Consider the following 72,089-nt stretch of genomic DNA (forward strand, 5'->3'; position numbering starts at 1 on the left):
TATCATCATGGACATAACATTCATATTCAATGCACCGAACTTACATGGAACACCAACTTCATATCATTAAGCACTTTACACACCACAAACAAATTTGGAACTATTTCCACAATTCAAGGTGCACACCTACTTCATCATTTTCATTTCATTAATTGAGGAACTACCTTCTCCAACATTAGACATGCTCATCACATTATTATAAATCTGAACATGTAATATCTCTCAATCAAACATTGGCACATAATCATTAAAATCTTTGAAGAAATTTAGTAAATATCATTATATGCACATTGACATTAGAGATATTGATTAACTATCAATCTTCCCATATAATTATGATTTCATCAAGAGCATGTGAAACATCATATTATAAATGAAGCTCATAATATGAGGAGACATGCAACTGATAATCATATGCAAGACTCCAAAACATAACCAAACTACTAAGATTTTGGTCTCAAGCTTGAGTGAGAATAGAAGGAAAAGATAAGGATAGCAATCACGCTACTACTCAACTCATTCTCCCCCACATAGGATAAACCCATCTAGAAACAAACAAAACAACCATAAGGAACTATGACTTACCGGGGCCTTCACTCCGGATTACCTTCTTTGTCAGCTAGAAGTGCACTGAAATGATTCTTCTTGGAGCATTAGGATATGGGCCGTCATGGTGAGCTTGGTTGGTCTCCCTCCCTTTTGCCTTGAGAACCGGCCAATTCTTCATCTTATGACCCCTATTACCACATCCAAAACATCCATTTGTACCGGCAAGACACTTACCCAAATTTTGCATCCCACAAGTAGTACATCTAGGCCTCTCAAAAGTACAGCACCTCTTTGAGAATTTTTGTTGGAGACCTTATTCTTGTTCCCCATGGAAGCATCTTGATAATAGAACCTTTTCTTAGACTTAGATTGACTTGGTTTATTCGACCTAGCCTTTTCCCATCTCTATTCATCTTTCTAAGCTTGGACTCCTCAATTTTTTGAGCATACGCCATGAGTCTAAAGATATTCATTCTAGCCCTAGTGTTGGCTACCAAGTTGGGGCATACTTAGAGAGTTTGAGTGAACTTGAGAGAATACACCTTCAAACTAATTCCCCCTTGACGAAATTTCATGAATTCTACTAACTTTTTCTCCCTCATATATATGGGGGGAACCTATAAATAAAAGTTCTGTTAAACGCTTACCAATCTACCAGGCCTTCCGTTCAAGGTCTCTCATCTCTCCATTTCTCAAAACACACTTGAGACATATATTTTAGTTGGTAAGCAGCTAGTTTCTCTATCTCTCGAGAAGTCACACCCATAGAATCACCACCTTGAACAGCTCATCTATGAATCCTTTGGATCCTCATCCACATTTGGGCCATGGAAAGTAGAAGGATTAATCCTCATTAAATACTTGATTCTAGAAGTGGGAGTACTTGCATTGGGTTGAGGTCCAACTCCTAGGTTAGCTTGGGCAAACAGATGATTAGTGAAGACTTGAGCTTGAGTCATCATGAGTTGAGTCATAGCTCAAAGATCAGCCCTTATATCCACATTAGATATACCCCCTTCAACATTGGGAGATTGAGGACCTTGGGGAACTTGAGGGGGACCTTCTCATTCACATTATCTTGGTTATCTATAGGGACTTGTTCACCCCGCGAAAGAACTCCCTCATTAACTACTCTTTCCTCTCCTCTTCTTGCGGGTGCCCTTCTTGTATTCATATATTATAAACACAAAGAGAAGAGATTAGGAAAGACACTTATAGAACTCTATGGCAAGATACAAGAGTAACGAAGAAGGTGAAACATCTATCTTCCTATAGCTTCTCGCTCATAGATGTGTCGTGACTCACACCGATTAACAAGACTCTACTAGACGTGGCTTGTGAGTCTTTGGACCCTAAACTATTTGCGTAAACCTTTGCTCTGATACCAAGTTTGTAACTACCTGAGAGTACACCTTAGAAGTTAGAGCACTCTTAAGTCTCCACACGGCGTACTCTACCTCTCGGAGGTCTTGTACAAGTCTCTTAGCCTTCATTCATTGCATAGGTATGAAAAGTAGTGAGGAATTAAAACTTTTCACAGCATAACTAATAAGAAACCCTTTTATAAAAAGATAAGGAATAAGTATCATCATTACAAGACAACTTAGACACGTCTTAAAATCATAATGTCATGGCCCTTTACATTGAAACAGACATACTAAGTCTTATACAAAGTCTTAAAATAAGAAACTGAAAGAAACATAGCCTATGTCCTCGAACATATAAAGACATGCTAATCTTGAGAGAATCTCTCAAGCTTTTCTTTATAAGAATATTCACTTGCCTTCCACCTATACTTTTAAAAATATAGAAGAGTATATGGTTAGTATAGATATTGTACTAAGTATGGCATTATGCAAAAACATGCTAAAGAGGACATTTTAGTTAAAATAAACCTTTCATGCTATTTTAGTAAAACATTCATGAATCAAGTGAACAAAACATCTTATAGTCATCATTTATCATTCAAGTTATATTACCATGAACTTTAACATTTCGTCATACTCTCAAGTAATCCATTTATCATTTAGACCTTCCTATCTAAATTTATCCTAAGACTCACGAATGTGAGACATGAAGAGACCGCTCATGCAACATCTTCAATACACACATAAGAGATCCTTAAGACTACTAGAGATAAGCATGTTTTATTTCAATTCGACAAGTCAACATCAATTACTAAAGGTACTAGAGGAAACATACATACATTTAAGATATTAACATAAAGAATATCCTTCAAGACAAACCCCCAAGTTACACTTTGTGCAGTATGAAAGTAGCATCTCATACTACTACTTCCACTTAGTGCTCCTTAGGAATCACCCTAGACTAGGCACATCACATTCAACATTTTTACATATTTTTCATCATATTTAGACATAATATCAACATGTTTCATTAAAAGTCACATAAATTCAGCCTACTTAATTAACATCACATAGTAACCCATTCATACATTTTCATATAAGGATACACAAAGATTCCCCCCAAATGTGTAACACCTCTAAAATGAACTAGGTGAACATAGATCCTAACATGTGTTTCATGAGGTTTTGAAGTCCTAAAATTGTTTATAATAGAATTTTGAGTCAATATATAAATTTTTGTGATGTTTTGAAGTCAAACATCCAAGAACATCCATGACGTTTGAAAGATTTGCCTTGAGATGTGCTTGTATGTTTATGTGTGCCTTTGCATGTTTTACGTGTTCATTTTTGTTGAAATTGATGTGAGAGGTTTCTAACATGTATACGATTGTATTTGGGTTATAAAAGTCCAGGAAAAACTCCCAAGGACCAACCAAAGGGTCCTTGAGGAGGACCCAACTTGTGAGCAAAATTGTCAAAAAACAATCCCAACAAACGAGGGACAATCAATGGACCGTAGGTGCATCAATGCCCCAGCAGTTGTGGCGTAGGCTAACACTTACTCTGGGGAGCTTAAGATCCCATTTGACCAGACTCTGATTCAAACCACGGACCAGAAGGACGGTTCTTTGGTGGATCTACGAGGCGTCGACTGATCTGTCGATGGTGACCTGCAGAATTTTCTGCAGGGTCTTGGCCAAAGGGTGGGTATTTTAGGCATTACACCTAGCTTCCTAAAATTTGTTTGGGTAGTTACTTAAGGGATTTTGGGGTATTTTAAGTATTTTATATGTCTGGAACCCCAAGTCAATTCATTATTCAAAAAGCAAACCCCAAACCCATAAAAGAACTCTCTAGAACTCCATTGAAGCTTTAAGGGATATTGGATCTTGGAGCTTGATTTCTACATCAATTCTCTCTCAATTTCGTGGATAATATTCATAAAGGTATGGTTTTCATACTTGAATCTTCTTTCTTCAAGGAGACAATCTTCGAAGTAATTTTCAAGACATCTCAAAAGATAAATTGTCCTATTTTGATAATCTAGCCATGGGTTCTAACATAAGACGTTTCTAAATCAATGATTTGTGATTGAATTAAGGTTAATTGAATGAATTTAGATCAAAATTCATATGGACCCATGCGAATCATAAAATCCTTATTTTGACTATTTTATGGGTGCTTTGATCATGTCTATATTGTGTGAATTCTTGTGTAGTGTACTTTGGGTTGTTGAATTATGTAAGAATCATGTTAGAATTGTATGTAGGTTGTCCTAAATTGGTGAATTTCATACTTTATTATCTTGGATCATTGTATATCGTGATTATTGGATTGAATTGGTGATTATGGATATTGGTAAGAGCCTGTATGGATTGGAGATGTTGATAAGCAAGTGGTGGTATGTTGACCTAACCCTCTATATATTGTGTAGTGTAGGTGTTTCAATTGTGATATTTGGTATGGTCCACTTATGGTGGTGGTGCTTATGTGCTATACTTGTAAAGAATAAGGTTGTGTCGGCATTACTTTCATGAATTATGATATTATAATATTATAACTTGTATATGTGGTTAATGTGAGGTCTATATGACTTATGTGTATATTTGAAGTCAAGTCATGTGTTCTTGTAAGTTGATGGTAGGGTCTATAGTAGGCTATAGTGATGTTTTAATATGTATATACTTTATATTGAAGTATGATGCTTCTTAGTCGAATATATGAGTCTTGTGATGGATTATGTGATGATTCTATAGGAGTGAATAGGGTGACTTATAGTTGACTTGGTTGACTTTATGTGCTTCTTAAATGTTATGATATATGTGATAATGTGAAGTATGTGTGTCTTGTTGTGGTAGACGTATGTCCCTCTACTTGACGCATGAAGAATATGGATATGACTCTTGACTTAGTAGGCTAAAGCACCTTTGTCATGTATGTATATGTATGATATAAATATAACCTTGCACATAGTTAAGAGGGTTATTTATGTGGAACATTCAACCTAGATAGAAGGTCATGATATCATTGAAGTTGAAAGTAGTAGTGGTATCCTTCTTGTGTGAATGATGGACTTAGGGGTTGGTTGGCTGACATCATTCTTAGGAAAGTCATTGAGTTATCTTAGTAACCATTGTGTGGCAGACCTAGTGGACCCTCTTTGGTAAGGTGTATTATGATTTCGTTATGACTTCAATATTATACCTCTTCTTATGCTCCTTGATTGAATCACTCTATGAGAACACACGCTAGCACCGAGTGAGTATGCTTGAGGAGTGACTCTTTTTTAGATGAGACTAGAGTACAAAGAAACCCTTGATATTCCTTAACCATGTGCCTACATGGGATATGTCCTAATTCTACCATTGGCAAGTGGAACATCCTCCATCGCAGTATGGTTTGACTCGGGATTCCATGCCTAGCTAGTGTGGTATATGTCGGCATTTTATATTCTCATTATATGGGATACATTCTAGTGTTTTATAGGTTCTACAAAGTTTATCTAGTGGAATAGGATGTTATCTAGACATTGCACGAGTAGGCTTTTGAAGATGTTATTGTGTAGGTTCCCTAGGTCATCTCCAAGACAATTATGTGGATGTCCTTAAGTGTTGAATGTCTCTTCAATGGTCTAATTAACATAGTGACTAAGTTAAATTCATGTAAATAGGAAAGTACTAATCTAGAGTAGCTTTAAGAATTGCTTAGGTAATCTTAGAGAGGTTATATGGGCGATCTCATCATGTTTTACTTAGGTGAGTCTTAGAGTAACTTTAGGTAGGGGCTTCAATTGAACATAGTGAATAATCTTACCTTAGGAATCCTTGAGGATCTCTTAGGTGTGTGTGAAGGGTTTGTATGGGCGGATGCTTCATGTCTCACTCAAGTGAGCCTTGGGAGGACCTTTGGTAGGAGAGTCTTATGCTTGTATGGTTTGAAGTAATGATATGCTATGTTATTTAATGTGACTATATGTGCTTATGTTGACTTGTGAGTGACTCTTATACTTATATTATGAGGTTTTCTCAGAAAGAGCATGTTTTATACAAATTTCTTTTTAATATGATTTTAATTGTATGTCACCATACTTAGTGCATTCTAATGTACTAATTCCATATATTTTGTCTATTTATAAAGGTGTAGGTGGCATTTGAGAGGAGTCCTATGAAGTGAAGCTTGGAAATTAGTATCCATTCAACCAAAGTTGGGGTATGTCCTCACTAAATCTGAGGACATTACTATGTTTAGTTTTCTTTGTTAAAAGAATTGTAATAGACCTAGATATTTCTATATTTTGATGTATGGGCCGTGTCCGAAGATATTCATGTGTTAAGATGGTGACTTTGAGACTTAGCCTCATTCCTTATGTTTTGTTTTCTATGATAGATATTTTGAAGCTTTATTCAATTATGTGAAAATTTTCTTTTGATACATGTATAAAATGAACGATGTCAAAGGGATTGTACAAGCACTCCAAGAGATCGAGTACTCCATGCCACGATTCAAGAAATACCACTTCTTCTAGGGTGTACTCTCAGGTCGTGAAAAAATGTCTACTCGTGCAATGTATAGATGAAGTCCCAAACCACCACCAACCCCAAGTAGTACACACTTAAGAAGACTTAGTTCATTACGTTCATTTGTGGGGGATATCTTTAACCGACATAGACCATGAGAGCTAGACATGGAATCCCTGTATTAACCCCTACTGTATGAGGGATCCCCATTTGCCTAAGGTAGGGTCATTCTCTTAGCCTTTACATAGATCTCCAATAGCTAAACCTATGCGGGCTAATAGTTAAAGAATAAGGAGATTTCTTCTAAGTAACTCACCTCAACTCACGAAGAGTAATCATCTCAAGAGGTACATTGGATACAACATCTCTACTCACGAAGAGTATCCACCCCTTCTTCAAATCCTCTTGGTTCTAGCATAAGTCCCACGGAGTTCTAGGCATTCATTACACTCATTACATTTATTAGCTATAGGTTAATAGATTCTACCATGTACTACATCTCAACTAACGAAGAGTACTAATCTCTAGAGGTTACTTTGGAATAGTACATCTCAACTCATGAAGAGTATCCAACCTCCAACCTTTCTTTGGAAAGCTCTTGGGAATAGTGAGGTTGCTACTAAACACTTCATCTCAACTCACGAAGAGTGTCCACCCCAAAATCCCACTTTTTAATTCACTAGAGTTATTAGGAATAGTCGGGTTGGTATTAGGCACTTCATCTCTACTCATGAATAGTGTCTACCCTAGAATCCCCCATTTTCATTCACTAGAATTCATAGGAATAGTAGGGTTGGTATTAGATACTTATCTCTACTCACGAAGAGTGTCTACACTAGAATCCCCCATTTTCATTCATTAACTTCATTCATTCATTCAAAGTGTGTGTGCGAGAGTACATGTGAGAACACTCTTCACATAACCACCAAATTCATAAAATTGACTTCTAAACGTGATCATACTACATTATTCATATTTCACACACTATCGTTCTTCACATTTACATTATACCTCATTTAGACATAGCATCTTCAAGATACACATTTTCAACTTCCTAAGACATATCATGCATATAAGTTATAACATCTCTTTACTAAATATTCAATGCCTTCAAGTCCATACTCATAATACGCATATATATTCATATACTTCAACTAAACACGCCACTAAAGGTGGACCATACTACTAAAGATCAATTCAATAAGAACTAAAGAATATAAACCAACTTGACTTTTATCCAAGCCTTCGCTACCTTTTCTCAATATTTCTAATAAATCACCATAAAGAATAAATTGCAGTAAATATTCACAATAAAACATAAAGAAACAGAACTCTAACATTATCTAATCGTATACGATAAAACCACTTCATAAGTCAAAAGTTGAGAATTTTCATGAGCATGGGTTCATCGAGTTTTTGACATTAAAATCATCAATTAACATTGAAAATATCATATTTCATTTATTAAAGCATTTTTATGCCAAGACCCGTGCTTAGAATTAAAAGGAGAAGAATTTAGAAATTTGAAACCCTTTTTGAAAAGTCTTTAGATTGGCTTCTTGAATGAGAGAAGAATCAAGGATGAAATACCATACGTTAATAGGAATACGAGCCGTCATTTGATCGATTGTCCATTGTTTGGTTCATCGTTTGACACTGCCAAATGTTGCCTAGCAGCTTCTAGGCTAGGAGATGGGGTTCCCCTCTAGGGCCCCTCGTGGGTCTTAGGTGGAGTCGTACCCAAACATTAAACCCCTAAAATGGTTATCTATGTCTTAGGGTCCTTTCCTATCAATTTGAACCCCCAAAAGAAACATTCAATGGCACACTTGAACACACACAAGCACATAGGTGTCTAGTCATCGAACGTCTTGGTCATCCCTTGACATTTGACTTCCTAACTCTTCAAACTGACCTGTAATGCTAATATTCAAAATTTTAACAACTTATTAACTCATGAAACACATCTGAATCTCTATTTAAACCTAGTTCATTCAGAGGGTCGCTACAGAAGAAAAGAAAGAGTTTGCCAAAGATGTACACCGACTTCCTTGCTTAAGAGTTTGCCTTACATACACATCAGATTGTGGTGCGATAGTTCAAACTGAATGATAATCTTTATTGGTAGTGGAGGTTAAGTAAAAATTTGAAATTTATCCTATATTACTTTAGTTGAAATGTGCAATTCATCAGTACAAAGTTGAGGTTTGCTCCCAAAAAGGAGATGGTGTGCTTCATTACCAAGATCGCTTGTGTTTTCCTGATGTGTGTAGATTGAGGCAGCAAATCCTTAATGAAGCTTATAACTCCAGTTATTCCATTCATTCAGGTTCCATTAATATGCATAGTGATCTACGAAAAGTCTTTTGGTGGAATGGAATGATAAGGGACATGGCAGCCTTTGTGGCTAAGTGTCCTAACTATCAATAGGTTAAGAAAGAACATCAAAAACAAGGAGGTATGACTCAAGATATTAGCATTCCTATTTGTAAGTGGGAAGTGATAAACATGGAATTCATTACAGGTTTATCTTGTACTCACAGACAACATGACTCTATTTGGGTGATAGTGGACAAAGACACGAAGTTCGCTCACTTCTTGGTTATCACGACTACAAATTCAGCGAAAGACTACTTCAAACTCTACATCAATGATATAGTTAGGTTGCAGGGGTTCCCTTTTATATCATCTCACATAGAGATCCTCAAGTTACCTCTGTTCTCTAGAAATCATTTCAGAAAGGTCTTGATACTCAAGTAAATCTCAGTACAGCATTTCACCACGGACAGATGGTCAGGCAGAGAGTACCATTCAGACCTTAGAGGACATGTTTAGAGCTTGCGTAATTGATTTCAAGAGTGATTGGAATTATAACCTACCTCTCTAGAGTTTGCCTATAAGAAAATATTTCATTCCAATATTTAGATAAATTCGTATGATGCACTATATAAGCATAGATGTAGATCCCCCATTGGTTGGTTTGAATTAGGTGAAGCAGTCTTGATTGGGATAGATCCGTTCATGAGGTTATGGAGAAATTCATCTCATCATAGATAGATTATAGACAGCTCAAAGTCGTCAAAAGACCTATGCATAGGTGAAAAGGAGGGACTCAGAGTTCGAAGTTGATGATTTGGTTTTCTTGAAGGTATCACCTATGAAGGGGGTAATGATGTTTGGTAATAAAGTTAAGATGAGTAATAGATATGTAGGTCCTTACAGAATCCTAACAAGGGTTGGTGATATGGCCTATGAGTTAGAGTTGCTAGCAGAACTAGTAGTGGTTCATCTAGTCTTTCACATTTCCTTGTTGAAGAAGTGTGTGGGTGATCTGGCATCGATAGTACCATTAGAAAGTGTGGTTATGAAGGATAGTCTCAACTTAAGAAGAGGCTCTAGTTGGAATTTTTGACCGTCATATTCGTAGGTTGAGACATAAGGAAGTCGCTTTAGTAAAGGTTTTATAAAGGAGGGAGTATGTAGAAGGATCTACTTGGGAAACATAAGCACCCATGATGACCAAGTATACTCGGATGAATGTTTCCAAGGGGCGATATTATAACACCTAATATTCAAGAAGGTAGGAAAAAATGAACCTTTCCAGCATTTGGCGCTAGAACCTACGAAAGCCACCAACGGTCCGTGCTCTGACACATTATATGTAGGTGGGCCCGTTGTTGGCCAACCCTAGTCCTCCAAAATGTCATGTCCAGTACTTTTATACATTTCACTAGGAAGATTATTAATTTAATGCATGAGTCGTAGGTAGGTTTCATAGGTGAGTCCCAGACTTAGAGGAATTTTAGATCAAAAGATGAGACCAATGGTCATGGTCGACATTCTATTAATGGACCCACGAAACATAGTTGGGGTCCCATCATTGGGTTCTAGACTTAGGGGTCTCTGATCCACCCAATGAATGACTAGTATAGTTGATGAGTCGGGTATTTTGACTCATTTAGGGTTGAATATCTAGAGTTGTAATGTCCTCAATGTCTATTTTATGTTGATGTTAGTTTGGAACAATGAAGCCATAAGAGAAAGTCAAGGACATTAACGAGCAAAAAGGAGAGAAAAGCTGAAGAAAAGAAAGACTGATGATCGCCAAAGCCACTCGGTGACTCGTTAAATTGCTCTTCAACACGTCAGAAGTTCCAGTAGACCAGCCCTTGGATAAAGACAACTCGCTGATTAAAATGGTGAATCAGCAAAGTACGTTCTAATCGCCTAAATTTACAGCAAAGAGAGGGTAAAAAGTTAGGCCAAGAAAGTGATGGAAGGAACATTCGGCGCATCACCGATCTGGTCGGCAACACTCGACTTATTTTTCCAATTGGTCCTGAAATTGAAAATATGTGTGAGTATAAAAAGGTATTTTAAAAAGACAGTTTCGTAAAGTCTAAGTTTTGGGGCGATAGTCTTGAGTTTTTGAGAGTTATTACATTGGGATTTTTATCCCAAACATTGTTCTTTATGCTTTTAAGTAGATTTTTAGGGATTTATTGTTTTGGAAGATAAGTGAAGCACTTGGAAGACTTGTAGATTGTTACCCAAGCTAATGGAAAACATAGTTGGTAACTATTTCTTTCTTTTTGCTATGTGTAGCTAAATCTTGGGGGTGATTATGTGGTTGAATGTTTCAATTAGGTTATGGGTGTTAGTATTTACTGATTTCATTTTTCATTTGAAGTGTGTTTAATTAGTTGTTGAGTTTTAATTGATGAATTTTAGTTGTAAATGCAATTCTAGCATAGTATTCTAAGCTTGCTTGAAAAAGAAACTTAGAGTTAAAACTATTAATTGATGATTGTAGTGATTGGGTTGTTGTGTACTTATCTTGAGAAAGTGGGTCTAAATCACTCCTACCAATCTAGCTTGAAAGAGTACATTGATTGAGGTATTGGGTTGTTTATCTTGGTTATGCTTATCTAGGTTTGATATAATTCGCTTGATTTGTGATAGTTGATTGAGAGATGGTTATTACACCTAAATCCTAGCCTACTAACTAAGATTGAATGACTTTTAGTAAACATTAATCATCCATACAGAGAAATTAGTGTTCAATTGATCACATCCCCAAGGATCCCTCTCTCTTTGATTAACTTCATGTGTCAGTACTTGTTAATTGATCACTCTAATCCCTATTCCCAATCGAAATTAATTGTCAAGACCCTTCTATTTACTTTAATTATTTCAAAACTGTCTACTTCTACAATCTATTAGGACACTCCTTTCACTTTGTAATTGAATTCTTTATTGTATGTGGGATCGACCACAACTCTTTATTGGGTTTATACTTGATTTCGACCTTCTACACTTAGAATCAGATTAAGTGAAGTTGATCATTATCAAAAATGGTGTTGCTGCTCGGGAATGATGTTTACAATTCTTTTAGTAAAATTTAGTTGTGAACTGATCATTTTGTAGTGGAATCCACTCATTTTTGTGTTTTATTGGCTGCTCTTGAACAGGTTAAGAGATGAGTGTTAACGAGAGAAATGCTAGTCGACCTTGTCATAATGATGACACGGTAACTTGCAAGATGTCATAAAGATCGATTTAGATGTGCAGGTGTTATTTGATTGCCTTCGGTTATGAGCAATGCGGTGTTTCATGTGGCTAGTACTATATTGCAGCTGTTGCAAATGAAGGGTCTATTTGAGGTTTAGCTATAGAGTATTCTCATGACCACATTCGAAACTTTGTGGATGAGTGTCGTTCATTTTCCTTCAAGACATTACTAAAACTAGTCCGCCTTCGCTTGTTTCCCTTTTCCCTAATGCGTGAGGCAAGGAAGTGGTTGGCTGAGTGACCAAGGAATTCAATCACTTCTAGTTAATAGCTCATGAATGCATTTTATGTAAGGTTTTTCCCCCCCTCGAAGATGATGACGTAGAGAGATTATGGTTGGACCTAAACCTTAGGTCTGGCATATGTGAGGTCAGTATCTTTTTAGAGAAAAATAACTTTTAAATCAACCTCAAACAGTCATATATTTTAGCACAAAATGAATTAGGTGGCCCATGACCTATCAAATTAAAAATAATTGAGCCCTCTTTCTAACACCACAGAGTTTGCTAAAATTCAGGCTCATAGTAAAATGTTATGCTTGTTTTAGTAAATCCCTATCTGGCAAACCTTGAACAATGGCACAGTTCAAACGACGACCCGTCAGTCCCCTTGTCAATGTCACTTCATCAGCTTTAAGTCGGGGTCATTATTGTCGTTTCCCCTATGCTTTGGTAACTTAAACTATGTAGTTTGATGTTTAAACTATGACAAACCCAAAACCCTCATTCTCCAAAAATCATTAAAGTTAGAATTGAAAAGAAGAGAAAGAGGCAACAGTTTCTTTTAACAATAAGAAGCATTGTTCTTCAAAGTTCAGCCTCGAAAATCCAAAGAATTTCTCCATACATTTTGTCACTAGGTACTTCAGATTTCACTAGTGGGTTATTTTCATCCACTAGGTCCCTAGAATTCAATCAGTTCCTTGGTTCCACATAACTTTTTTAGACCTAGGTTTGTAAAATCTTGGGAATTGTGGTGATTTCAGCTTCTAAAGTATCCATAGTATATATTACATATTTTCTCGGAAACGTTGTTAAAGTCCCTTTATAAAACTCAGAACCCTAGTTGTGTGAATTCTCTTAGTTAATGAATTATACTTGCTAGGTCAGTTAAACAAAAAGTCGTGCTCTAGATTTCTAATGTCATATTCTCAGTATATAAATGTTGCATTCTCAGTTAGCATGTAAATATTTTGAGCTAGTCAGTGTTTAGTACATTTTATCTTCATATGTATTCAGTTGGGAGTAGACTTAGCAGCGAGTTGGACTAGGAATCAGTGAACCCTCATAATCCTAGAACTACGTGCTTGCATAGGATTAGAAGTCCCCTGTATTAGGCATCAGTAGTAGTGATCATGTCACATTCATGCCTTTATACCCTGGTTAGGTATATTGGGTCCCGTTGATAGGGCATATACTTTGGACTCTATGTTTATCTCACGTTATTTATGTCGGTTAATAGTATCTTCCACAATCAGACTCATAGTAGCTTCCATAGTTGAACTCTTAGTGTATTGACTAGGTTTTAGCACTTACTTATTATACAGTTTAGTACGTTATCAGCATGATTAGTACTTGGTCATTGCATTTAGTTTATCTTTCAGTTATACTTCAGTACATATCTATATCATTGTTCATATTATATGATTGCTCAATTATGCATTGTTCAGCTTATATACTTTATTCAGCGTAACATATTTGTATCCTACATACTCAGTACATTCCAAGTATTGACACGCACTTTTCTCTGCATAATTTAATGATGTAGGTTTAGGCACTCAGCATCCAGATCATGCTTAGATCGATTCTCAATTCGAATTCAGCAGCTTTAGTAGTGAGTCCTTAGACTTCGAGGACAATAGACATGTTTTCTATATAAGTCTTTACTTTCAATTTTTAGTTTTGTTAGAGCTATAGCTTGGGGCATGTCCCAACAACTCAATTCAGTAGAAACTTTCAGACATAGTAGTAGATTCATCTTGAGTTGTTACATGTTGGGCCAGTCAATATTAAACTCTTAGTTTATTTTACTTATATTCAAACTATTTGGGTTTTTTTACCCATCTTCATATATCCTCTATTTTAGATTTCGCATAGTATATGTTTTACTCAGTAACTTTTAGCATGCTTGATATATGGAAGACGCAGGGTTAAGTTGGGGTCACGTGTGATCCTAGGTCCTATATTACGTCTAGGGGGGTATCCTCAGGCTTGACATAGTTTGAGATTTTTATTTTCTAAATTTTTGAAATGTATGAAAAGGTGAATATGGATTTGTTCACCCTCCATGTGAAGCATATATTGTTATATGATTTTAATATATGCATCTATATTATGGTCACATGTACTTTCGTATAAACTTGCAATTTGATTTTCTCAAGGGTGTTTGCTTTAATTTTTAAATCAACAGCACACGAAAAATTATAAACTTATAATAATGATGTTGATTTATATACAAGTTGTTTAAGCAGAAATTATAGGACTCCAACTATAGTAACCCATTGGTTATGAGTACAAGAATCTCCTAAAAATTTGTAAGTCGTGTGTTTTTAAAAATGTAGCAACACTTGTACATATCAATCCAACAAGATTCTCCTATCAAAATAGGTTCAGAGTCAGGAACTGAATTATTCTCATCTAGAAATTTAACTTTGTGATATATTATTCAATTGAACCATCACTACGCAATGCACAAATATGAGTCCCAAAATAAGGATGGATGAATGTTAGATTCTCTAACATTTGGGGGAGAAATGATTAGATCCTGAAAAATATGTTATACATAATGGATTATAATTAGTAGGATTCTCTATGAAATAATTTAAGTCAATTATCAGACACATTTGTTAACCCTATGTTAAAATTCTGATGTGGTGCTTCAACGAAAATTCCTTGAAGGAAATATTTTATGACATGCCTGAAGCATGATAGATAAAACAAATCAAAAGATAAAACTTATTGAGGAAGAAGAGGAAAAAATGATCAAGATGATCATAATAATGAGGCAAGTGCATTAGAAGGAGTACCATGACATAATAGTTTATAAAACCTTAGAAAAGGTTTAGGTACTTGAAAATGATGAAAAATAAAGAGAGTTTGACAAGTTATGTCATATTAGAATCAGTATTAGATAAACATCAATGATATCTTTGATAAAATATAGCGCTCAAAATTATAAATGGTGACGAGGATCGTGAATTCAACTTTGTCAAATAGTATCGATAGATAAATGATTTCCAAAGAAACTACACAATTTAAGTATATTTTATTTCACTTGAAAATGTAATATTTTGAATATAATGTCAGTGGCGTCAAATAGATTATTCTGCAACAAGTTATAAAGTATGGCTTGTGTCATAGGGGTATAGAGATTTTTCTCAAAAGTCATGACATTATTATATGGAGATGTCTTTTCTTTTGGTAGATCCAATGAGATTTCTCCAATCTGGCAATATACGAAAAACTCGAATACACATGATAAATGATTTTCATGTCTAGCTAGACAAGTAAATCTTATATGAAAATCCTTGAAGGTTAAATATTTCAAAATGATTCTATTGAGTACCCCAATAATTGTGAGATCTCTTAGCATAAAGATTCATATCAATCTCCTTAAAATGATTAGAAAGTATTTTGTCTGAGTGTAATTGGTGCATTTATGTATCATGAGATTACTAGCCATGGTATAGTAATTTTTTAATGTGAATGAAAAATATAACATTATTCATATCAATAGAGATATCAAAGTGAATCAAATATTTATTTATAAACGTGTTAATTCTGACCAATCTTGTCAAGGTTTAATGGTTATGAAACTATAGGGAATCATTTGATTTATAGGAAGTTTGATTTCAAGAAATATATATGTTTTCATGCGGAAATACTTTCATATCATATTATTCAATAAGACAATTAGTTTTATTACATAAAAAGGATTTGTCACTTGACTATTGCTATAAAAATCAAATGAGTAATTTGTCTACACCGACGAGGTCACAACTAAGTGATTGTCAATGATGCATTTGTCTAAACTCAACATATCTAAGAGACAAGAAAATGATATATCTGAAAATACTCAAAGATGCAACATCTTCATGAATGTGCTTTGGTACAAAGACACAATCGATATCAATATTTGAAAAGCTAATATAAGATTGAGAGGTGTCCTTTACAAGAGTTAAGTAATATTTTAATCGGAGGGGGGGGGTGTAAAATATGTGTTAATGTCCTTTACAAGATTTAAGTAATATTTTGATCGGGGGGTAAAATATGTGTTATTCTTTTTTTCTTAAGTGGGGGTTTTGTCCCACTAAATTTTAGTGACAAGGGTTTTATTGAGGTATCTTTCAATGTGTATTACTAGATAGGTATAATACATAAACATGACCCTTAACTTCGCTTCAACGGATAACTATACCCTCCAACTTGGAGTGTACACAAGTTGAGACTTAAACTTACATAAAATTGAATAAGTAGACACATTTATTCTACATGACATAATACACATAGGACGCCATGTAGGATACAAAATTTCCATGTAAGGTGTCATGTAAGATGAATGCGTCTATTTTTTCAATTTATACAAATTTAAGTGTCTGCTTGTGCACACTCCAAGTTAATGGCCATAGTTTCCAATTGAAGCCAAGATAAGGGTCATATGTTAATATATTATGCCTACTAGATATGTACTCTTTTTCCTTCAATAGGACTTTTTTCCAAGAATTTTTCCTAGTACGATTTTAACGAGTCACATTATCTATGGATTAACTCCAGTGAGTAGTAAATACACCATATTGTGGTTGTTCATTACACAATTTTCTAAACAAGTTCCAAATAGCTCAAATAAGTAGTTTGCTGAAAATCCTTGTAGTAGCTTCCTCAGACTTGCAACCACGAATGATTATATTGATATACAAAAAAATCTATTAAAGTTATAGTATCACAAATTAATTCATCAAATTCATATCAACTTTGACAAAATACAAGCAAGATTGGCATACGAAGAATAAAGAACTGAATTGTGGTCTTTGTCAAGGGAGTAGAACACACTACTCTCAACCAAGATTTGTATCACTAGATAAGATAACATATAATATGTACGACAAATAGTACATTTTCTTAGAAAAAATTGTACATAGACATTTTAAAGGAAAGTCTTGTAAATAATATATTTATAGATGTCATGTGATGGGCCCTACTTTTGCTACCGTAAAAGTATAACATCTCAAAGTCATATTACACCTATATAGAAGGCATTCCCACACCAATATAACACTCAAAAAAGGGGATTATTATCCATATTATTAGTTTATGTATTCCTCTTTCTTTCTCTTTCCATTTGATTTCAATTTTATATTTATTTTATTACAAAATTGAGATTTGCAGCATTTTCTTTAGATGTCCTTTTTGCCACTTGTAACAATATTATGGCTTCCTTGATAAATTCGCATCTCTAACCTAACTTTCTATTTTACTTTACAAATATAGATTTTTCTATATGTTTAGATAATCAACTCTAATCCAATTCCCTATTCAACAAAGGGTCAAATACACCCTAGTACTATTGAAAATAGTTTAAGTATATCCCCTCGTTATATTTTAAAGCTAAATACATCACTTTTATATACTTTCAAGTTTCAAGTCATATACCCTTATAATCAACAAAGGACACAGGACAGATGAGACTAAAGAATTATTAAATTTAAAATAAATTCAATTAAGATATAACCCGATCTAATGTATAATGTTGACCCACCCAATTCATCTGAAACATTAAAAAAAGCCCTAAAACGCATCTTCTTTTGTGTCTAGCAAAGGAAAGGAGCATTGTAAACTAGAACCTTTGCTTCAAAAGAAACTTTTGTTTGATGAAGTTGAGTCATCCGGTGTGTGCTCACTAAACACCTTGTTACCATGTACAATAATTCCTAGTAAAAATTATTTCTGAAGTTAACCATTTTCGAAAAAGGAACATTTGTATGTGTGATGTTGTTCTTTCTTAAATGATTTTTGACTTTTGACAGAGGTGGCTATTGAAAGACATTTAAAGTTCAACCTTCAATTTGGAAAAACTACAAGTTTCCATTTTTTAATGACTCAACATTCTCATTTCTTATTGTTGAATTGTAAATTAACATCAAAATTTAAGTTTATCATCATTAGTCTTGCCACTGCATATGCTCGTGAGTTGTCTCAATTTGGCATTGAAGTTGGACTGACAAGTGATTCTGCTGCATATCTCTTTGACTGCATGCCTCTTTGGTTGTTGGAGAGACTTAATCATGCATTAGGTTGCTTTGTTTGAAAGATAAATTGGGTTGATCAATGTTATAGATTAGGTCGGGTATATTATTGGGGCAGGGCGAGTTATATCTAAATTGAATTTATTTTAAATTGAATAGTTTTTTAATCCTAGTCCACATGTTCTTTGTTAGTTAAGGATATATTTAGTTCGAGGATATATTTAGTTCAAAAGTATAATGCGGGGGGGGGGGGGGGGTGGGGGGGGTTATCTTTAGCTCGAAAGTATAACAAGGGATATATTTAAACTATTTCGAATAGTACAGTGGTATATTTGGCCCTTAGCCGATCTCTATTTTCACCTCTAAAATTTTTTTTATTCTTTTTCCTTAACATTATATTATTATTTCTATTTCATTTTATTTTCTAATTTCACACCTAAATCATTTCCTTATTTTTTTGTTTTCAAATAATCACTCTATATAATTTTTCATGTAATATAAATTTTTTATTTTTCAAATTCCTTTCCTATTATAAAATTATATTTTATTCTAAATTTCTAAAGACAAATTACAAGCAAATTTAATATATACATACATATAAATGGACAATTCAAATAAAAATGAAATTATTAATGAAATACGATTACATTATCATCACACAAATATTCAACTTTCAAGATTATTACGTTGCTCTCAGAAATGCTCTATTAACGTGTTATAAAGTTCAAAATGAGCATTTTTATGCATTCTTTTATTTAGATTATTATGTTATGCATTGTATGTTAAAATTAAAAATTTCATCTTACCATTTAAATTTTGTGCATTCTTAATAGTGAATAAATAATAATAATTTTAAACTATACCACTTGAAGTTTTTTTAAAAAAAAATGAAATATTATTAAATTCAAAATAGAAGTAGAATAGATTAAATAATATATTTTTAAATTTTAATAAATAATGAATATGAAAAGTTTAATTAATGGTCTTGTATGATTTATAATATATCAATTGTAAATATTATATAATACAAATAATAACAAAATAACCAAAAATTTGGAGAACTACTATTCAACTCTCCATAAATAGAGAATAAAGAGTGAAATGGAAGGTGGTTGAATAGCTCATTCTCTATTTTAATCTCCAAATGCAGAGAATTGAGAGTAAACTAGAAGTGAGTTGAGGTGAGTTGGAGATGGTAGAAAGACTGAAGCAAATGTGTCTAAAGTTTTTCCAACAAAAATTAGAAAAAATTGATAAGATAAACAAACAAGGTCCATAAACAACTATCCATACGTAGAAGTATCTGTAATATTTGGCAGTAGGGCATGGATAAGTGTACCAATAAATCAGGAGAATTAAGGTGCATCCAAGAGAATGGGGTCAGCTATAACTTTGAACCTAAAGTGTATCAGGAAAATAAAACAGAGTATTCTGTCTTATCGAAACAAACACTTTGCTTTAACACTTGAAAAAACCAAAAATGTTGTCCCAGAATAAACATACTAGTCAATTTTGCCCTAAAATAAAAAAGATAAATAGAGGACACTTGACTCGAACGGGCTTTCCAAATTTTGCTGCATGATAGCTTTGAGGATATACCTCAAGTCTTGCAATCTCCCAAGTAGAAAGCTAAAAGGCTTTACCATAGATATCGAACGTCTTCTTTTCTTCCTTTTTTTTTGTGTGAAGGGCTTGACTTTTGCCATTTCATGACATCAAAAACAATTGCACCATTAACGAGTTTTATCAAACTGCGCCTCTTCAAAGAGCAACTTACCTACAACAGTTGCCAATTAATAGTCCATATTGTCTGAACTTCATTTCAGCAATAATCTCATCATGTTACACCACCATATAACAGAATTTAACAGCATTAAATGAAGATGTGATTTGCATTAACAGTATAGTTGAAAACAATTCAAAAAGAAAAATTTAAAACTTGTACTCATAAGATAAGGTTGCTAGTCTACCAAATTTTGTGCCACTGAATAAAAGTTCGCCACCGCCAACACAAGTAAAAAAAACAGGGAAATTTCTAGAACAAGTTTGAGGATAGTAAACATTTTCTATAGGACCAAATACTCATTGATGAGAAAACTGGAGTTTCCTCGCTCGTTTGTGGACGGAGAGTCAGAGGAGGCACAAAAAATTCAAAACATAAATAAAGACATAATATATCCAAACCTACGGAGAGGGAAAATATGTCTCTAAGCTTCACCTTTATAATAAGCACGGTATGACAATTTTCTACCTCACAATAAAACAAGGAAAATCCGGACGAACATAATAATAGATGCAACCGTTCCACCAAATAGGAAATACTGTAGAATGGTTCTCCTCCTCCTGGGACTTAGGATCCTGAAGTAGTGTGAAACCACCTCTGAGATAGCCTCACCATCGAGAAAATAAACCTGGAGAAGAAATAGAGGTAATCATAAAAACATGAATGGCATAAAATTTGCAGCAACTATTGTCCATTATTTTAGGATTGAATACATGTTATGACACAATAATCACAAATAAGAAGCATACAAAAGAGAATGGTCATCTGCAATAGATTGGTTAATGTGGTAAAATGGATCAACAACCTGACTTTACAACGGCGTGTATCCAAGTATCATCCAATGGTTAAGATGGAACTACAAAATCACCTTTCGGACAGCAATAACAGATTCTAGAAGTACTAATAAGAACTCATTAATTGCTCTGAAGGGGGCAAGAGACAAGACGGCTGAGCGTGAAGTAACAACTGTAAATAGCCAAGGAAAGCCCTAGAATGAGGTTTCTTTCTTCAGAAAAGTCCTAGAACAAAGCTCACTAGGGTCTCAATATAATGAAAGAGGCACATCGATGTTTCCAAATTGTCCTACACATTCTTTCATCATCTATTTTCTTGTGTAGGAAGATGCCCATAGAATAATTTAATTAAGTGTCTCAAATTTATTACCACGTCTAGATCACATTTTAAGTTCAATCAGGTTCTTCGGCTGGCTTCAAGATTTGTATGGACACATTTACTTTTGGTGCAGTTTCCTTGTGATCTCTCTAAACCATTTACATGGACTTGGGACTGGACATATGTCATACTGGAAATGCATACCCTAAAAGTTTCTAGCAAGTCATTTATATATGCATTTAGGTACCTAATCCATGTCTACGGACCGACAAATAAGTGTCTGACCAACAGAGAATCTAATCAGTTGTTTCAAGCAGGAATGGCCCACTTTAACAAAAAGCATTTACCTCAACCTAGTACAGTTTTGCAGATGTGATGTCATCTAATTTGCCACCCCCAATAGACATTACATTAATGAGCACAGAAAGCAGGTCTAGGAAATGCATGGGGAAATCATTGCCGTTTTACTTATTTCACAACTCTGTTAAAGCACAAATATGCCTATTCTTTTCCCCAAATGAGCAGTTGAGTTTTCCAGCAGCGAGCTCTTTCAATGAAACAAGTCAGAAAATTTATTGAAGCACATCTATAAATTTATGCTAATGTTGCATATCTCTCTAGGCGATTTGAGTAGATAGTGGGTGTTTTTTGGTTTTTTTTTGAGAGAAAAAAAGGGAAAAAGAACAGATAGCGGGTGTTTTGTTTTTTTGGGCTTCTAATGTTTACAAGTCTTAATAATGCCATGATGAGGTTCAAGCTAAGTTGCTCGGACTCTTCACTTTTGGTGCCGCACCTGTGTCGACACGACATGGGTGTGGAATCCATGTCCAATTTGGTCAACCAATTTTGGGTACTTTGACCAAAAACAAGAATGATTTCTATAAACAATACAAAAGTCAGGTGAAATTGAAGGAATGGAATACCTTTTATTTAGAAATTTCTACGTCACTCTTTTCTTTTAATCTCTGTCCAAATATCTCATAATTTAGGTTTTGTAACTCTATTTTTTAGATACTTTAATTATATTTAAAAAGATCCCCACACCCGTATCCATACATGGATCCATTTCCCCGAATCTTAAAAATTAGATAATGAAGTATCCGACCTCTAGATCCACACTGGTACCGGACACCTGCACCCGAGTCCGAGCAATCCAAATGAAGCGATATTATAAATCAAAAAGAAGACAAAGACTTGAACAGTAAAATTGGAGTTCAATCCAAGTACTCGGATAGTTAACATTTTTCTCTCTGTTCCAACTTTTACAGGTAAGATGAAAGAACACAACCATTTTATGCAAGGATCACGTTTCACCTGGCTGCATGAAAAGCATGTTTATTTGTGTCACAACTTAAGCCATCTAAAGTATAAAATGACAAGTTTCTTAGCATTGCTCAATTGCTTCCTCCTTAATACTGATAAAATATTATGTGATTATAGGGCTTCTAGTCCAATGGATGCTTCATAATTTGTTGTTCGCAAGCTATAATTACTATAGAGCAATATTTTCTAAAAAACATTCAGCTTGTGAAGTCTATATAAGGTTAGAAGAAGTATGTCAGAATAGAACAGGAAAAAGATAGTATATACTATTTTACTTAGAATGGGAATAGGAATAGTATATAGAATCCTATTTGGAAAAGGAATCTAATGTAGTGTCGATATATAGGGTCTCAATGTAACAGTATGGATACACCGTTCAATAATATTCTTCACAAATATTTCTAATATGGTGTCAAAGCCTCTACAGTCTTGGTAGAGAATCAAATAGCTTCCGCTGTCGGTGGGCGACTATTACCCATATAATGTCGCCCGTCTGGCCAATGATAATGTTAGCAAAAATTGGGTCATCGTATTTTTCTAGTGAACATTTTCTCATATCTAATTTGTGTAGTACCTTGTCATTTTTCGCAACTACTTTCTCATATTCGATTTGCATAGCACAGTACTATCATTTCGGTGACTACCTTTTCATATTTGATTTCTATAGTACCGTGCATTTTTCCAGTGACTACTTTTTCATATCTAATTTGCGTCAGTGACTACTTTCTCATATTTGATTTTGTGTAGTACCATGCATCTCTTCGGACTACTCATATTTAATTTCCGTCGTACCATGGATTTTTTCTAACTACTTTCTAATATATCTGAGTTGCATGAGACCGTGTGTTTTTTTCAGTGACTCCTCAGACTTGTTATGCATAGTTTCATGCATCTTTACGATGACTCCTCAAATTTAATTTGTGACAGGCAAGGTTATTAATGGCACGCTTAAGCCCTAAAGCAAGGGTCAAAAAGCGCTGGGCGTTTCACCTCACTTAATGTGCATTTCAGTATTGTCATCAAGGCCCGAAAGCATACTTTTCCTTCTTGATATTTCACTTTATCATAAAAAAACAATCAATTTTTTGTCCACATATTTGTTATTCATGCCTATAATTATTAGTCTTGAACTAAACATGAATATATTTGTATGTTCCCTCAATTTGTGCCTTTTCTCAACAAAGCCCATCGTTTTATTTGCTCTTGAAGCCCCAACGAACCTTAGAGATTTTTGCGCTTCACGCTTTTGATCACATTGGTGTCGGATCATGCTATCATTCCTATCCTACCTATATACTTTCTTCTACTCAGTAGGGTCGTGCCGCCAATCCGACCCTACCCATATTATTCTCTTTCTCAATAGGGTGTTCTCATCATTCTGACCCTACTCGTATAATTTTGTTTCTCAGATTGTGACCATTTTCAGCCATCAAGTCTAATAATCCAGCGCATGAGCACGTTCCAGACAGTTTTAGGATAACTTTCTTGTTTAAGATATACTCATGTCTTGATTTCGAGACAATGAGTACTATGTATTATGGAAATTCTGCATCAAATTCAATATTTCATGAGAAGACACATTGAGATTGATTGTCAATTTTGTGAAGTCGAGTGATCAACTTATAGATATCTTCATCAAGCTCATCATTGGTCCATTATATTAATTACATTTATAACAACCTAGGTACATATGACTTGTATGCACTAGCTTGAGGGAGAGTGTTAGACTAGAATAGGAACAAGAATAATAGTATATAGAATCCTACTTGAAAAGGATTATATTGTAGTGTCCTAGTTAGAAAAGGAGTCTAATATATTGTCTATAAATAGGATCTCAATTTTATAATATAGATGAACAATTCAACAATATTCTTCTCAAATATTTCTCATGAAGTAGTTAAGATGAGTTATAACATTTTTTCCCATATGGTTTAGTGAATCCTTTTTGGAGTACGATTAGGACACAAGCTATTCCTAGTATGTAATACTTTCAATTCAATAATTTAACCATGTTAGATAGAAGTGATGGAAAATTTCCTCACTCATTGTTGATATAATCCTAAGCTTGTGTATACTAAATTCAGTGCTTTTTTCCTTCTCATTTTTCCATAAAATGGGCACGGTTTCTCCAGCCTTAGAAAGGCCTTGATTTTCATGGTTCTCAAGTTGTTATCATGTTAAATCTTTTCTAAGAAGTTATACATCATAAGACCCATTTAATGCAATTACTTCCTATCATTCTGGGACCAAATAAGCACAATTCTGAAACCTTCAATCTGTTGCAAACTGCCTAACAGAACTGATACTTCCTAACAACAACACGTTTGAGATTCAATTGGATCTTCACATCAAAAGATGTGACAGATATGATCACATGCAGACTGATAAACATGGAAACAGAGAGTTATCTCTTAGATATGACTACATACCGGCAGGCTGTTTAGAAGTGCAAGTGTCATAGAGACGTGAAAGGTGAACATCAAAAGCCTTTCCAGTACATAAGCAAGATGTGCACCAAATTTAGCAGACCAACGAGGTTGATATGAAGTCAAGAGAACTGAATGCTTTATCGAAATTGCATCACCCACAAAAACAAAGGTCTTAACATACGGATTCTCCTTGGAAATGTTATCTTCGATTACACGTGTTCTTCGAAGATGCAAGCACTGTAGGGGAGAAGGGCTTGAACATGTGATCTCCACCCATGCTACACCAGTTGAGAAAAGTGGAAGAAAGCATGTTCCCTCCTACACCAAAACATCAATTATCTACATATTCAAATGCATTCTTTGTGTTGTTATGCTTAATCTAATCACATTTGTGTATGATAAACTACAGGAGCAATAATTTTTGGCAGTTCATGAGAAACATGAACTGTCAAACTGATACAACGTGTAGCTTCTGGTATCAATTGGAGAACACTGAACTGCGTACCTTGGAACAGAAGCAGCTGCTCCTATTGCTATGAAGTCTGCCCCAACCATCACCGCATTTCTCAAGCTTCAAGACATCCTTATCATAAAAGCAATGGAATACACCTCCATCCCTTTGATGGTTAACCTCAAGATTGTCATCATCAACCATGGCCTGGTCCGAGCATGGAATGGTTATAAATGCACTTAGTTCATCAGGACAAGTTCTGTTGCCTTCCAATGAAACACGTTTGCCTTCTTCAACCAAAGAATAGGGAATACAGTATCCTTTACCACTACTACTTTTCATAGAGTTCTCAAGAAGGCTGTGATTCTGGAAGGTTTGATAAGAGTGTTCAGTTAATACGTCAATAATTTGTGACCACTCCTGAGCATTATCGATGCGGAAATCATCCAATGATATAATGACATCACCAGGAGACAAATGGCCAGCCAACGGCGATGTTGGAGACACCTCCAGTACCTGCTCAAGATCATGTGATTGTAAGCCATTAGTCACATAATGCCTAATTAGGTCCCCCAAATTAGCACATTGCAGTACAAGAATTAATCCTCAATTACCATGGGGCCTTCATCATGAATGTAAAATGGATACAAGATAAAGGGTTGAAGGAACAATGCCCAGGCACAAACAGCACAAAGCTGAAAGATAATAAACCCATTAGTTCAAAAACTACAGAATATGATAAACACAAATGGAGATCGACTAGCATTTAATAACTAAGAGCTGCTATAAGCACCCACAACTGCATTATGCCAAATCCCAGCACAGTATATTTGAAGAGCAGAAACTTTGGACAATGCCTGCAATAACTCATGATTGAATGCCAGTAGAGCGCCTGGAAATAATACAGCCAAAAATACAGCGATGTACTCCATCTGTATGCCCTCACAGCTTTCCCAGAATGTAGTGCCTACCGAAGCAGTTGTGAGATTCATGTACCACCAGTCCACCACTACTATGTCTCAAAACATGTCAACTGATCAGGTTTGCACATACAATCAGCCAAATGTAGAATCAAAGTCCAAAGATCATAAAGAATACCCTGATATAACACAACCAGCTCTAACTAAATGCCTAATGTTCAAGTATGTGCTATAATCTGACCCAGTTGACTCTCCTAGAAGCATGTCTATTATTCGCAGTGCAGCAATGATGCTTATACACCAAGATTTTATAGAAGCTATTAATCATGACTTGCAAAAAGCACCTTAAAAAAAGAAGATATTTGAGAACGAATTGCTTGCTTATTCCCTACCTTTTCAAAAAGAAAAGCTTATTTCCTCGAGCATAATCGGGTTTAAATAGTGTTTACAAGTAATCCCAGAGACAAAAGGAAAGGATTCAAGTGATCCTACAAAGGAAAGGAAAGTATTTCCTTGATAATTTCTTATCCTATTTACACAATAATAGAGACTCTAAAGTCTAAACCTTTTTTATATATACTAAGTATTGAAGAGTCCTACATCGGTTGGTGCAGAGTTGGATGATTTGCAGATTGCAGATTCCTCATCATGCAGTAGTATATGGGGTTTGCTAGCAAAATACCAAGCAGTTGAGATAAAATTATCCATAATTATTACACACAGTATCTCCGATAACATAACCTATATGGTGACTTCCAGTACTCCTCTTGTTCCTTTAAATCATCCTTCTCAATATTCACATAGATTTTTCTCCCTTAGTACATGGAGGAACGAAGAAAGATATTTACCTTTCTGTTCAATTCGATTCTCCCTGGAATCAGACTTCTCCACTGGAGTTGACCAAGCAGAGGTGCCTGCCTCCGAGAACTGAAGTAGTAGAACCGTTGGCTGTGACCGAGAAGTAGGCTCACTCGGCTCGCTCAGGATTCTGTCTTTAGTCAGTTGGTAACTTTCTGAGCCTTAGTGCGCATGGCCTTGCTTCCTTTGCTCTCACCAATGAGCAGTGTAAGTCCCGGAACTTGTTAATTGACTGGCTGGCTTCCGAAAGGAACCGGAGCTCTTCTAGCCACTAACGGCTCATAGGCCTCCTCATCCCGAAAGGGAAAGGGAGGAGAGGGTAGGATATGATCACGCGAGGGACACGAAAAAGGCATTAAGAAAGCAATCGCCCCCCCCCCCCCTTTGATACTTAGGTTCGGCTGGCCTTTCAGGATCAGTTGTGCTTGAGGGTGATTACAGGAAATCAAATTTATCACAGCACGTTTTAAGATATAGATACTTCTGCGAATCTGAATAAGAATGGGGGTCTTTGTTCCCTTCCATAATCGATTGAAGTTGAGATGGAATGAAGCTACCAAAGGTGAGCGGTGTAGTTTACAGCTCAGCCCATCCTCTGGAGTGACCAATTACAGCATTGTTGTAGCTCCCTTCCAGGAATTTCGGATCAAAGTCACGGTGATTCCTCAGTCAGTGCACGTTACAAAATCCTAGCTAAAATGCGCGGAGAGAGAAACATATTCTAACCTGAATCCCCTCCATGTCCGAAAAAGAACTTCTAGAGTAGGGACTCAAACATTTTTGGCTCTAGTAAAAGAATTTTCAAATTCCTTTCATTACTCTAACAACTTCCTGAATAACAACCCGTAGGGGATCAAACCTTAGGATTTAATAGAATTAAGATCAAAGGATTTGGTGGGTAGCAAGTACATTGCTGGTCAGCGAAGAGAAAGTGCACCATAACAGCTTCTAGAGAGATGAACGATGTTTGAACAGGAAGATGAGCACCAATGTTGGACAGAGGAGTTTGTATAGCTTGGGAAGGAAGAAAAACAGAAGAAAATGTGGTCAGAAAGGCGACACACATTAGCTGGCCGTTTGAGTAGTTGTAGTATGCCTGCATATTATAAGAATCTGAAAGTCCAAGATGTTGTCTTCCCAAGCATTTTGTCAAGCAAGGGTGGCACTGAATGACCAAAAGCCTTTTGGTGCTTAAAGTCACTCCCCCTTAGGAATACCAATATAGCATAGTATCTGAGTTTGTATAGCTGGTTTACCCCTCCAAAGTAAATGGAACACTTGTGCAGCTTAGCATGAAGACCAGAAGCTTGGGAAAATTGTGAGAAACACTGGAATAAACATGGACAGATTGCGCATCACCCCTGCTATATGAAAACAGGTCATCAGCAAAGTTTAGTTGTATGATCCTCATCTTGGGTGAAAATGAATTTTTTTTATCAGTGTGAAGAGTCTTCAACAGTCTATTAAATTAGTCCATAAAAATAAAAAGTAGGAAAACGGAACGGGGTATCCTTGCCTCAAACCTCTCTTAATAGCGAAGGGAGGAGTTGGAAAACTATTGAGTGCAAAAGAGTAGGTCACAGTAGTGAGGCATGTCATGATCCATTCAACAATTAGATCTAGGAAATGAAGACTGGCCAGAGTTGCACCAGCCTCCAAATAAATTCTTACTACCGAGTCATAGGCCTTCTGGAAGTCTCTCTTCAGCATACACCTTGGAGAAATCCCCCTCATATTGTATCCCTTATCAAGTCCATGGCTAAGGACAATGTTATCAGATAGCAACCTTCATGGTACAAATGTTACATATGTTATCAACTTCTATCAGTAAGGTCTTCAATGATTTTACTCAGTCTCTTGGTAATGATTTTATGATTACACAAAACATTGCAACAAGAAGTTGGCAAAAGTCATTGATGGTGACGGGGTGTTTCACCTTGGGAACTACAGTGACTGAAGTGCACATTGATCCCTCATTTGCTCCTGGTCAATCACACATAAGAAACTATGTCTTAGTAAATCTCAACCCGAAATAGAGATCCATAGCCCTCGTTTCCCTCCAGCCCCAACATTTGTCCACAAAACTCTCTGCCACTCAGAAACACTTGTAAGGGCTCTAGAACTCAGGATTCTCAATAGAAAGACAAAGTCGGCTAAGCACCAAAAGTAAGTCGCGGGTGAACCAGGATCCGATTCTTGCCCTTTTAGTTTCCATTTTCCGGAATGGGCTTCGGATTTTCTAGCCCCAGAAGTTTCATTGATCAAAGCAGCATGGGAAATACATCTACATCAGCAGATGTTATTGTAACGTACTCTCTTGCTCAACTAACCCTAATTATGTCGCAGAATAACAGCTTAAAATTCCCAATCATCTCTAAGTAAGGCCTTCCAAGAAGCCTAGACTTTTGATGGCTTGCCAGTATTTAATTTTTTGTTAGATGAAATAATTTACTTGATGGAACCGCAGAAACTCATCCACTGAGAATTTTAATCATCACCCATCATATATGCATTGGCCACACAGGTAATAATTTCTCCCCTTAGTTCCAAAATCAGTAGAAATAATGTAAGAGAAAGGAACAGAATCGTTCAAGAAGATTTCCATGAATATATATAGCAAGTATAGTATAATCCACATTTTACATTTTTCTTAAAACAATTTCAAAAGAGCATTAGCCTTCACCTTGCAGCAGCCAGAACGTGCCCAAGTTCATGTACTGAAACCGATATGAAGGAAGACATGCATAGATATCCAATGTCAGCCACTGAAATGGTCAAGCCTGATATCTGCACGTCAAAACATATGAAGCAGTTACAAGTGTTTAGAAAACCATTGAATCTGAGTGCAACTAGCTGTTTCTAGCTCAGATCATGTATATGTAGGTCACATCATGCTCTACCCCTTTACCTTAAGCCATTAAGGTAGCATAAATGTAATCACTCCTTAGTCATCAAATAGTTACAGCAGTAGTTATTTCTTTTATAGTAGTAGTTATTTTCCTGTAATACTGCAGTTCTCCGTTCCAGTAATATTAGGAGGTCATGTCCTAGTTTCTAGGGGTAGTTAGTGTTGTATTTAACTACATGTTTGTATCAGGAAATATAAGCAGAAAAGTATTTTCACTTTTTGAGTACTTTAACTCAAGAGATTGCAGGTTCACTCTCAACGAACCATCACCACAGGTCACAGGAAGAAAACTTCAGTTTTATCTTGCAGCTTCCATAAGTAGATCCATAACAAGGACCATAACAATAAGTAAAGGCTATCTCACTTCAAGCCTTAAGAGAATTAGACAACCAATATGGTTCCATTTTGAGATCAACAGATGTGCCTTGAAATTGCACATCCGATGCCTTTTACTTGAGTTTTCAAAGTCCTTTTGCATGACTCTTTTTGTGTTTTTAGTGTTCGAATGTTGTTTTCTAGATGTTTGATGTCAAAATGGCCAAAACATGGAAAAGCTGAGAAAATGGCCAGAATGGCAATCCACAATCCATAGAATAAAGTACGGGCCTTAAATCCTGGCATGGTGCGGAAAAGATATGAGAGATGGCACCTGCTTGGTCTTCTGAAGTCGACCAATCCATGGTGGGAAGTACGAACCATATGTCACATTCACGATATGTACATCTGGAGAAGACTGCTGGAAGGTTTTACAAACAGTGGAATATTGTACAGTCAACGGATCAAACCATGGTCATAGTCCAGTACCTCTAGGCAGGAATTCACGAAAGACTTAAAAGCAATTCATGGACCGTGGATTAATGTATTGTCTGTGGATTGGATCAATGAATTTGACAGTTTTAGGATTCCAAGTTTGTGGGTCATAAATACATTTAATAGGGGTTCTCTAATAGGGAGTTACAATTTTTTATAGTTTTTGATTTCGGAACAATATTCTCTCTCTAGTTACGTAGTTTGGTGAAAAATGAAGACACCTAGTTATTTATTTTCATGTTGAATTCTAAGTAAGACTTATGACTTCATTTTATTCTTCTTACTTTTACTCTTGCATTAGGAGTAGTTAAATCCCCTACTAAGTTTACAAACCTAATGGGGCTATAACGTTCATACGGTTTTCGTGTGTTGCATATTTTCGGGTAATAACAATATCAAATAAGGCACTAACCCTTGTTTAATAAATTCTCTCAAGGATAAGTTGAATTTACTTGGCATAATTAATCACTCTTCTCTAAATAACTCCGATAGATTTGGAAAAATGATATTGAGAAAAATTGTTCAACTCTAGCGAAAGATTGAGCGGGAAAAGAGCGATTGGACTCGATAAGAATCCTGTGGAATTTTGGAAGAGCACAGGAAAGGCGGGTACGAAGTGGTTAATTGGTTTGTTTGATGCTATTTTTAAGACAGGCAAAAATGCTCGACAATGGAGGTAGAGTACAAAGGTACCATTGTACAATCACAGGGGTATTGAATAGCTAAGTCGCACTATGAAGGTTTCGGATATTATGGTGGAGATGAGGTTGAGGATTCATGCCGGGACGATCAACTACTGAAGCCATCCCTCTTGTGCGAAGACTGTTGGAGAAATACTGAAAAAGACAGAAGAATCTACATATGGTGATCATTGACTTTGAAAAGGCCTATGACAGTCTCGAGGCATGTCCTCTGGAGGTGTTTAGAGGCTAAATGTTTCTCGATGGTTTATATTAGAATGATAAAGGACATGTACAAATGAGCCAAGACTCGGGTTAGAACGGTGGGAGGAGATTCGGAGCACTTCCTGGTTGAGATAGGGCTGCATCAGGGATTTATTCTTAGCCCTTTCCTATTTGCCTTGGTGATTGATGAGTTAACACGCTCTATTCCAGATGAGGTTCTATGGTGTGTGTTATTTGCAGACAACATAGTATTGATAATGAGACACGAGATGGAGTTAATACTAGGTAGGAGGTTTAGAGATAAACTCTAGAGTCCAAAGGGTACAGGTTGAGCAGGACGAAGACGAAATATTTGGTATGTATTAGAAATATTGGAGAAGAATATTATTGAATTGTTTATCTATATTATTACCTTGAGATCCTATTTATACACTACATTATACTCTTTTTCCAACTAGGACACTACATTACAATTATTTTTCAAGCAAGATTATATATATTAATCTTATAGTCTTATACATATTTCAATTCTAAGTGGGATTGTGTATACTGTTCTTGTTTTTTTTCCTATTTTAACCCTCCCCCTCAAGCTGGTGCATACAAGTCATATGTACCTAGCTTGTTACAAATGTTATTAATACGAGACTAGTGAGGGACTTGGTGAAGATATTTAAAAGTTGATCACTTAACTTCACAATACTCCTTTCACAAAAAACTGGAGTTTATGCAGAATGTCGATAGAACACAGAATGATCAACTCCACTACGAGTCATGCCAAACTCCTAAATTATTATGTTGACTTCCTAAACAAAGCTCGAGAAGACTATTTCAAATCATAGAGTAACTTGTGCAATTGACATTCAAGGCACTCCTCTTGAGCATCAAAACCAGGTGGTTGCTCCATATAGACTTCTTTCTCACCTCAACATCACCGTGGAGAAAAAACATTTTTAATGTCCTACTGATTAAAAGGCTAATGGTGAACTATAGGTTTGAGCTTTGGACTTCCATGTTGGAGGTCTCAAGTTTGAAACCCTTTGCCAGCGAAAGCAAGGGGTTTGTCTTCTAGGTCGAGCTCGTCGCACCAGGCTTGCCTAGTGCAGGTTACCTCTCATATGAGGTTGCGAGCTATTGCATAGGAGCGAGAGTTTTAACATATGCGCACCCAAAGGGTAGCGACTGCGGACTTCTCTTGTTATGAAAAAAAGGCGGACATATGATATTTTTACCACGCGAGAGTATCCCTGTAAGTGGAAAGGGACACGAAACTATACGAATCAGATCTAAGAAGTCACCGAAAAGATACACGATACTACACAACTCAGATATGAGAAAGTAGTCTGCAAAGATGCACAATGATATGCAAAATCATTTTTCAGAAAGTAGTCACCGAGTAGATGCACAGTACCACGCAAATTGGATATGAGTAAGTAGACTAGAAAGATGCTCAGTGCTATGCAAATCAGATATGAAAAAGTAGTCACCAAAAAGATGCATAGTGTTACGAATAAGAGAAAGTAGTCAGCAAAAAGATGACATGATGCCTATGCAAATCAGATATGAAAAAATAGTCACTGAAAAGATAGCACAGTGCTACACAAATTAGATATTAAAAAATAGTCACTGATAGGATGGCATAGTGCTACACAAATTGGATATGTGAAATAGTCACCGAAAGGATGGCACGGTGCTACACAAAATTAGATACAAGAAAATAGTCATTGAAAAGATGGCAATTGGCACAATGCTACACAAACACCAACGGATATGGGATTGACACAAAACAACCCTAGAAAGTCACTAAAAATTGACGGACGGTGACCTGTCCACTAAGTTTTCTTCCATGAATATAGGGTTCATGCATATATCATTGGCCCTACTTTTGTTAACACAGCCATTGGCAGACGGGCGACATACATGGTCAATGCCACTGATGAGTCGGGGATTTTGACTTATTTAGGGCTTTTTATTCAAGAATTTAGTGTCCTCATTGCCTAATTTATGCTCATAATTGATGTGAAAATGTTGACATGCAACAATTAAGGCTCAAGGGCAAGGCAAGAACATGATGCAAAAAGGAGCGAAAAAGTTGAAGGAAAGCAAAGTTGGTACTTGCCAAAGTCACTCGACGAGTCGCCGAGTATACCTCTAGCTTGCCTAAAATTCCAGCATAACAACCCATGGAAGAGACCAACTTGGCGAGTAATCACGAAATTCGGCGATTCGTCGAAGAGATCAGCGACGACAATCTGGCTCGCCGAAAGTTACACAATGATCGGATGAAAGAACCAAGCCAAAAAGGTGAGAAGAGCAACTCAGCGCATTGGCGAACTAGTCAGTGAACCCGTGTGACTGCGCCGAGTTGACTCCATGTTGAAATTTCACGAATGTATAAATACAATTTTGAAAAAACAAGAAATAGAAATTCAAAGTTCGGAACACTGTTCACCTTCAGGGTTTTTGAGTCTTTACATTTCGAGAGCATTATTTTTTTTTACATTTTTGAGGAGAGATTTAGAGATTGTGGTACTCTAGCTTCAATTTCAGCATTTTGGGAATTAGAGATTGTTAGCCCATCAGATGGATAACTTTGTTGATAACAATTTCTTGTTCTTTATTATGTGCGGCTAAAACAACCTTTCCTTGGGTGTGATTATGTAGTTAAATGCTTTAATTCGTTAATGGGTGTCGTTAGTTATTATTTTAATGTTGTTTTGAAGTGGGTTCAATTAATTGTTCATGTTTTAATTGAGGAATTGAAGTTGCAAATGCAATTCTAGCATTAAATCACTTCAATGCATTCAGAAAACTTAGACATTGCTCCAATTATTCTGAAACAGATTGTTCTTTCATTAGGATATCTGATTACATTAAATCACTTCCCACTACCCAAGGTCTTGCACACCTTTCCCCCACTGAATATTCCCCCCCCCCCCATAACTCTCTTCTTTCCACCCTTTTACAATCAGTATGCACGGCTGTCACAAAACGAAAAAGAAATTAGAATTTTCCCAGACATTTTAAATTTATGCTTTGGTTGCCATACTCTACCATTTCCCCTTTCCAAACTCTTATGTCGCATAAAATAACTATTCCCCCCTACTACCATTTACCTCCAAATGGATCTCTACCATCCATTTATTATTCCATATAGGTCCTATCTATAAACACTACATTAGACTCATTTTCAAACTAGGACACTATATTACAATTGTTTATTAAAGTAGGATTCTGTATATTATTCTTATTTCTATACTAAGTGGGATTGTATATAAGATTCTTGTTCTTTTTCCTATTCTAACAGAATGCAAATTCAGTGTTGCGTTTGATGAAACAAACGTGGAACTGTGGAAGTGAGGCTTGCCACACATACTATTCTCAAGAGACAAAGTTCTAAGTATCTTCAGTCTGTAATCAAGGGTAGTGGGTATATCGACGATTATGTCGCACATAGCATTGGGGCAACATGGATGAAATGGAGGCTTGCCTCTAGAAACTTGTGTGATAAGAAGGTACCACCTAAACTTAAAGGTAAGCTCTACGAAGTGGTGGTTCGACTATCCTTGTTGTATGGAGTGGAGAATTGGCGAGTCAAGAACTTATATGTTCGGAAGATGCATGTTGCCGAGTTGGGGATGTTGAGATGGATGTGTGGGCATACTAGGAGAGACAAGATCAGAAATGAGGTTGTTCGAGAGAAGGTAAGAATGCCCTCCAACAAGATGAGGGAAGCGAGCCTGAGATGGTTTGGGCATGTGAAGAGAAGGTGCGCAGATGCCCCAGTGAGAAGGTGCAAGAGGTGTGATGTTGGGGATACACAAAGGGGTAGAGATAGGCCAAAAATATATTGGGGAAAAGTGACTAGACAGGACATGGCACAACTTCGTATTATTGAGGAGACGACTCTAGATAGGAAGGAGTGGAGATAGTATATTAGGGTAGAAGGATAGTAAGAGTAAAGTATTGTCTTACCTTGCGAGGGTTTAGGCTTGTTAGTGCATGTTGTAGTACTAGTCGTAGCCTTGTAGTTTTGCCCGTATGTTGTTTATTGTATTACGATTATCACACTATTTACTGTTGTATTGTTCTTCTCATAGACTTTACACTACTTTTCTTATCAATTGTTATGCTTTCTTCATTGTTTTCTCCTTCTTTTACTTGTGTCTGATGCACTAGAGCTAAAGATCTTTTAAAAAAAGCCTCTTCATCTCCATGAGGTAGTGGTAAGGTTTGCGTACACTCTACCCCAGACCCCACTTAGTGGGATTTCACAGGGTATGTTGTTATTGTTGTTGGGAAAGATTGAGTTATGGTGTAGAATTGAGTGCATATCTAAGAAAACACCAGAAACTTTGTAATTGCATGAAAAATGATAATACTACATTTCATTATAGGGACACAACCTTAGTTCTTTAATCAATATAGCTTAAACTCAAGTTTGTTACAACATTGTTAGTCTTAGTGAACATTTGGATATGTGATTTCATCTCGTGATTTGAGATCATGAGATGAAATCAACGTTTGGACATGAAATTTCATCTCATGAGATAAAAACCCAGACTTTATAAAAATCTTGATTTGGGAATTTCATATCATAATGTCACATTTTTCAATACAAAAATCAATCTACAAATTTATAATTTGTAAAAAAAAAAAACAATTTATATGCTACCAACCATTTACTTCATATATAAACAAACTTTATAGTTGATATTATTACTCTTACCAACCTTTAAACCATAGATATAACTATTACTCTCACCAACCAAATTTATTTTTACTTCGAATCAACACCTACTTTATTTATTGTGACTAGACATTTTATGGCCATTAGTCATGACCAATTTTACTTTTTATTGAACTAAAGTTAATCAACAATTGTTGTACTTTTTTAGAATAGCTCTGTGATCGTGTTATTTTTGTGAATGAACTTTTGCTTATTTGGTAACATTGTATGAACAAATGAGGCAATATTAATACTTTTCACAACTTACGCGATCTTTTATGTTTATGAGCAAAAAGTACAACTTGAAAATCCAAATTGCATGTCAAAACAAAACTTCATCTCATATGATTTCATATCATGATTTCATCTTACATTGACAAACAAGCCCTTAGGATCAAAACAATATGTTCTAATTTTATGAAATAGAAACTAGATTGTCAATTAACTGTCCAACTTGTATCTTTTCTCGCCTATTCTCAATGGGATTCAAACTCAACCTTGTTGTGTTACTATATTTGCATGTGATCGTGTTTCATCATCTAAAATATTTGCATGCGACCGTGTTGCATCATCTTAAGGTATGATTTTGAGAGTATAACCAACATTTCCAGCAAATCAAATAAGCAAAACATCTTGCCTAAAAGAAACTAAGCTCAAGAAAGAGAGAAAAAACATCAATCTTCTCTCTATCTTTTTTTATGTTTTTTCCTTTTTACGAGGGTGGTAACTTTTAATTGCATGGAGAACAAGAGAAGAACTGGTACATGGGTTGAATAAACACGAGAGCTTTGATTGTAAGTGATTGAAGTTCATTTCTTTGCATTCAATGTTTTACTTTTATGTTGTATGAATACCAGAAATGACAGGAAATATCATTTTCTTGACAAGCTATTTGTTTGCCTAGCCATGATGGTAATGAAGTATTGGCTTGAAGCAGAGAAATCCAAAGAACAAATGAAAACCAAGTGTTTTAATAATGTGAAAGAATACATACCGTAGAAGAAAAACCAAACAGGTATTTATTCATCACATTGCTCATCTGAGTGTTGCCGTAATAAAGACACAGTATTTGGACGATTTCATACAAAAGAATCTGGCCAGAATAAGAAAATGATTCAATGGGAAGATATTAAACAAACTGGATAAAGCAGATCCTTTCCTTGCTATTTTCAAAAGAATAGTTAGATAGGACTTGAAACCTTATAGAGAGAATCAGATAGGAGTGAACAAAATTAAAATGATAAACCCTAGCAGGTGGACATACCATTGTAACAGCAAATAAAACAGCGAGACTAAAACCAACACCCATTGAGAACCAAGCTTTCAAGAACCTGCAACAAATGTAGTCACTTATCAAGACATAAAACTGACCTCAAACAGTAGCCTCTATAAGTGAAAAAAGGTAAAAGTTGTGAAGAATATAATTAAAACACGCTCCTATAGACAAATACAGAGTAGTGTTATCAAAGGCGAAAAGTGCAAAAAAGCTCTAAGGTCCGTGGGGGCTCTAAGCTCAAAGTGCAATTAAAGCGTGGGCTTTAATTAAAAAAGGCGCAAAGGGAGAAAAAATATAAATATATATCTTGAGTCCAAAACTAATAATTATAAACATTATGACAAATATATGACCAATAAATTGAATTTTTTTTAGTTATGAAGTGATTTATCAATTGTTTCGTGTCAATTATTCATAAGAGGCTCATTGTCAAGGAAAAGTTTGTCTTAGAACCTTGAGGACGACACTGAAGCGAACATAAAGCGAGGCGAAGCGCTCAATACATTTTGAGCCTCGCTTCAGGGCTTAAGCATGCTTAAAGCGCGCTTTTGATAACACCTAATTACAGAGAGGTTCAAGTTCATGACATATAAGCTTTCATGGTCCAAAACCCCCCGAGGTGCTAGTCTAGCAGTTGAAGAGTGGCATAACAACCTTGCCATCCAAGGTTTGAGTCCCAATAAAGGCCACACGATATGAAATCTTCCCATCTATCTAATTCTTTGGTGGGTTTAGTTACCCGGTATATGTGCAAGTGAGGGATGACATAAACCCATGGATTGGTAGGGTGAACGGATTCCGACACAAACAAACAATTAAAACAAGCTAGAATCTTGTTTATCCATCAGTCTAAGCCTTGGGTACCTAGTACATGCTGCTGGGAGGTAGCAGGTATCCCATGGAATTAGTTGAGGTACGCGCAAGCTGGCCAGTATACTACAGTTATTAATAAAAAAAAGGGCAGTTATGTTGGTAATTCTGATCCAACCTCATTGGGCTTGTGGATGTCAGAAATGTAAGCTCCATCAAAGGTTTGGTTTTGATAAGTAAGAAATTACATTAAACTGCAATAAGTAGGTATGTCATATTTTCAGCAATTTTATCTTCCTTGTACATAAAACTTGCAGTAAATGTATGAAATTGGTATTAGAATTAGCATCTAACGCAAAAAAAAAAGGATACGCCAAAACTTCAGATACTGCAGAACTCTACACCTAAAACAAGAAAAGTGCTTGTGCTTTTATGCTCGATATATCGTAATTTCTCTTTTTCACAAAGCCAAAGAAACGCAAGCAGGAATATGTCCTCCAAGCAGCAACTTCCCTTTTCTCTCTCTATGTCACTGCCAGCTATCAACAGTAGCTCCGACTGTCTTCGGCATAGCCACTGCACCCCGAATATGTTAAGGAACATGTCTACAATAGCCTTAACAAATGTACACTGCACTAGGGCGTCTGCTGAAATTTCACAATCTTTATAGCGCAAACAGCATCTGCTAGGTATGTTGAAGCCTCTCCTTAGCAGGTTTTCAATTGTTAAGCATGCAACATGTAAGGCCATATATTGTAATCACACCACCCTTAGTGAGGTTTTAGATTACAGAACATTCTCCATGTCTTTTGTTCTTCTCTTCTTCCACTGCTTAAGGCCTAGTTGCAAGATTTACCAGAAAACTTGCCCTTGTTAGTTGTTAGCCAGTGCACACCACATAGAATCTGGCTTGCCCTCAGTTAATCAATCCTTGTGTTATATTCATCAAGGGTACAACACTTTGCTCTTCCTTCCCATAAAAAATTTGCTCCCTGACTCGTGTAGCTGCTTCACTACGGATTTATGTAGCATTGATGAGTGGTAGAATTATATTGATGAAAGGCCTTTTTAGTTCAACAATTAAAGTCCTCAATGCCTAATTGTGTCCTATTCTAATGATATTTTGATGTTTTGCAGCAATGAAGGCTAAAGGACAAGGCAAGGATGAATACATGAAAAAGGGGCCAAAAACATTGAAAGGAGTATAAAATTCCCAACTGGTAATCATCTAACGAAAAGGGTGTATCGCCCAAGTGGCCTAACCTCGCCCAAAGTGACAATGCTCACAATTAAAAATATTCAAGGCAGGTCAGCGGACTAAAAGAAGAAACAGCAACTCGCCGAAGCTGAATCTGAATGGGCGAACTAGAAGACCATCGTCGAAAGTAACAGAACTGTAAATTAAAGTGAAGGCTTAAAGGGCGAACAAGGAGGTAATCAGCGAACCATCAAACGTGAAAGGCCGACTCGATCGAGTCCGCCAAGTGAGGTTCAAACACCTGAATCCTGAAACAAATGAAGGGTGAGTTCAGGAACAAACGACGATCCACCGAACATGTTTGGTAATCCCTACTAATTTCACCGAGTTGGTCACGCATTGAATTTGGGGCCAAATTTTGGGAAATAATAAATAGTCCAAAAGAGAGAAAATAGAGGACTTTTTGAATATCATTTCAATAATAGTTTAGAGAAAGAGTTTTGAATATTTTCTTTTCACCCTTAGAGAAAATACGCTTTAGTTTTGGGGTTTGTGAACAACCTTGAAATTGACAATTGAAGGTTCAATTTAAAGTGGATTATTGCTTAATTTCAAGTTCTCAATGGTTGAAACCATAATGGGTATACTCTCTTTTCCTTTTATGATGCTTGGCTAAACCCCCAAATCTAGGGGTGTGATTATGGGGTGGATGTTGATTTATTTTTGTGGGTTTGTGTCTTGCTCTGCTTTATAGAGGTAGAAATATGGATTTAAGCTAATTACCACGGGGTTAATTCATGGTTAAGATTGCAAACTTAATCCTAATCTAGATCTTCAATTGATACTCGAAAGAGATCAATTGAAGTGGGTAATTAGTTTAATGCCTGCAATTCAGATTTGTTTAATATAATTTGCTTGAAAGAGAAATTGTAGTTCAATTCTTGTAGTCAAATCTGCTTGATTGAGGGATTTTAGTAAGGTATTGAGCTGATTTTTTATTCACATAGATGGGACCAAAGGAGATTCTATGATTTGATGTTATGAGATCAAAAGAAGATTAGTGTTATTTAAGATTACCTAGCCTATCCATGATTGATTAGAGATAATGAGCAAGCACAAATACCCCTACTTGACATTGATACCAATCCTCACACCCGTAGATCGTCTTCTACTCGTTTGAAATCCAAATTCTAGTATAATTGTGTTAATACCAAAACCCTTTTTGTAAATTTGGTGGGATCACCTACCCATCTCTTTTAATTACTACAAATGAATTGGTTTACACCCTTATTTTCCTAATTGAATTCCTTGCATTATATCACTCTCAGTAGGATTTCGACCCCGACTCTTGTTGGGTAATTTCATTGCTAGCGACGCTTATTCTCTTACTTGTTTTTTTTATAAAGCTTATTCTCTTGTTTAGAGGGTAACTTGAGTGTTATCAAGCATGTAATATGTCCTCTTATTAAATTCAAGCAATTTAGGATGAATTGAAGTCAAAGATGGAATTTCTAGAATTCAGGACACTCTCAACAGGCGAGATTATAGCGAAGAACATAACAAAATTAGAGGCTTCGGAGTTTAATGCAACAGAAACACAGGCCCAGCCGTGAGAAGATTGGTAGACAAGTCCATGTGGATAAGAAGTAGCTTTGCACTTGAAGAGCTAATGACGGGGAGCAGAAGTTGTGCAGCACAAGACTCCCGGCTGACAAGCTAATGCCATGCATGGCCTATTTGCTTAGCATGAAGTCAAAATGCAGTTTGGTCTAAACATGTTTAGTTTTTATTTTTTTTATGACAAGGGAAACCCATAGCCGCTACCATTTGGGTGTGCACAAGGTAAAACACTCGTTTCTATGCAATAGCTCGCAAACCACATAGGAGAGGTAACCGGCACCAGGCAAGCCCAGTGCGACAAGCTCGACTCAGAAGGCAAACCCATGGCTTTCGCTAGCAAGGGGTTTCAAATTTGAGACTCCCAACATAGAAGTCCAGCCCAAACCATTGGGTCACCCCGAAGGGTTAGTCTAAACATGTTTAGTACTAAGTATATAAGGTACAAACCCAGCAATTTTAAGGTACCATTGACACTTTGAACGCAAGGGCGCCATTGGAGAAATTGTGAAGCTTAGTATTCATTTTAAGATCATTTTCCCCCGCTTTTCTTGCCTTTTTTATGAATCCTTGAGATTGTATTGAGATTAGAGCATGACTATGAGTAGTTATACTATATTTCTATGGTTAAGGTCCACTCTTAAATTTGACATCTAGATATTGATTTGATGAATTCATACCTTATTGAGTTATACATTCAATTCTTGTGCTTAATTATTCGATTAACTGGCCAACAATTGGTTACTATTTATGAATCTTGAATTGACCTTGAAAAAGAGAATTGATTGCAATAGGATTGAGTATAGCAAGCTCGTGAACATGGGCATTAAGAAATAGACTTATGGTTAAGATGGAAATATTATTTTTTTTGACAAAGGTAACAAAGGTTAAGATGGAATATGCTTAACGTCTTGCTTAATTATTTATCAGAATTATTTGTGTATCATGTTAATTCTAATTCCAGAAAGATAAAGGGCATTAGGTTACAAATTACACCAACAAAGTTACAAAGATTGAGAATAAGCTAAATAACTTCAGAGCATAAGCCATAGAGCACCTCTAGTTAACAACAAATCAATAGCTTAAACTTCTTTTGCAAATTTAATATTCCTTAAATTAACTTAACATAAGATATGCATAAGGAAATCCTAGATATGGTAAAAACATTTTGTAATAGGTTAGGCAAACTTCAAAATTAGATTTTCAAATTAACCTCTGTAGAGAAGCAAATGTAATTGAAAATAAGGAGCATTAGTTGCTACTAGGTAGAAATTAAGTATAAAGTGTAAGAAGAAATACAAGGAATTACATAAATTGGGTAAAAAGGACCTTGAAAAAGCATGAGCATATCAATTAGAATTGTTTTAAAAAGGACACCTTGAATATCTTCGTCCGAAACGAAACAAGGGTTCATTCAATATTGACGACTTGCAGTCACAATACCTGCAAACTTCAAAAAAGGATGGCTAATAACTCAGCGCCAACAACTTCAACCTCGTAAAACACTCTTAAATGCCAGGATATAAAAAAAAAATCTCATACCAACATGACACAGCGTTAGATAGTCGATTGACGCGCACAGGTAGTAGAGTCTGATTGCTTCGCCATCTTCCAAACCGTCGAACTCGTCTCCCTTCCATTACTCTTTATTAGTATAATATATATGTTGATATTAATTCACAGACTGATACTCCTTTTCAGACATCAGATATGTAGGGGAGTGACAGCACAAAGGACTGAAAGGCAAGCAGAAATTGAGAGGAGAAACGTAATAGAAGAGTGCGATTTGAGAATAATCAAACATTCAAGTATAAATTGCGGTATGCAAGTTGAATGTAACAAATGGTGATAGCTTCAGCTCCCAATTTAGGGTATCTACCCGCCCAAAAAATAAAATTTTAAGAGAAGTGCTAAAAAAAAAGTGTTGGAAATTAAAATTGATGATAAAAATAAAATTAATCAAGTCAAATTTTTTTAAATAAAGTGATTAAGATAATTGGTGTTTAAAATGTAATATTTAAATTTTTTTAATTTTTAAAAACATTCAAAATAAACTCAAATGCTTGAAAAATTTCTCTCTTTCTTAAATTTCAAATTTAAAATCTCTTTCAAAATTTACTTCTCTCTTCTTCCTTTTTTTCTTTCTCTTCTAGATTTCTTCTTCTTCATTTCTTTTTCTCTTCTTTCATTTGCTTCCTCCGTTTCAAAAGGAATTATCTAATTTGACTTAGAACGGAGTTTAAGAAAAGAAAGAAGATTTTTTAATCTTGTGGTTATAAATTAAAGTTATGTCAAATGTATCAAAACGTTCTTTAATCTTGTGGTCTTAAACATGTCACGTGCAAAGTTAAAGTTAAAGTGTTGCCAAAAAAGGAAAGGGGTCATTCTTTTTTAAATAGACTAAAAAGGAAATAGGATCATTCTTTTTTTAAACGGAGGGAATACTTGTTCTTCTTTATTGTCGTTATCGTTGTTGTTTATTATATTTTATCACGTATTATCTTTTTCTCTTGTTGGTTCTATTTCACAAACTAATTTGCTTTAATTTTAAATTTTTTGAAGTTGAAGTATTTGTTTCGTTTAAGAAAATCAAGCAATAGCTGAAGTTGTTGCTATAAATGTTCAAGTTATTCTAGCAAATATTGAAGTTTGTTCAACAACTGCCAAAGTTTGCTCAGCAACTGTTGAAGTTATTGTAGCAATTGTTGAAGTTTCTTCAGTGAGATAAAAGAGAGGGAGGTAGAGAGGCAAATGGGATGTTGGTGATAACAATGAAGGTGGAAGGTGATGATTATTGTGAAGGCAGAAAGTATAAGGAGGTGGCAACAATGGTGGTAAAAGAGGAAGAATAAGAGAGTGGTGGCAATGGAGCAAGAACTGATGGTTGTGGTAGAGGAGGAAGTAGTGATGGCGATGGTTACAACAGATGGGGAGTAAATGGCAGCGGCAGAAGTAGTGAGGAGGGATGGTGTGGTGGGAGGGGGGATAGGGTTTTAATGAAAATAATAAAACTTGAGGGTTTTAAAATTAGTGTCATTAGCACTAATCTTAAAATTGTCACCTCTACTCAATAACTAAAACTTGTGTCACTTTTTCTTCATTTTGAAACTCTTTTGTCACCCTTAATTCATTAGCCCGAAAGAAAAAAATATTCCCTCTGATTCACAAAGAATGACCTGGTTTGACTTGTCACGAAGTTTAAGAGTATAAAGAAGACTTTTGAATCTTAAGGTCCTTAATTAAAGTTAGGTCAAATGTACAAAATTGTTCTTTGATCTTGTGTCCTTAAACATTGTTGAATGCCTTGAATCGGACCCGCTACAAACAGAAAGGAGCAGGAGATGCAGAACTTAACACTAGTACATTAAACGAGTTGAGAAGTGACAGTTTCTGAATAAGTTGTTGAATGCCTTGAATTGGGCCCTTAATTATCTGTCAATTATGTATTTTGGGCCCAAGCCTTTTAGGGCGTAGCTTAGCACTATATATAGACGCTATGGCAAACCCTATTCTGTAATTCTGTTTTTTGCCTCTCCATAATAAAACTGCTCCCTCTCTTCCCGTGGATGTAGCCAATTTATTGGTGAACCACGTAAATCTGTTGTCTTGTTTTTTGCGTTTATATATTTTCTCGTATTATCTCAAATTTCGCACAACAAATTGGTATCAGAGCCTCTCGGTTAATCGGTGTTCTTTGGAGAATTTGAGATGTCTGCTTTGAACGTGAAAATCGACAAATTCACAGGGAGGAACAGTTTCAGTTTATGGCAGATCAAGATGTGGGCTTTGTTGAAACAGCAAGGCTTCTGGGCGCCGTTGTCGAAAGACAAGAACGCCGTCGTTACTCCTGAGATGGCGATTCTGGAGGAAAAGGCGCACTCGACGATCATGCTGTGTCTCGCGGATGACGTCATCACGGAGGTCTCGGATGAAGAGACTGCTGCTGGTCTGTGGTTGAAGCTGGAGAGTTTGTACATGACAAAATCTCTAACCAACAAGCTGCTTCTGAAACAACGTCTATTCGGTTTACGAATGGCTGAAGGTACACAACTCAGGGAACACTTAGAGCAATTGAATACTTTGTTATTAGAATTGTGTAATATCGATGTGAAGATCGAGGATGAAGATGCTGCCCTGATTCTGTTAGTATCTCTCCCAATGTCGTTTGAGAATTTTGTTCAATCGTTCATTGTTGGAAAAGATACTGTGTCACTGGAAGAAGTCAGATCGGCCCTTCATAGCAGGGAATTACGGCATAAGGCTAACGGCACAAGTACGGACATACAGCCTTCCGGTCTGTTCACCAGTAGCGGAAAGGGAAGGAAAAACGGCGGAAAGAAAAATAAGCCGATGTCGAAGGGTGCAAAGCCGGATGATGTTTGTAATTACTGCAAGGAGAAGGGACATTGGAAATTTGATTGTCCGAAGAAGAAGAAGCAATCGGAAAAACAATCAGTGTCTGCTGCTGTTGCTGAAGAAGACACCAATTCTGAAGAAGATATTGCCCTAGTTGCGGATGAGCACACTCATCATTCAGATGTGTGGGTTCTTGATTCTGGGGCATCCTATCACATCTGTCCTAGGAGAGAGTGGTTCACAACTTATGAGCAGGTAGACGGAGGCAGCATCTCGATGGCCAACAGTTCTGTCTGCAAGGTGGTTGGGACAGGCTCAATCAAGATAAGGACACATGACGGTAGCTTCTGCACATTGAACGAGGTCAGGCACGTTCCATTGATGACGAAAAATCTGATATCTCTCAGTCTTTTGGACAGCAAGGGATTCAGCTGGTCGGGAAAAGATGGAGTCTTGCGGGTCTGGAAGGGTTCAAATTTGATTCTGAAAGGTGTCATGCGTGGTACTTTGTATTTTCTACAAGGTTCCACGGTTACAGGTTCAGCCCATGTTGCATCGTCAGAATTTCACCAGAAGGATATGACTAAGTTATGGCACATGAGACTTGGTCATATGGGTGAAAGTGGGATGCAAATTCTGTCAAAGGAGGATTTACTTGCTGGTCATAAGGTTAAGAGCCTAGAGTTTTATGAACATTGTGTTTTTGGAAAACTACATCGCAACAAGTTTCCAAAGGCCATTCATAGAACAAAAGGCACACTTGATTATATCCATTCTGATTGCTGGGGTCCATGCCGTGTTGAGTCTTTGGGAGGCTGCAGATTTTTTGTGTCCATTATTGATGACTACTCAAGGATGACTTGGGTGTACATGATGAAGCATAAAAGTGAAGCCTTCCAGAAGTTCAAGGAGTGGAAAATTTTGATGGAAAATCAAACAGGGAAGAAGATCAAGAGGTTGCGAACTGATAATGGGCTGGAATTCTGTTGGTCTGAATTTGATCAATTCTGTAAGGATGAAGGGATTGCTCGACATCGTACAGTCAGAAATACACCACAGCAGAACGGTGTAGTTGAGCGGATGAATCAAACACTTCTGGAGAGAGCAAGGTGCATGCTCTTTAATGCTGGGCTAGATAGAAGATTCTGGGCAGAAGCGGTTAGTACAGCTTGCTACTTGATTAACCGCGGACCACATACAGGCATACAGTGCAAGACACCTATGGAGATGTGGTGAGGAAAAGCTGCTGATTATTCAAATCTGAAAGCTTTTGGTTGTACGGCTTACTATCACGTCAGTGAAGGTAAGTTAGAACCAAGAGCTAAAAAGGGAGTATTTGTGGGCTACGGAGATGGAGTGAAAGGTTTCAGAATCTGGTCTCCAGCAGAAAAGAGGGTTATTTATGAGCAGGAACTTTGTCTTTGATGAAAGTTCTCTGCTTAGAACCATTGTGAAGCCTACAACTACGTCAGAAACTGGGAGTCTTGACAAACAGGTGGAGTTTCAAGTCATTCAGAACGAGAGCGATTTAAAGGAACCTGAAGAGGAGGATCAAGAGCCACAGACAGAAACCGATATTCCAGAATCTATGCCATCAGATATCCATCAGAGTATAGCTCAAGATCGGCCAAGGAGGGTTGGAGTTCGGCCACCTACGAAGTATGGTTTTGAGGACATGGTGGGTTATGCATTGCAGGTTGCTGAAGAGGTAGATACATATGAACCGTCTACTTACAAATAAGCCATTTTAAGTTCTGATTCTGAAAAATGGTTTGCCGCTATGGGAGATGAGATGGAGTCCCTACACAAGAATCAGACATGGGATCTGGTCATACAGCCTTCGGGGAGAAAGATTATTACTTGCAAATGGGTTTTCAAGAAGAAGGAAGGGATATCACCAGCAGAAGGAGTCAAGTATAAAGCCAGGGTTGTTGCCAGAGGTTTCAACCAAAGAGAGGGAGTGGACTACAATGAGATCTTCTCACTAGTGGTCAGACATACTTCCATCCGAGTGTTACTAGCGATAGTTGCACATCAGAATCTGGAGCTTGAACAACTTGATGTGAAGACAGCGTTTCTACATGGAGAGTTGGAGGAAGAGATATACATGACTCAGCCGGATGGTTTCCAAGTTCCAGGGAAGGAAAATCACGTCTGCAAGTTGAAGAAGTCCTTATATGGACTTAAGCAGTCTCCAAGGCAGTGGTATAAAAGGTTTGACAGCTATATGGTGAAGTTGGGCTATACTCGGAGCTCATATGATTGTTGTGTCTACTACAATAGGCTCAATGATGATTCATTCATCTATCTGGTGCTTTATGTAGATGATATGTTGATAGCTGCAAAGAAGAAGTATGACATTCAGAAGCTGAAGGGTTTACTTAGTGCTGAGTTTGAGATGAAGGATCTGGGAGCCGCTCGGAAGATTTTAGGGATGGAGATCATTAGAGACAGAGAGAGAAGGAAACTTTTCTTGTCACAGAGAAGCTACATTCAGAAGGTCTTGGCGAGGTTTGGCATGTCTTCATCTAAGCCCATTGATACCCCCAGTGCTGCCAATATCCATCTCACTGCCATGTTCTCTCCACAGTCAGAAGAAGAGAAGGAGTATATGTCACGAGTCCCTTATGCCAGTGCCGTAGGAAGTTTGATGTATGCTATGGTCTGTACAAGGCCAGATTTAGCACATGCAGTCAGTGTAGTGAGCAGATTCATGGGAAAACCAGGGAGAGAACATTGGCAGGCTGTGAAGAGAATTTTTCGGTACCTTAGAGGTACATCTGACGTTGGTCTCATTTATGGAGGTGATACTCAGTGCTTGGTTACTGGCTATTCTGATTCAGACTATGCTGGAGATGTTGACACAAGAAGATCGATGACTGGCTATGTGTTTACCCTTGGAGGATCTGTCGTCAGTTGGAAGGCAACTTTGCAACCTACAGTGACTTTGTCTACTACGGAAGCGGAGTACATGGCCTTGACAGAGGCTGCAAAAGAAGGGATTTGGTTGAAAGGGCTGGTTAGTGATCTTGGTCTGCATCATGATCAGGCTACGGTGTATTGTGACAGTTTGAGCGCAATTTGTCTAGCCAAGGATCAAGTCCATCATGAGAGAACCAAGCATATTGACGTAAGGTATCATTTTCTGAGAAGTGAGAAGAGAATCAAGGTGAAGAAAGTAGGAACTGCTGATAATCCTGCTGATATGTTCACAAAGCCGGTTCCACAGAGCAAGTTTCAACACTGTTTGGACTTGCTCAACATCAGAAGCTGTTAATTGCCCTGCGGGGCAACTCTGAGGAAGAGGGGGAGGCCTGGCACTATCATAGTGCGTCTGAAGAATCTGTTCGGAGAATTCAAGTCAAGGTGGAGATTTGTTGAATGCGTTGAATCGGACCCGCTACAAACAGAAAGGAGCAGGAGATGCAGAACTGAACACTAGTACATTAAACGAGTTGAGAAGTGACAGTTTCTGAATAAGTTGTTGAATGCCTTGAATTGGACCCTTAATTATCCGTCAATTATGTATTTTTGGCCCAAGCCTTTTAGGGCGTAGCTTAGCACTATATATAGACGCTATGGCAAACCCTATTCTGTAATTCTGTTTTTTGCCTCTCCATAATAAAACTGCTCCCTCTCTTCCCGTGGACGTAGCCAATTTATTGGTGAACCACGTAAATCTGTTGTCTGGTTTTTCGCGTTTATATATTTTCTCGTATTATCTCAAATTTCGCACAACAAACATGTCATATGAAAAGCTGAAATTAAAATGTTACTCAAAAAAGAAAGAGATCATTCTTTTTTAAACAAACTAAAAAGAAAAGGAGGTCATTCTTTTTTAAACTGATTGAGTAAAATAAGATTAAGAAACTCAAATAATGATAATCAAAGAAGTCAAAAGTAATTTATGTATGAAAGAATTAGAATATACCTTAAACTTTACTAGAAAGATCATATATACCCTTACACAATTTTCTTAAAAATTTAAAAGTCAAAACTATAAATTTAAAATTATTTTTTTCACTTTTGTTAGAAGACGGATATATGTGAGCTCCTTTAGTAACGGTAGGGTTATATGTGAGTCATTTGTATACTTGTCAGAATATATATGAGTCACTTTCATAACGAGGGATATATATAACCCCTAAACGGCAAAGTTGAGGGGTATTTCGGGCTCACACACACACACACACACAGACACGCACACGCACACGCACACACGCACACGCACACACGCACACATGCACACGCACACACGCACACGCGCACACGCACACGCACACACGTACGCGCACGCACACGCGCACACACACACACGTGTTCTGTTATTATATAAGAGACTCTTAGTGCTGAACCATACATCTCTCTGTCGATGTGCCTGCTTCAGCGTCTTCTAAAAAAAATAAAAAATTATTTCTTTTGTTCTACTTTAATTTAATTAGTGTATAATTTTTTTGAAATAATAAAATCCTCTTTAGTTATAAGTTTTAAATCGGCGTGCCTCCTTTATTGTGTTTCAGAAATTTTTTTAAGAAAAAATTATTTCTTTTATTCTTCTTTAATTTAATGAGTGTATAATTTTTTCAAATTATTGAATACTATTTAGCTAAGACTTTTAAAATCAGTGTGCATGCTTCAACGTGTTTTCGAAAAAAATAAAAATTTACTTCTTTTATTCTACTTTAATTTAATTAGTCTATTATACTATTTTCGAAATTATAGAATTATTTTTAGCTCTGACTTTTAGTTCTCCTTCGACAACTATATGTGAAATGTGAATAGTCCTAAGCGAGCACCACTCTGTCAACATGTCTGCTTAGGTCTATAAGGGAATTCCTGACATTTAACTTGTAATAAAAAATTTGATTGGATAGAAAGAAATCTAACTATTACTTTTTATGCATATCTTTCTATTTTTCCTATTTTATCTTTTCACCTAAGATTGAGTTGTTTCAAATTTATTCTTACATGCGTCGTGTCACATATAAAAATTAATTTACTGTTGTCAAATGGCATAATACTACATGAATTTTGGGTTTTAACAATATTTTACATCCTTCGTTTGATTATAACAAAAAAATATTCACATATTCATCAAATTTAATTCTATTTTCTTATTCAAAATTTAAAATTGAATCATTACTAAATTAATGATTAATATAAAGTATTTTATTATAATTTTCTCTTAGTTTTTGGAAAGTAATTTGAAAAATAAGTAGTTAATATTGAGGGAAAAAGCATAAGTACCCATAATCTATGTCTGAAATTTCATAAACACACCTATATTATACTAAGGTCCTGTTATTCTGCTGAACTTATTTCATAAATAATTCTTTACCCTTTTTCGGCCTATGTGACACTATTAACCAAGTAGTTTGAAAAAAATGTTAGCACGCGTGGGGCCCAAAAGATAGTGTCACGTAGGTGAAAAGGGGTAGAAAATTATTTATAAATAAGTTAGGGGTGATGTGACCTTAGTATAGTATGAGTGTGTCTCTGAGATTTCAGGCATACGTTGGGGGGTACTTGTATATTTTGCCTAATATTGAGGATAAAATATATTTTTAAAAAGTTGATTCGTTAAAAGTGAAAAGTAAAAGTAAAAGATATTACTATATAGTAGACACATAAAAGTGAACGCAGGAAACAATTGACAACTTTTACTATTTTTTCATGGTAAAATTTGCCCAAAAATTCAGAGGATTTCTTTTTTATTGTAGCAATTGCATGCTCTTTTTGTTGTCATGAACAAGACAAAAAAATGCAGTCGCTCATTTCTTTTCACTTCAAAATCATCCATTTGGATATAAAAATTACGATTCACACTTTAGCAAAATAAATTTTACTTTATTTTGAAATTTAGTGTTTAAGTGTGAAAATTTCAATTTTAATTAGAAGATCTGTTTCAATTTTCAATAACTCATAACTTATTTCTAGCTCATCTTAAACTAGCAATGAGAGAGTCTATGACACCATGTCTCAAACCATCTATGATACTTGGATTAAAACTCATGAATACAATCTTAGGACATAGCCCCTACATAAGTATAAAATATAAAAGAAAGACATTAAGGACATATACTCAAGCCCTGGAATACTATGGTGACTCACTAATCTTCTTCTTGATCTACTATGGTCCTATCCACGAGGGTAGAATTTGATATCTCCAAACCCTAAACTCATCGAAAGTGTAAAAATATGGGTTAGCACAAAATGTACGAAGTATGGAAGCAATGCATAAATATCCTTAGAAATGCATAAAAGGGACATTTTAGTTAAGACCATGTTATGTGTTACTTTTGAGCATCATCTTTAAAATAGTTGGAGAATGTAGCTCATAAGACAAATCATGTACAATCCATCATAGCATATAGGATATCATCATAATCACAAGCATAGTCTCCAACATAAACATAATGCATACTCCAATCTTCACAAGACATAATTCACATACATAATTACATACCAAGATCATCTCATCATTATAGAACTATCATATAAGCAAACCTAAGCTATATTTGTACAATGCATAGATAGGATCCCATAATCCTATCTACAATAAGTATCACTTCTAGGCCACCATGATTATGCATAATACACCTTGACCTTATCCATAGCCAATACTTACAAACAAGGAGACATTCATGTTCATAAGTTGTAATAGGTAAAGTCACTCATAAGAACCATCCATATCATGCATACATAACTTCATATATTTTCATATCATAAGGAAACCACACCATAACCCCTTTATAAGTATACTTGTGCAATGTATAAGTAAAGTCTCATACCCGCATTCACACTAAGTAAAACTCATTAAGAAATCAGAAGTGTAGTTCATGTTCATGTCATAATTCATAATAAGCATGCATTAAGTCATAATCATCATGGCATAAGGGAAGACCTACCATCCCACTCTAAAAGCCTACTTGTTCAATGCATGAATGAATTCTCATAACCCCATTCACACTAAGTAAAACCTCTTAAGGAGCCATCGTAAATAACTCATGTTCTTGTTCATAGTTCATATTCTTGTTCTTGATCATGTAATGGTTCATGTTCTGGTTCATGTTTTGGTTCATGTAGGGAATTATCCTTAACTGACATAGACCATGTGAGCTATGAAATCCGGCGTCATGCCCACATCGAAAAGAGGTCTCTTACTTGCCTAAGGTAGAACTAACATTTTTAACTTTTAGGCGGATCCACTAGCGAATGACTTATGTGGGAACATAGTTATGAGATAAGGAGATTGCTGCTAGAAATCCGGACTAAATGATATAAAAGGTTTCCATCTCATGCGATAACTATTTTGGGAACTGGACTGACTTGAGTAAAAAGAACCCCATTGGGAGGCAAGAGTGACTGGCGTAAAAGCGTTCATATTATTTTCATACTCACTTGGTGTTAAGCATAATTTCCTTTTAAGTTCATGTTAAGTCTTTACTTATATTCATGTTAATGGAAGGGTAACTTAACACTAAATTCAATACAACATAATGATATAGATCATAGATTCATTAGGTGAGAATAACATTTCAACCTTAGAATCATTAATATGTGGGTAAACCTTTCACATCATGTTCATAGTGTTAATGAGAATATCCTTTCAAACAACACAACAACATTATCACAGTCCTAGACTATTCATGCATAGTCATGTGTAAGGATAAAGGAAAAATGATCTTTCAACAACTACCACAATTACGCAATAGTCATAAGATCTTCACTTTCTAAGTGAATCATGAGTTCACTTATACAATCAACATCTTATTCATATCTTAGTCATGTTCATGAATGTGTGTGTGTCAAATTGTCCTTCCAATGACAGAATAACAACATTATCGTCATAGACACTTTACATCTACATAATATCATAATCATACATACTTTTCATATCATGCATTCAAGGATCATAGATTATGTTAAGTCAACACATCTAGCATTCAATGTATTAGACATGGATAGAATCATGACTCAACTAAAACATTCATTTCATGCATAATCTCATGTGATCATATTATAGGCCATGTGGGTGAAGTCTTTTCACAATAAGGCCACACACAACTTAACATGCACAAAAACTTCCTTATTAAAGTTTTAACCTTCTTAGTTTATTCATTTTAGATTTTACCCTTAAAGCCCTAGAAGTCATCTTCATGTTACAAGTCTTAGTCTCAAGCAGTGCTCACATGTTCATCATGTATACCTAGTTCTCAAGGTAACCTGACCACATGCATTATTCTTGATCAATTATTCATATGTAAGACATATAAACTCAATCTCACTACTACACAACCATGATCCCTCAAATAAGACCTAATTAAATCAATTCATGTCATGAAGATTTTACCCTTAACCAATCCATGTCTATGTCATCTAATCTAAAACTATTCATAAAGAAGTTCATCATTCTGGGAAGGTCACATCTAAACCCTAAATTCGCCTCTTTCATGACATAACACTAGACTATATCGATTTCTCTAAAGACCATTATGTTAATCAAGAATACATATTTGATTCTGGAATCATGTAGTTACACCAAGAACAACCATCAATCATATAATTGGGTCAATATTCAACAATTCCCACATCATGAAGTCAATTTAGTAAAGTGGGGGATTCATTGGTCCAAGAGGAGTTTTCCTCATAAAAAAACAATACTCCATCAATCCAGTCTTAATTCATCATATCAACAATAATAAACCATAATTAAACAATTGAAAACGTTTTTGAAGAAGACCCATGACATAGATTGAAATCCTAGATTTTGGGGGATTTTGGAAACTTGAAATCATCTTTTGAAAGGGCTCTTTGAATGAAACTGAATCAAGGATTAAGAATACATTAGTTGTATTATATGATCAAATTCTCATTGAAAAACTCCCTTCTTCAAGCTCTAACTTGATCTATTTCCTTATTCTTCTATCGAGTTTCTAGAGAGAAGATTTTTGGAGAAGAGGGTGTTTTGGGATTTTGATTGAGGTCTTGAGATATAATGAACTCATTAGGGGTTTAATGACATAAAATACTTTATATATGTGAAATAAATTCATATTAAACAACCTCTAATGAAAACTAATTGAAAGGGAATTTACTTACCTACCCCTCACCAAGTGTAGGCCTCACTCACGCCCTCCACTCATAGACGGTGAGTGGACCTACGGGCCATGCTGTTGGTCCGCATGTAATGTATGAGGCTTGTGTTTTGAGTGATTGACTCACGATCAAGAGCTACGGAGCGTGGATGGACATACGCTCGTAGGTGTCATCCGCAGCTCACACTTTGGGTAGTCTTGGGGCAGATTTGGGGGATTGTTTTGGTATCCTCTTCAAGGACCCCTTTAGTTGGTCCTTGTATAGTTGTACCTTGATGTTTAACCCCTAAACCCCTCAAACTAAACTCCGGAAGTCATTTTACACTTCTCAAACCCACATCCAACTTAACAACACACCCTTAAGGCTCTAAATCCACAACTGGTTTTCGGGTTGTTACACCACAAAATTTAGTTAATATGAAATAAAAGAAAACATTTTAGTAAATACAAAATATAGAAATTGTAATTAATCAAATATAAAAATTTATGTTATTGGGCCTGTGCGAAACACAAACTTGTATATTATTACTATATAGTTGAAGAGTCTACACCCAGACATGTCTTCCTCAACATGCTTGCTTGTATGACAAGAATATTTTTGGAATTTTCAACTTTTTCCTTTCTTATGCCTTTGTAATCTCTTGCTTTAAAGGTGTAAAAATTTTTTGTTAGACCAAAAACCAATTAACATTACACAAGAACTCATATATCCTATAAAGAAATATTGTATTGTTGAATTGTGTGGGCCCAACTCATGGAATCACTTTTCTATGACGGCTCCCTCATTCCATTTTGAGCAACTTTCAAATATATCTAACATAAAATTATATTTGTATTCTATAACTATAGTTTGTATAATTGCGCCCCATAACAAACTTTATGTTTGCTAAGGAGCATCAGATTTTATAACTCGGTGGTTTTTCTTCAAATTTGTATAATTTCGGTTGTAGACCATTTGTATAAATCTTTGTCAGCCTATCATTTTTATAAATTGCTAACATCCTCTCAGTTCAACTTTATGTGTTTGTATATCTGCATAAAATTTAAATTTGTATACAATTGAATGAAAATAATATGTTTGTATATCAAATCTCACTCTCTCTCTTTAAACAAACATAAATCATACATTGTATTTTGTGTAATCTTTATTTGTATAAAGCGAGAAAGAGAGAAAGACAAAGAGAACTGGGCAGGGAAATATTTGTATCATATAATTATTAGCGTATAGGACGAAGATATATGTGCAGGAGAGACTGGCGAGCGAGAGAGGGAGAGTGCCGAGCGAGAGTAATCAGACATGTTTGCTGACCCTACGTTAAACTTCAGTTGCGATGCTTCAATGAAAGTTTCTTAAAGTACATAATTTATGACATGCCTGAAGCATGATGGATAAAATAAATGGAAATATAAAACTTATTGAGGAAGAAGAGGAAAAAATGAACAAGATGATCATAATAATGAGGCAAGTGCTTTAGAATGATTACCATGACATAATTGTTTATAAAACCTTGAAAATTTTTTAGGTACTTGAAAATGATGAAAATAAAGAGAGTTTGACAAGTTATGTCATACTAGAATCAGTATTAGACAAACACTAATGATATCTTTGATATAATGTAGCACTCAAAATTATAAATGTTGACGAGGATCGTAAATTCAACTTTGTCAAACAGTATAGATAGATAAATGATTGGCCAAAGAAAATACACAATTTAAGTATATTTTATTTCACTTGAAGAAGTAATGTTTTGAATATAACGTCAGTGGGGTACAAATATATTATTGTGCAACAAGTAAATTTCTAATATATAAAGTATGGCTTGGTCGTAGGGGTATAAAGATTTTTCACAAAAGTCATGATATTATTATATCGAGATGTGTTTTCCTGTGGTGGATGCAATGAGATTTCTCCAATCTGGCAATATATGAAAAACTCGAATACACATAATAAATGATTTTCATGTCTAGCTAGACAAGTAAATATTATATGAAAATCCTTGAAGAGTAAATATTTCAAAATGATCCTATTGAGTACCCCAATAATTATGAGATCTCTTAACATAAAGATTCATATCAATCTCTTTAAAATGATTAGAAAGTATTATGTCTGAGTGTAATTGGTGCATTTATGTATCATGATATTACTACTCATGGTCTAGTAATTTTTTAATGTGAATGCAAAAGATAACATTACTCATATCAATAGAGATATCAAAGTGAATCAAATATTTATTTATAAATGTGTTTATTCTCACCAATCTTGTCAAGGTTTAATGGTTATGAAACTATAGGGAATCATTTGATTTATAGGAAGTTTGATTTCAAGAAATATATATGTTTTCATATGGAAATACTTCCATATCATATTATTCAACAAGACCATCTATTTTATTACATAAAAAGGTTCTGTCACTTGACTATTGCTATAAACAAATCAAATGAGCAATTTGTCTACATCGACGAGGTCACAAATTAAGTGTTTGTCAATGATGCATTTTGCTAAACCCAACATATCCAAGAGACAAGAAAATGATATATCAGAATAAACTCAAAGATGCAACATCTTCATGAATGTGATTTGGTACAAAGACACAATCAATATTCATATTTGAAAAGCTAATATAAGATTGAGAGGTGTCCTTTACAAGAGTTAACTAATATTTTAATCGGGGGGAGGGGGGGGGGGTAAAATATGTTTTAGCATTCTTTTTTCCTTATGTGGGGTCTTGTTCCACTAAATTTTACTGTGTAGGGTTTAATTGAGGTAGCTTTCAATGTGTATTACTAGATAGACATAATACATAAACATGATCCTTCACTTCACTTCAACGGATAACTATACCCTCCAACTAGGAGTGTCACAAGTAGATACTTAAACTTACATAAAATTTAATAAGTAGACACATTTATTCTACATGACATAATACACATAGGACGCCATGCAGGATGCAAAATTTCCATGTAAGGTGTCATGTAAGATGAATGTGTCTATTTTCTGAATTTATACAAGTGTAAATGCCTACTTGTGCACACTCCAAGTTAATGCCCATAGTTTCTAATTGAAGCAAAGTTAAGTGTCATGCTAATGTATTATGTCTACTAGATACGTACTCTTTTTCCTTCAATAGGACTTTTTTTCAAGAATTTTTCCTAGTACGATTTTAACGAGTCACATTATCTATGGATTAACTCTAGTGAGTAGTATATACACCATATTGTGGATGTTCATTACACAATTTTCTGAACAAGTTCCAAATAGCTCAAACAAGTAGTTTGTATAATTTCGGTGGTAGATCATTTGTATAAATCTTTATCAGCCTATCGTTTTTATAAATTGCTAACGTCCTCTTAGTTCAACTTTATGTGTTTGTATATCTGCATAAAATTTGAATTTGTATACAATTGAATGGAAATAAAATGTTTGTATATTAAATCTCACTCTCACTCTTTATGCAAACATAAATCATACATTGTATTTTGTGTAATCTGTGTTTGTATAAAGCGAGAAAGAGAGAAAGACAAAAGGGAACTGGGCAGAAAAATATTTGTATTGTATAATTATTAGTGTATAGGACAAAGATATATGTATTTGCCTGTGTAATAAAATTTTCTCCCACTTTATACAAACAGAAACACAATTTATAAATTTGTGTTTCTATAAAGAGAGAGGAGAGGGAGAGAGTGGCGAGCGAGAGTGGGAGAGTGGTGAGCGAGAATTTCAGGGACAGAGGTGAATGACAAACGGGGTACAATTAAATCAAATTGTGATTATATAATTTAATTTGAATTAATAGTTTGCTATTACATAAAAAATTTCCTTTTCTTTTTTTTCCTTTAAACATTTGTATACTTAGTAGTAGAGTTGTAATAATAATAATATTATTCATCACTATTTAGTATTTTTTGCATTAAATTTATTTCTCTTATTATTTTTGGTGGTTATAAATTTTAAAATTATATAAATAATACTATAAATAACAATGATTATAAATATAAACATTTAAAATTTATATTAAAAAAACTCGACTGACTCTTGACATTCTATTGGTACCACATAAAATGGGTTAGACAATATAGATTAACTTATATCCATTGACTTTGAACAAGAAAATTGCACTATAATTTCACATTTAGAAATATTTATATTTCCTCTTAGTTTAATTAATATATTTTCACATTTAATGATTAATGATTTTTTTAATTCAAACATGTTGAGGTTTTTCATCTTTCTCCCTCTCTCTTTCCTACCTTTCTTATCATTATCTTTGGATCTTCTTCTATCAATGTCAAAATATGATGCAAAATTGCATTACGACATTTAATTTTCGGAATTCGTCCAATTTAACGAAAAGTTCTAAAAAAAGCATTCTCTAAAACTCATTGTTACCACAAAACATAAAATTTTTCATACATTGGAGCAACAAAAATATCTTTGAATTAACAATGAAGTAATTTTTGTTACAATCAACTTTACGTATTGAATAATTTAGATTATGAAAAGGAAAAAAATAATGAGGAAAAAATTATCATTACTGTTTATCTCAAATTGCTACAATTCTGTATGCCAATTGCTTTAATGGTTTTAATCGAGAATGAGAGTAAAAATAATAAGGACAAAGAAAGCATGAAAGATCCTTCTTACTTTTGGTAAGTGAAGTAAGAATTCTTAACAAACCCATATAATTAATTTAGAGTCCAAGTTACCATATAATGTCTTTTTATTATTTTTTAAAAAATATTAGTAATATGTGATTATTTTAAAATTTAGTATGTATTTCTAAATATGAAATGATAGTGTAATTTTCTTTTCCACCGTCAGTGTATATAAGTTAATCTAGATAATAAATACATATTATTTTAAATTGACCTGAATATTTAAAATTTATATTAAAAAATTGATTAATTCTTGACATTCTATTTCACATAAAATGGGTTAGATGATAAACATATATTATTTGAAATTGACATAAAAATACTATAAATCACAATAATTAACAAGTTTTAAAAAATTGTACATATAAAGAAATCACTTGACTTCAAAAAATCTATCAATTCCACATAATTTGGGACATGGGAAGAACATGTATTATTTATAAATTACGTTAAAAAGGTACTATAATTTATAATAATTAACAATTTAATATATTTAATATATAGAAAAATGATTAATTTTTGAAATCTTATATATGCCACCTAAACTTAAACGACGAGAGTAATATATATTATTTTTTAAATTATGTAATAAGTATAAATTACCATAATCAACATCTTAAAATATTTTTAATATCATATAAAATTTACACAACTTCTCAAGTTCCATGATATCACATAAATTGAGGTAAAAAATACATTATATATATATATATATATATATATAGAGAGAGAGAGAGAGAGAGAGAGAGAGAGAGAGAGAGAGGAAATAGTAGTTTTAGGCCTTCTGTAATTAATTATAAGAATTATGATCCTTGTTTTATTAACTAAGCATATTTAACTTTCATTTATTTAATGAAATAAAATGTGTAATCTTAGCCCTTATAAATAACTTGATGTCAACACCACCGTTAACTTTTGGCTCTTCTTTTTATTATTTTTAAACAATCTCCACATCCTTTAATTTTTTAAGATTTCCGAAGTTAAATTTTGTAGGCTTATGGAGTCCAATTAAGTTATAGATAGTTGTTTTACTCTACTACGTTGTTCATTCTAGATTCATAAGCTATTGAATTATACTTTCCATTATGTATTTGTTCATATGACTACTTTTTTTTTTTAATCTTTGTCACTTTTTATATTGTATTTACTTTCCAAGCTTAGTCGATTTATAATGCCTACTAGCACCTGTTGTTTTGATATTTATGCTACACTCTGCATATTTTTTGTTGATGCATATTAGAGCACCAATAGAAATTAGTTATTCGAGCTTGGCATGAACATGTTTAGAGAGTGAGGGGGAAGTTTTAACTAGTCTTATGTATTCAAGACAAGTATGTACTTTTGAGACTTGTACTCCTATAGTAGCTTAAAATTGTACTTATGTCCACTAGGTCGTGGGTTTGAATTATGTACTCCTTTTATATATATTGATGTTATTTCTCATTTGTGCTGAATTTTCCTTCAAATATGTGCCACGACCCATGGTACCCCTAGTGGTGTAGCCACATACTATCAAGGGTTTCCAATGGGACACCCTTCGTCGGAAAGATATTATCATATATATAAGTAAAATGATATACAAAATGATTACATAACCTATTATCCCATCCTTAACGAGCTAGAAGTTAAATAAGTGCTCTTAGCCTTTTTCTTGGCAGTAGGATTTGGGAAGCTCTTCCCTTCTGCTCGACTTGTCTATTGAATCAGCTCTTTTCCAGGAGTAGGCAAAAAGAAAAGATTGTGTTAAACATATCGCTTTTTTAGAATGATTTGATCCATCAATGGAAACTATATGAGATAGCCTCGGTTCATACCTTCGGAACAACCAGAATAGGAACAGTGGACCTAAGCAATGGAAAAGATCGACCATAAAGAAGAAGGGGATTTCCAAAGAAATCGAGAATTTCTTGAGAAACCTACAAGATCCGTTCGTTCTTTTTTCTCTGATAGATGGTCAGAACTTCTTCTGGGTTCGAATCCTACTAAGAGGTCCACTAGAGATCAGAAATTATTGAAGAAACAACAAGATCTTTCTTTTGTCCCTTCCAGGCGATTGTAAAAGAAAGAAATGGTTAATATATTCAAGATAATTACATATTTTCAAAAATACTGTCTCAATTCATCCTATTTCATCAGATCCGGGATGTGATATGGTTCCGAAGGATAAACCACATATGGACAATTCCAATAAGATTTCATTCTTGAACAAAAATCTATTTTTTGATTTATATCATCTATTCTCACATTCTCCAATACGTTCAAGCACACCAATTCCAGCGGAATTTGAATTCTAAAGGGGTCGCAGGCGGAACAAAAAAGGCTGGCTGATTTGATCAAGTAGGGCTAACTCAATGAAATTCATAACCCGGTCAATCTTCTCCTTATTTCCTTGGTTGGGCAGCTGTGTTCTCACTTCCAGGAAGAGCCACATCAGGGAGGATGGTTGCTGAAAGAAGAATTCAATAAAAGTATGATAGCTGAATGGGTTAGAACTATGTTCAACTAGGTAAAACCCGTGCAAACAAAAACTCTTTCTCATTAGGGATGATAATCGCAATGGTGAGGGTCTATTACCTACCATAAGTCGGGACTCACAAAAGACTGTAAACGACTTTTCGAGGAAAGATAAATGAAATTGTGAACCTAAGCCAAGATCACACTTCAGATTCATAACATCTTCCACCCTCTGAATCAAAGATTTACTTACTTCCAACAAAAACATACTATATTTATTAGTTTAAATCTATTCACTAAGCTAATTAAAAGACTACTTACGCAATTTCTCAGAGAAACCCTCCAGGTTCCAGATCTAAGAGTCAACTCATTCTCAATGCAAGCTAGCTCTTACTTGTGTTTAGTGAGGAGGCTACCTAACATACAGGTGACTGCCCTGGATTTTTTCCTTGGGTAGTCCATACATGAGTAATAGAACACAGGGAAAGAAAGTCGTATAAGGACGAGGCAGACTTTGCCATCTCTTTTTGTTTGCTTGCAGAGGTGTTTAAATGGTCATTATCCGGGTGAAGGGATGGGCTGGGGTAGGTAAAGGATTGTGGAACTTTGGTTTTATTTAGAAAGGAACCCTTTCGCTCGGCGTCGAATGATCAAAGCTAAAAGATTTAGGCATTTTTTAACCATGATCAACTTCCAAATTCCTGGAGTTGGACACCCTTAACATAACAAGTTGCTATTTTTGGACACCCTTTAAGAAATTTCTGGCTCCGCCACTACCCCTTAGATGTAACAAGGGGTATAAGACCCCGAGAGACCTTATATAAGCCACATAACATATATTAACATAAAGTAATACAAATAAGTGAATTTAAAATTTTCAATACAATCGAAGTATTTATCAAACGAGTGGAAGTAGCGTAGAATTGTCTAAATCCAACTAACCAACCAGAATAAATCTTGGGACACAGACCATACGATAGTACAAAACATAAAAGAAAGATATTTATGTAAAGTGGTGGTAAAATCCTTGAATCTATGAGGACTAATTTCATTCCTACATCTATGAACCTATCCACGAGTGTGAGAATCAATGTCGTCGGACCCTACATTTTGATAAGAAATGTAGGCAAGAGTATGTATTAGTACAAACATGTACTAAATTTGATAGCTAAAATAAACAACATAACATAAGGGTTAGTTAATGTAACCACAAGCATAATCAATGCATATAAATAATCATAGTAAAAGAGGAATATTTCCCAAATACCCACAACATATCCTTAGTCAAGACTTGGATCATCCGCCTGTAGTCATGTTTAACTATGGAAGGCATATTAAGCAACACTCCAAGATAATTAATTCATAACATAATCACATTATTCATATTTACTTTTAAAGACATGGGGATTCACCTCTTTGTCTAACTTATAAAGGCTAATGGGTATTCACCGCTTGACTTAATTTAAGATCATAGGTACTCGCCTTCACAATCACATCATATGACACAGGTACTCGGCTCCACATCATTTCATAAGGATCATGGGTACTCGTCTCCATGTCCATTCATCAGGAACGTGGGGAATCACCTCTTGTTCAACTCTAAGGACTATGGGAATCTCCACATATCCTTCAATATGGATGTCAAAGGTAGTTGCCTCTAGCCTCATGATTTACATAGTCTTTTAGTCTAGATTCATTTTGGGTGATCAATCCTTTCAACCTAGAATCATTCATGTGAGTAAGCCTTTCACATTCATACAATCATGCTTAGTTGTTCATTGTAGGAAGTACTCCTTCCATACTACATCATCAACAATTCATAGTCTAGGCTTCATCTCAAAGAACTACATCGCATGATCATCATCTATGCTTTACTCTACAGCAATTGACATCTTAGTCATGATATATTCTTCTATCTCAAGCAATTCTAGTCATAATTCATCAATCCTATAAACAGATACCTAAACCCATAAAGTTTCTCTTTAAGGCATCATAGCCAATTTCATCAATTCTAGGTTATTAACGTGGAATAGGCATGGGTACATGTAATTTCATTCTAAAAACATGTCATCCAACCATAGACTGCGCTAGAGTATGCTCCCACGACACCGATTGATGCTACGGCGTTGAGAGCCCTATTCAGTTATACTATGCCGCCACCAACCTCTTCCTATTCTTCTGGAAGCACCCCTACTCTGGTCATACTTTTGATGATGAGGCCGATAGATAGAAGAAGAGAGAGCATCAACAGACTGAGCAGGCTCGATAGTTGTCTATAGTGGATGAGGAGTTGAGACAAAAATGAGCTAGAGAGGTTGGAGCTGGTACTTCAGAGTATGTGAGCACTACTGACGGTGCTAGTGATGTGAGGGTTGATGATAACACTACTGAGGGGGCTGATATGGTAAATGGGAGCGCTATTGATGGCGTTCCTGGTGTTGATCCAACAGCTTCAAGAAACCAGACCCACCCGCTACTCAATCCTTTACTGTTTATTTTTTTTGTGCATTTGGGACAATCACACTCTATTTTGTTGGGGGTGGGGTAAATAAATTATGAGTGATAGGATGAAGTCCGAGCAAACCTAATTCATAATCCTCTCTTGAGGTTTTCTTGCCTGTGTTTTCCCCTCAATAGATTGTTTAATTTATGTTGAACCAACATGTTTAGGAATGTATGTAGGAGTATGTATAAAATGAAAGCATGATGGCATAAAAAAAATAAAAAAATTTGATCCTCGTCCAAAAGTGGGAAAATGTGCTAAATCGATAGTTTTAATGAATTAAATACGTTGGATCTCAATGTGACATGATAAGGAACTGATTTGACATCATGACTTAAGCTAAAACTTGAACTGGGTAATCGGATAATTTTATAATGAAACAATGTTCCATGAGTGTGTTAGAAAAAATGATGTTCAAATAGTTTATGCCAATCTAGAACTTGGCCTATTGGTCTTGCTAAGATGATCTAGGCTAGAAGTTAGGAAGTGTTCATAGGACCTTGTTCAAATTAGTCTACTTAAGCCTAAAATGATTCAACCAAATGAAATCAATATTCTGTTTCATCCAAATGTTTGAACTTTAATTGACCATTTCTTTTGATTTCCCCAACTCACCTTCCCTTAAATAATTGTCATGGCCCCAGTCCTTCTTGAGACATGTGCACCTTGACTTAGGCCAAAATACTAAGTTGAGGGTGGCTAATTCAAAAGTTACCTTGATCTTGGCCCTAGTCTGACATCGGATATTTTCACCTCAACTAATGCAAAATCCATAAGTTGAGGGTGACTATTAAAGAGGAAATTGAAGGACAAAAGGGTATGAAAAGCGTTTTTTGTTGAAAAGAGAAAAATAAAAGATAAAAGAGGATGTCATTTTATATAAAATAATAAAAAAAGATGATAAATAAAAGTGTTGTAAAAAAATTCAAGAAAAATGAAGTGAAAGAAAAAGACGAAAGTGAGAAATAAGAGTCGCAAAGTCAAAAGTCACATCCATGTTGAAAAGAGTCGAGAGAAAGAAAGTAAGAAAGGATGTCAAAAATAGGTTGAGAGAAGAGGTAAAAGCCAATGTTATATCAAAGAGTGTAGAAAGTCACTAAAAAGTTCCCAAATGTACCTCACCTGACCTTGAACCTACATTACAAGCTAAAGAAAGTCCTATAGTAATCCTAGTAACTAGCTTGGGGAATCTAAGTTGTTAAAATAAGGAGAAACCTATGGTATTGAGCTTTAGATGTACTTGAAGTCACTTCTAAACGTGAATGTTGAATGAATCCTAAAACTCTAAATTCATATCTTCTGTGTGGAAATGATTTCGTTTGAAGTGAGGGCACTGATTAGGTGATTGTGGAAAAGTGTATGTTCTGTTGTCTCTTGGTTAATTGTTCCCATATCTTGCTTGAGTTTGTATGTTTGTTTCTACATAAGTGTCGTTTAGAGTTTAGTGCGTCGCTTGAGGACAAACAACGAGTTTAAGTTTAGGGTGTTGATATACCATTAGTTTATGGTATTTGTGATACATTTAACTTAAGAGTTGTGTATGTCTAGGGTCATGTTGTATTAGAATTAATGTTTTATGTTATAAATGTAGGAAATCGGGTTGCATGTGGAGGTGTGAGATGATAGCTGAAAATCTACAGAAGGAGCCACCCATGGAGGTGACTGACGAACTGTGGGTACAGTCACAATTCGTAGATGGAGCATAATGGAAATTTGACCAAGTGTGGAACTCCAGATGCAAGTGACGGATCGTAATTCAGCCCACGGGCCGTCCTGCACATCCGTCAAATGATTCAGAGAAGTTAGAGTTCCAGTACCTGATGAAATTCCTAAGTATGGAGCCACGGAAGAGGACCTATAGACCGTAAGTCAACCTACAGTCCGTTGTACACGTCCATTGATTATATTTGAGAGTGAAGGTTCAAGCTTTTGAGAGAAAAATCTAAGTATGAACCAAATAAAGGGGACCTACGGACGTAGGTTGACCCATGGTCCGTAGGTCAACATTGTCGATCAAAGCTGAGTCCAGAAAGTTTTTTTTTTGTTTGGGACATGTTTTTCTATTTGTAAACCTTGTTCTTTGGGGCTTAGACATTATTGTTTACTTGTAGTTCTTGATATTTTCTTGGGAATTAACTTGAAAACTTAAGCAATTTGATTTCTGGATTTCTCTTTAGAAGATTTTTGCTTTAAAATTTGGTTGAAGATTACGAGTTTCTTATACTCAATATGAAAGTTCATTCTTTCTCTTTACAAAAATAGTGAATTGTGTTTCTTCAAGCATGAGTAACTAAATCTACAACTACGGTTGTGGGTATCATGAGCAATTAACAACTTATGAATAATAACTAAGTAATTCTTGAATAGTGTTGATGGATGTATTGGTATTTCTTTTGCTTAAAAGTCTTTTTGATGGTGGCCAAAGATAGAATTCACCTTTTTGCTACTTGTTGGACCAAAGAGGTAGTTAATGAGAAAATAATCATCAACGAAGATTAAGTGTAGCACTATCTAATAGTCTAATGTCAATAGGTGCGAGGTGAAAACTAAGTCATGCATTGATGTGATGTCTAATCTGAGGTAAAGATAAGGGTTAGTAAATTATACACACGTAGCCGGACCAAGATGTGGGATGGAATTCCTTATTTAGAGGACCAATCACTTAGAGATACATATGTCACCAACTTTGCATGTGATACACTAGGAAAGGATTACTATTACTAGTATTATCGCGTTAAGAGCATATGGGGAACACATACACCCTTGTTTCTCTCTCTCATTGATAACAACAAAGTTCGAATCCAGCTCACTTGTTACTTAACAATAATCAGTTGTTTACTTATGATATACCGTGGTTTCACCGTATTGTTAATAATTTTTCCTTAAGTTTAGTGTGTCCAAAAGCCTTTTTGTGCTAATTTTTATATAAGTTTCTTTTTATTTTGTTGGAAATCTGTCCAAAGCTGAATGCGGAGATTTTGAGCGAAGAAATGCAGAAGAGACCACCTACAGAGCTTATGACGGTCCGTCGTGCTTGTGATGGTCCGTAGGTGGCAGTGTAGTGCAGCTGCTGAAGGAAGATGGGGAAGTCTGACCAAGTGTGGGGTTACGAAGCTTGTGACGGTCCGTCATGTGTATGACGGTCCGTCCTGCAGGTTCGTCATAAAGTTCAGAGAAGTAATCCCAGTACCCATATTCCAAGAGTTGAAGTGTTTTGGAACGAAGACCCTCGACGGACCGTTGTGCCTATGACGGTCCGTCATACTTGCCATCGAGGGGAATGAAAAGAGCAGTAGAAGAAATTGCATAAGTATGGGACGACGGAGTCCATGACGATCCGTCGTGACCATGACGGCCCATCGTGACTATGACAGTCCGTCGTGACCATGACGGTCCGTCGTGACCATGACAGTCCGTCGTGACCATGACGGTCCGTCGTCACCATGACGGTCCGTCGTCACCATGACGGTCCGTTGCGAGGTCCGTCGGCCCAACCGCGTTTTGGCAGATTTCCAACAAATAGTGTCCTTGTTTAATTAGGTTTTTATTTTTTATAAATAGTTCGAATAACCTCATTTTTGAGGTTAGACTCTGTTAGGTTAGACTCTGGATCATTGTGAGCCTTTTGTATGAGTGTTAGATTATTGATTACTTTGAGATTTTTTGAGATTATTGATTACTTTGAGATTCTTGCAAGTGACTTTTGGTGATTAATCAAGCAAACTTTCGGATTTCACTCTTTCTCATTGAAGTAAGTACATGAATTCTTATATAATATATTTGAATATTGTGATTATGACTATGGGTAACTTAACTCCATAACTAGGGTTGTGGAGACCATAGCCAAATAATGAGATAAAACCTAACTAAAATAATAATTCTAGAATTGTCTTGCATGTATTAATAATTCTTTTGCTTAGAATTCTTTTTAACGGATGGCCAACGTTAGAACTCGCCTTAATGCTACTCGCCGGATCAAGGAGGTAGATAATAGGAAAAGAATTATTAACATAGATTTAGTGTATACTATATAATAGGCTTGTATTGATTGGTACGAGGTAATAACTTAGTCAAATATCGAATATGATGCTTAATATGAGGTAAAGATAAGGGTTAGGAAAGCAATACACGTAGCCGGACCAAGGTGCAGAGTGAGATTTTCTAGATGCCGGACTAAGGATTTAGAAATACATAACTTATCACTTTGCATGCAAGATACTAGGAAATAATTGTTATAGTTAGAATTATTAAGTTATAAACCTGTGGGGAACACGTAAACCCTAGTTACTTTGATTAATTGATTAAAATCCAACATTCAAAGCTGTTAAGTGTCTCTTTCAGTTTCGTTAGTTATTTTCACTCATTTAGAATTAGAAACCCCCCTTTTATTGTTCTTACTTTTCAAGGAAGTCATTGACCAAACAATAGTAATAATAGGTTGAAGTTAAGTCCAGACTATTTTCCTCGTGGGAACGATTCCAACCTCACTAGTTGGGTTATTTACTTGACACGACCGCTTTACTTCTTATTTGAGAAGTAAGTTTGAGCATATCAAATTTTGGCGCCGCTGCCGGGGAATATAGCTTTTAGATTAACTTGAACTTATTACTATAGTTTAGTTTATATTTTCTTGATTTTACTTTGTTTTATTGTTTTTGATTTTTTTCAGAACTATCCTCCTTGTATGCTAAATACACAGAGAGGAAGAGAACCCTTGTTTCTCCACAATTACGAGTTGGAGCGTACACTGCCCAATATGAATCGAAATATGGGAATAAATGATGATGATCCGAACCAGAACATCCCAGCTCCGATTGATGTTCATGGTCATATTGTTACTCGATGCTCCGGGTGAACACCAACAGAGGGGACAAAATCCCGTTCCACGACCTTAAGCATACTACAGAGGTTATGATAACATAGCGGACTCGGATGGGCCACTTGTCTTGCCTCCTCTACCCACAGGCCACACCTTTGTGGAAACTAGTATCCTGATGCAAATGCTCACTGCCAGAGGTTTGTTTTCAGGGCTACCTTCTGAGGATCCACATGCCCATATAGCTAAGGTAAGGGCAGTGTGTAAAAGCTGTGTATGGAGGCCTAATTTGGATCTAGATGTAATAGGGCTCAGAGTGTTTCCTCTCTCACTGATGAGAGAGGCTACTATATGGTTTAATGAGCTCCCGTACAACTCAATATTCACTTGGAACCAACTAAGGGATGTTTTCTTAGCACGCTACTTCCGGTCTCCAAGAAACTAAACCACAAAGACAGAGTGAACAACTTTGTGGCACTACCAGGAGAGTCAGTTAGTAGTTCTTGGGATAGATTCACCTCATTCTTGAGAAGTGTTCCAAATCACCATATAAATGACGAGTCACTGAAGGAATACTTCTATCGGGGGTGGAATGATAACAATAAAGCGGTGTTGGACACTGTAGCAGGTGGATCTTATGGGGAGTGTCCTTATGCTGAGATTGCTGAGAAATTAGAGAAAATATCCTGAAATAACAAAGCTTGGAGTACTAGGAAGTCTGATACAAGGAGAAACACCTTCGCAGTGCAGTCCACTCACAACCCAGCCACATATGAGATTCCCAAAGATATGGCTCAGATAAGAACCGTTTTTGGGTTGGTACTAAAACATGTCACTGGGGTGCAGAAAAGATAAATGCAGTCAACTACTTGTCGAAACCACCGCCACAAAACGACGAGTGCTATTATGAGGAGGATTCCTATGCAGTAAATGAATAGATGGGGGGTTTCCGACCAAGTGCCCAAGGCTCTTATCAGGAGAATTGGCGCCAGGTCAAGGGAACTAAGGTCGGAACTATGGTAACTACAATCGTGAGGGTCATTATGTCCGAGATGGAAACTACAATCGCGACAACAACTTCAACAGGGGTAACTATGGTAATAGAAATGACAGGAATGGACCCTATGTTCCTCCTCAAAATCGTGAAGTTACTCCTAGGGATGGTGGAGGTAGTATGTCGCGAGTTGAGGATATGTTGCATAAAATGATGAGGAGGTTCGATGCTAGTGATGAGCACAACAAAGAGTTGAGGAATGATTTAGCGTGTATTGGGCAAAAATTCGATACACATGCAACATCGATTAAGCAACTTGAGTTACAATTGACCCAATTATTTGGAACTGTGAACACACGGCAACCGAGCACTCTTCCTAGCAACACTGTCCAAAATTTGAAAAATGATGGACATTGTATGGCAATTACTACTCGCGGTGGTAGATGTTGATGGTGAATTAGAGGATAACACTGCAAAAGATGCTGAAGTGCCTAAAAAGGTAACTCCCATGCCTAGGCCACCACCCTCATTTCCTCAAAGATTATTGAAAAAGACCGAGGATGGTAAATATCAGTGTTTTATAACAATATTGAAGTAACTTTCTATCAATGTCCCTTTGGTAGAAGCTTTAGAACAAATGCCCGGTTACGCCAAGTTTATGAAAGATCTGATCACAAAGAAAAGATCGGTCACTTTTGAGGATGATGATAGAATGAAGCATTGTAGTGCTATTGCTACAAGATCTCTGGTCCAAAAGAAAGAAGATCCAGGTGCGTTCACTATTCCTTGTACAATCGGGCTATTACATTTTGCGAAAGCATTATGTGATCTAGGGGCAAGCATAAATCTCATGCCCCTCTCGATTTACAAGAAGTTGGGTTTGGGTGATCCAAAGCCCATTACAATGCGGCTACTGATGGCTGATCAAACAGTAAAAAGGCCTATAGGGATACTCCATGATGTGCTAGTAAAAGTGGAGTTGTTCATCTTTCTGGCAGGTTTTGTTTTTCTTGATTGTGAAGTCGATTTTGAAGTGCCCATTATTCTTGGGAGGCCATTCCTCCCTACGGGAAGAGCCTTAATAGACATGGAAAAGGGGCAGATGAAATTTCAGTTGAACAATGAGGAAGTGACCTTTAACATTTGTAGGTCCATGAGGCAGAGTGGTGAGCTCCAATCGGTATTTGCTATATCCTACAACATGGGTGACACATCTGAGACACAAATAGAAGAACGTCTAGGTGTAGAAGCGTTAGCGGCAGTGATAATGAATTTGATAGCTATTGCATTGAAGAGTATGAATCATTAGTCGCGGCTCTTGACCGAGGTGATGTTCGGTTTAAGCCGAAGAAATTTGAGCTAGATATGAAGAATCGCGAGTCCCCACCCGCGAAACCATCTATAGAGGAGGCTCCAAAATTAGAACTAACAGATCTCCTACCTCATCTCAGGTTTGAATTCTTAGGAAATGGTGACACTTTGCCGGTAATCATTGCATCAGACTTGGATGAACAACAAGTTCAGAGTTTGGTGAAGGTACTAAAAAGGTTCAAAAGAGCTATTGGGTGGACTATTGCGGACATTATTGGGATCCCTCCTGGTATTTGCTCTCATAAAATCCAACTCATACATGATCATAAGCCAAGTATTGAGCACCAGAGACGCTTAAATCCTCATATGCAAGAGGTCGTGAAGAAGGAAATCATTAAGTGGTTGGATGCCGGAGTAATCTATCCAATCGCCGATAGTAGTTGGGTATGCCCGATTCAGTGTGTACCTAAGAAAGGGGGAATGACTGTGGTCCCCAATGAAAAAAATGAACTTGTTCCAATGAGACCGGTTA

At 35.8% G+C, this 72,089-nt stretch overlaps 1 protein-coding gene across 12 annotated transcripts; it reads right to left on the reverse strand.

The window, feature by feature from the left end:
- Nucleotides 1-19,885: 19,885 nt before the first annotated feature.
- LOC101254520 (membrane-bound transcription factor site-2 protease homolog) lies at nt 19,886-43,257 on the reverse strand. 12 transcript variants are annotated; one of them, XM_069297628.1, is made up of 11 exons: nt 42,915-43,155; nt 42,750-42,822; nt 37,736-37,802; nt 37,466-37,564; nt 29,806-29,909; nt 26,142-26,356; nt 25,959-26,039; nt 25,399-25,860; nt 24,894-25,211; nt 20,497-20,656; nt 19,886-20,022 (listed from the first exon to the last, which is right to left on the reverse strand). In XM_069297628.1, the coding sequence occupies exons 5-10, from the start codon at nt 29,834-29,836 to the stop codon at nt 20,498-20,500; spliced, it is 1,266 nt and encodes a 421-aa protein (XP_069153729.1). In that variant the 5' UTR covers nt 29,837-29,909; nt 37,466-37,564; nt 37,736-37,802; nt 42,750-42,822; nt 42,915-43,155; the 3' UTR covers nt 19,886-20,022; nt 20,497. The 12 variants fall into 12 exon arrangements, with proteins under 12 accessions (XP_069153729.1, XP_069153736.1, XP_069153745.1 ...); XM_069297635.1 differs by lacking the exon at nt 19,886-20,022 and having other exon boundaries at nt 20,291-20,656; nt 26,142-26,353; nt 42,750-42,815; nt 42,915-43,257; XM_069297644.1 differs by lacking the exon at nt 19,886-20,022 and having other exon boundaries at nt 20,291-20,656; nt 26,142-26,377; nt 42,915-43,257.
- Nucleotides 43,258-72,089: the final 28,832 nt, after the last annotated feature.

The sequence above is a fragment of the Solanum lycopersicum genome, chromosome 1 (genome assembly GCF_036512215.1).
Source record: "Solanum lycopersicum chromosome 1, SLM_r2.1".
NCBI classification, from domain to species: Eukaryota; Viridiplantae; Streptophyta; class Magnoliopsida; order Solanales; family Solanaceae; genus Solanum; species Solanum lycopersicum.

Coding starts and splice junctions, on each gene's coding strand:
- LOC101254520 (XM_069297628.1), bottom strand. CDS start 29,836: ATGAACTTGGGCACGTTCTGGCTGCTGCAAG. Junction 26,357..29,805: donor CACGTTCTGGCTGCTGCAAG/GTGAAGGCTAAT, acceptor TTTGAGACATAG/TAGTGGTGGACTGGTGGTAC. Junction 26,040..26,141: donor GGATTTGGCATAATGCAGTT/GTGGGTGCTTAT, acceptor ATTATCTTTCAG/CTTTGTGCTGTTTGTGCCTG.